Genomic DNA, 72,089 nt, shown 5'->3' with positions numbered 1-72,089 from the left:
AGATATTGTTTCCTTCTCTGTTTATTTGAGCCTCTGAAGTGCTGGTCTTCTTTGTTAAGGGTTAATTGAGTAGACCATATGGGAAATGACTGAATTAGAGATCCATTAAAATTGTTAATTGTGCAGAAGTTAATTGTTCAAAGTTATGACTTTGTTTTGACATCAAGTTTTCAACATTTTACACTAGGTGAAATAAAATTACTATTACTTGTCTCATGGGACTTGCTATTTATGGTATTCTCCTATGGTTGAAAAGAAACCTGGTGGCAGAAAGAAAACAACTTTGCATTCAGAGTATGAGTTCAGATTCTTTTTTTGATGTGGATCAAGGATAAATTTTACACAACCTAGGACAATATTCAGAGAACTTAAAATTATCTTAGTGGGATTTTTCCTGTCCTCAGGATATAGCAGAATAGGAGCATATGACAAAATCCAGAAGATAACAAATGGCTGACAAAACAAAGCTACCCATTCCACCCCCCTGCCCCCCCCTCCCGGTATTTACCCCTAAGACATTAATTTTAGAAAGTACTGAACTCCAAGTGGGTAGCCAGGAGCAATATTCTCAGGGATGAATCTAGTAGGGAAAAAAAAAAAAAAAAAAAAAAAAAACAAGAGAAAAAAAAGTTTAGGCTTTAAACTAGTAAGAAAAAAAAGCTTAAGTTTTCACAGAATCACAGAATTGTATAGGTTGGAAAAGACCTTTAAGATCATTGAGTCCAACCGTAAACCTAACACTACCAAGACCACCACTATACCATGTCCCTAAGCAGTGCCATGTTCCATGTCCCTAAGCAGTTTTAAAGTGAGGAATGGCAGGAGTATCTCACAGAATTTTCAGATCTGACGTAAATTTACAGCAGGTAAATGACAACATAGCCATGGAGGAAGAATCAGTAGAATTTTAAGGGAAAGAACTGAAACTGATAAACATAAATCAGGAAGATATTTCATCCAGTAAATTAGTAAAGTGTGATTAGAAACAGCTACAATGCTTATATACTAGTTTGAGAAGCCTTGGAAATAAAATGAAGAATTAGCAATTCTGAATCAAGACATGAAATCAGACTTTACAGAAAATACTAATAACAGCAGTTACACTTGGACTAGAGTTACTGAAGGCTCAACTGTTTAAGAAGAAGAGAAATAGGGGAAAAAGTAATTGAATAATACCATACATGAAAGAAGTGTCTCGGCATTAAAGAAAAAAAAAAAGTAACAAGAACAGAATAGAAACTGTGTGAAGCACCTATTATGTGATAGTAAAAACATACCATTTCCAAGACAGTAAATCTACTCTAGATCTCCAGTATTGGCTACAAATAATAATACCTATGGAAGAAAGAAGCAAAAATAGAAAATATGTGACAATAAGAAACTTTAATTTCCTAGACATAAACTGAAAAATCACCATCTAATTTATAGATAGTTTGGAAAACAATTATTAACAGCTTTTTCTGCAAAATAACCGACAGCTCAACTGCAAGGCTTGCTATTTTAATCTTAGCCCTGAGTACTCTATCAAAGCACTAGTCACATATACCAAAGTTGAAAAAAGTAGTGGTTGTGATCCTATTGAACTTCTCATTTTAGTCCAAAATAAATCTATAATGCATTGCTTCTATTAGTAATGTTGCAGAAAGGAAAACTTAGATTACTTGAGGAAACATGTAGAGAGGTTGATAGAAATGGAGACTGATTAATATGATCCCTCTTGGAAAGGATAGAACAGGGCAAATTAAGCTTCAAAAATTGTTGCTCTTTCTCAATTTAAAGGAGTTCTGGTCTTTGAGTTTTCAGTACATTATACATTAATCATACTTTTTTCTGTCATATTCTTTCAATTATTTTTATTGTCTTACTTCTTTCAAAATGCATACCTACTTCCTCTGACAGGTATGATAATATTTCAGCATAAAGGAAGAAGGACAATTTGTTTCTTTGTATCACTAAAAATGTTCAGGAGTTTGGTGGTAAATCTTCCTTTAGTTTTCATCAGTTACAAACATCAGAAAGAACTATAACATTGCCCTGCCTTAGATTAGATAAAATTGCTATAGATTAAAAATAAAAATAAAAATAAGTGTGGATTGAAAAAGGGTAAGAAAAGTGGATTTCTTAGTTTCTAACATCTTCCAGATATAATTTTAGGAAATTCCCTATAAATTTAGAATACTATGACACTAAGGAAAACATCAATTTTTTTTTTCTTATCTTTTATCTTAAATGAGTGTCCTTGTGGCTTATAGTGGATAGTCTGTAGTCTTTTATGTTATGTAGGTTAAAAACTATTAGTTATTTGCTTGTGATTCCACAAAACTTGGTTTCATAACCCAGATGGCCTCTGTTAATCTCATGTTGTACATTCAAAAAAATGTAATCTGTTGAAAAAACACACAAGCCACAGTTCTCAAAATAGTACACTTTTTATGTAATAAAAGTTGCACTTTATGTTTGACAGTAACTTATTAGTTACTTTATAAATTCCTGAGTTTAAGTCATCAGTAGTTATAAAAGAAATCAATTAATCTAAGAAAGAAGAGCTGGTGTTTTAATTCAGGTGTTACTTTATGCTATTTTGAGATGTTATCTTAAAACTATCTGGCAGAAAGGCCAGGAAAACTTCCTGTCTCAGATGAAGCAGGAAGACCAAATGCTGCAAAGTAATTGTTCACCCAATACCATCAAAATGTAGCTAACATTGAAAGGTGAATCTTATGAAAATGCAGAGCAATTTTATTTTAGAACTTAAAAAGAGTACCAGGCATGCATAAACCATGATTCTTATAAAGTATTTAAATATTAAAAAGTCAAAATCCTTCATTTGACAGTGTCTGACCTTTAAGCTTATCTGTTCCTAAAATACATCTTACCTATCAACCAAAACTTTAATCACTTTCTCATTTCAGATATTGAAAGAAAGATTCCATTTAAATCAAGCAAAGGTCATCTTTCTTTGAAATATAGATTACTCACCTGCACTTTTTAAAGAAGTGAAGACTGGAGAACAAACTCAGGAGAAGCAGCTCTCTCTCCACACTGACAAAGTACTGAGTCAGCAGTGGAAAGGATTAAACATAATTATACATAATTCCCAGAGACCGTAAGGTCCAGCCCAGAAATGAAATGCATTTCAGTTTCAAAATGTATGAACTTCATATAGTGAAAAATATATGAAATGAAACGTTATATTCTTCAGTCTTTTTGAACTACTTCTTAAACTGCAGTTAGATTAAAATGGCACCGGAAGCATCAAGAGATAAGAACAAATGGGTAATTAATCTGAGACCACTTGAGATTAAGATGAAGTTTTCCAACCTCTGTTTGATTACTTATATGCTAAGTAAATGGTCAGCTTCTCTTAACTCTTATATACACATTTGTTTTACTAGAATATTTAGGACATTTTAACGTTTGGCCCCAAATATCATCAAAATTCCAACATTTAAGATATATTCACAATGCGATTTCTATGTCTCTGAATGACTGAACATTTCATAGAGAAAAACAACTTCCACTATCTAGTATTCTAAAATAAAATATAGCAGAAGAGCTACCTCTAGTATTTACCCACATCTGAGAATCTGAGTTTTTAGTTTATCTGAACTCATATATGTGAACATGAGGTTATTCTAAATAACACACAAAACTCTGATATTAACCTATTTAGAATTATAATATATTTGAAACAGCAATTTGCTTTTGCTTTAATTTTGCTTTGTAAAAGCTATGGAACACAGTACGAGAAGGTGCTGTGGAGGTAACTAACTTCTCCAGCTTGAAAGAAGGATGTCCATACTGCCTACGTTGCCTACAACGAACATTCTACAGTGATGGGTAGCAGAGAGTCATTCCCCATGTGTGCTTGATCAAAGCAATATGATTGGAACACCAATTTGAGAGTATTATTGGACTTTTTAAAATTAGGTACTGATGCACACAACAGTGTGTTACTCCAAAAACAGGAACACTAAATAAAATTGCTTTGAACAGCTCTTACATAAGTGTCTTTTTTTATTGGCCACTGTGCTGCCCCTGTCCTCACTCAGCACTATGATAGACTTGGAATATCACCTCTTTCTACATGATGATTATTTATAATTTGTTTCCAGCTTTCTAGAATGCACAATATGGAGTCACAGAAGCCTTTGTTTCTAACAATACAAGGAAATGATAAGATATAGCAATGAAAGATCTGAGAAGTTGCAAAATTTACTACTTAACTCACTTTGGAAATAACTATATGATCTTACTTAAATATTGGCAAAAATATATCCAACAAGGAGTTAATCATTTCAAACACTTCAAAAACTACTAGCACAATGAGAAGAAACATGAATAAGAGAGTTTTTTAAAGATGTTTTATCTGTAGAACAAATTCCAGTCTCCAGTATTTTTCTTAAATACGAATGCTAGAAAGTGTTTGTGGAAGTACATCTAATAAGAAATAACATTTTGTAGTTTTTAAGTATAATAATTTTTCTTAGAAAAAGACATGGTTTCAGACAGAATTTACAACTCTGATAACATTCACTATTTTTTAGATAAAATAGATTAGATTCTAATAATGCTGGGGCACATAAAAAACCCCAATATGTCTTCATATGTGTAGGCCTTGGTATTTCAGATGAAAGATTATATCTCGCCTGAATTCCAGAAGACGACATGTGTGTTGTTACTTTTCATGTTGCACAAAGAGTCCTAGCTTTAAAGACTGTTGGTGGTAGCATGATTTCAACCTCTATAAAAGATTATATACAAAATTATTGTGGTTTAACCCCAGCTGGCAACTAGGCACCACACAGACACTCGCTCAATCCCCTCTGGTGGGATGGGGGAGAGAATCAGAAGGGTAAAAGTGAGAAAACTCGTGGGTTGAGATAAAGACAGTTTAATAGGTACAGCAAAAGCCGCGCATGCAAGCAAAGCAAAACAAGGAATTCATTCACTCCTTCCCATCAGCAGGCAGGTGTTCAGCCATCTCCAGGAAAGCAGGGCTCCATCACGCGTAGTGGTTACTTGGGAAGACAAACGCCATCACTCCAAATGTCCCCCCTTCCTTCTTCTTCCCCAGCTTTATATACTGAGCATGATGTCATATGGTATGGAATAGCCCTTTGGTCAGTTGGGGTCAGCTGTCCCAGCTGTGTCCCCTCCCAGCTTCTTGTGCACCTGGCAGAGCATGGAAAGCTGAAAAATCCTTGATTTAGTATAAGTACTACTTAGCAACAACTAAAACATCTCTATTATCAATCAATCAACACTGTTTTCAGCACAAATCCAAAACATAGCCCCATACTAGCTGCCATAAAGAAAATTAATTCTATCCCAGCTAAAACCAGCACAAAAATAGAAATCACAATAATAAAAAAATCTAAAAAGAATGATTGAAACATAGAAATCTTAAATGACTGTTTGGTATTTTTATGACATTTTTTCCTGTTCAGGGTGGTAAAACCTCTGATGCTCTTGTCCTCATCTTTATCATTGTTACAGAAAGTATAAATTACATTTGTGGTTTGAACCAGCATAGGTAATTCATTAAAATTAATTAAATAAAATATGCTTGTGTACTATTAAACTCTCCAAGTACCACAGGTAAAAAAAATCAGTGGTGAAATCTCTTTAAAATTAATAAAGCCATCAGCAATAGACTATTAATACAAGAATGGACATTTTTAACAGCTATTTTTGCATTGGTATTAAAGTTCCCCAAACCATGAGCAATACAAAACAATATTACCCTGGTCTATCTTTCACAGACTAAATCAGTATACATAAAAACTTTCTCAGTTTTCAAGGCACAGTTTAACTGAAAAAAATCACCAAAATCTGTATTTGCAGAGAAAAGTTTATTTTTTCTATTGTGATTAATAGTTTCTGCTACCATTGCCCTCCAGTAAGGATGACTTGAAATTTATGCTACATATAAGTTAGAGTTAATTGTTTTCTATGAAAGCATATTGGCATTATTTTTGTATTGCTATCTAGCATTTATCAGTTTAGACTCCATGGCCATAATCTCACCACACTTCAGCACTGGGGTTGATCTAAGCACTGAATATATATATATATTCCTAATAAATCTGAACACTTTAAGGTTTTCCAGCATCAGTCCAAATTATTTGATCACCATGTTAATACTGGAATTTGATCGAGTACGACTCTGCTCTCAGGGATCAGATGCCGTCCATACGCACACAGAGTTTTGGAAACAAGGACTGAATATTATATTGTGTTATTTGAGCACCAATGGCTTTTCATTTAATTATGGACTAGTCATGAAGACAATGACTTGAAGTTTGTATATGTAACCTTAATTTTGCCATTTTATGTCTTCTGAATGTCAAGCTATACAAGCTTATTGCTTTTTTAGCATACTGTTTTAATAACATATGTAAATAAGGAAAAATGTAACTGTTGGTTGCATGCATTATTTTCAGCTTTCAAATTGTCCAATTTTTAATCATCCAAAATGCATAAGAAATATGCAAATATTTGGTAAATAGAACCATTAAATTAAAGGAAAACAATCACACCATGGAGCTCATGAAGTTCGCAGTAGGTAGAATTCCTCTGTTAATACTGATACATTTTGGAATACTAATACATCTGGTACAGGGTGATTTTAGTCAATCACAGCAGGTGAACCAAAAAGTATTTTGCAATTATATTGGTGAATTTTCTTTCTTATGGCTTCACCAGTTTATTATCCTTTAATTTTAAAAAAATAGAATTATTTAAAAATAAGAAATGCTTTTGCCTTTCTCAGCAAAACATGAAATTTTCCCTACTTCTGAAGAGTTTCCTGCAGTTAGAACCCATAAAGTATTCTGATTTTTAAAAAGTATATGAGCTACTCTAAGAAGTGTAACTCTATTCAGGTAAAGGTATAGGCTGGTCTAGCTCTAGATGTCACTCATATAAAATGTTCAGGTATAAGCACAGCTACATAAAAATGAAAGTAGCCCACACAGGGAAAATATAAACCATGTGTCACTGATGTAAGCGAAAGTGTGACACAACCTCTCCTTCAATAGATACACAGCTGTTGTTATGGTTAGCTAAAGGGTTGAAAATAAGCAGTGTGTATACACTGTCTATGGTGGGTTGACTCCAAGCAACACCCAAACACCCACTCAGCTTCTCGGTCATTCCCCTGTCCTGCAGGCTGAGGAGAAAATATAAGGAAGGCAAGAAGACTCATGGATCGGGATAAAGGCAGTTTAACAACAAAAGCAAAAGCTGTGTGCACATGCAAAGCAAAAAGAGGAATTCCTTCACTAATTTCCAGCAACAGGCAGATGTGCCACTTCCTGGAAAGCAGGGCCACAGCATGAGTAACAGTTGCTTGGGAATACAAATGCCATAACCATGAGTGTCCTCCCTTCCTCCTTCTTTCCCTGAGATTTTATTGATGAGAACGATGTAATGTAGTATGGAATATTCCTTTGGTCAATTTGGGTCAGTTGTCCTGGCTAGGTTTCCTCCTAATGTAATGAGGAATGTACTCAAATGTAAAGAACTATAAAGCAGCTGGCTTCATAAGCTCTTTACCAGGCAAGCAACAGAATGTCAGCAAAATGTTTTATACAGGCATCTCAAATAGACTGATGAAAAGTAAACAATCTATTCCCATGACTAATTAGAAACTGTTAATAATATGCTTAAGAGTCAGGAAATATGAGTTCTGATTATACTGATGTTAACTTTCTAACACTAATTTTATGTATCAGTGGCCAAGGCATTTAACTGTCCCAGAATCTAAATTCCTGGAATACCTCATGAAATGTTTAACCTCATAGTAAGAAAATTATGACTTAAGGAAGTCAAAATTATAATTATCCAAGGTATTATACCAACATTTTTGGTATAATATAAAAATTTGGCTGCCTTGGATAATTATTTTATATATACATTTATTTATATTTTAGAAACATAATACATATTATATATTATACATATTATATATACTATATAATAAAATATAATTTATTTATTAATTACTTATAATACAATCCATTTGGCTATCATGGGTTATATATATACAAATCAAATATAAATATATGATCTGTGCTTGATAAGGTTATCAGTGAATTCACTCAGAGTCTTACTTTCTAAGGACTGTTATAGTCAACCTAAGGTATCCTGCAAAGAAAATAAATAAGCATCCTTGAATAGTTCTGAAATACACACCCACATTTCTCTTTTTCCATTTGCACACATGAGCATCTAAGTTTTGTTTTATCACAATTATATATTTGTAATTCCTTTTGTATTTTATTTGGTTGTATTCTGTTTCTTCTTTCAAATTGTTTTTTTTTTTATACCAGTATTTAAATATAAAATGAGTATATTAATGTAATAAAAGATGATATAAGAATTCCAATAGACAATGTGTTTCCATATTTTTATATTCGTTCATATAAATAATGTTATGCCATTGTAGATGTAAATAGGATACATCTGTAAAAGAGATTACAAACCGCTTATACTATATGTTTTTATAAAGAAAAAAACCAAAAACTGTAATAAACAAAGGAACACATTTGATTGTTTACAAAATTATTGTGAATTCTGTAACACAAATAGACAGGAAAATATAAGAGGGATGAAGTTTTGCTCAGTGATTACATTTAATTAGCATGCCCTCTTCCATACTTCGCGCCCCCCCCCCCCCCCATTAAATCCAGTGTGAAAAAACAGCCTCAATTCATGGAGGTTCAGTTAATTTAATTTATTGCCTGTTAGCAAACTTTTAATTTATTATTTGGGTATTGAAGGGAAAAAGAAGTCATTTAAACAAACACTTAAAGAGTTACCTTTCTTCGTCTTCCCCCAGGCTCAGCATAGTGCAACACATGTCCTCCTCCCTTCCTAGTCTGAACTCCCCTTGTTTTCATCACAACTTATGCTCAGTCCCTCCCACCTAATTTGGGAGGTGCAGAAGGTTGATATTGGACTCCAGTGATTTCTTTCTGCTGCTCCCCACTTCTTACTTTTTTTCCTCGACTGCTACTTGCTTCTTACTGCTCCTCTGCTCTGCATGGGTCACTCATGGGCTGCAGTCCCTCATCAGGAAGAAAAAGTAGATGAGGCCTTCTTCAAACAACTGGACAAAGCCTCATGTTCTCAGGCTCTGGTCCTCATGGGGAACTTTAATCACCCCAATATCTTCTGGGAGGACATCATAGCAGGGTACAAACAATCTAGGAAATTTATGGAGTACTCTGACAACAACTTCCTGACGGAGATGATTGAGGAGCCAACAAGGAAAGGTGCTTTGTTGGACCAGACACTAATAAGGAAGAACTGGACATGGATGTTAAAGTCAGGGGCAGCTTTGGATGTGGTGACCATGGAATTCAAGATCTCGAAAGAGGGGAAGAGGACAAAAAGCAGGACAACGATGCTGGATTTCAGGAGAGCAGACTTTAACCACTTTAGAGATTGGTTTGGAAGATTCCCATGGGGAACTTCTCAGAAGTTCAAGAAAGGGAAATGAAAAGTCCTGGTCCTGGGGAGGAATAACCCCAGGCACCAGTACACACCAGGGGAAAACTGGCTGGAAAGCAACTTTGCTCAGAAGAACCTGTGGGTTCTGGTGGACACCAAATTTAACATGAGCCATCAATGTACCCTTGCAGAAAAGAAGGCTCACCAGATCTTGGGGTTTATTAGGAAAAGCACTGCCAACAACTCAAGGGAGGTGATCCTTCCCTTTATTCAACACTGGTGAGGCCACATCTAGAGTACTGTGTCCTGTTCTGGGCTCCCTAGTACAGGAAAAATATAGACTTCTTGGAACAAGTCCAGCACAAGGCCACAGAGACGATGAAGGGACTGGAGCACCTCACATATGAGGAAAGGCTGAGAGAGCTGGGATTGTTTAGCCTGGAGAAAAGAAGGCTCAGGGAGGGATCTCATCAATGCGTGCAAATATCTGAAGGGAAGATGCAAAGAAGATAGAGCCAGGCTTGTTTCAGTGGTGCCCAGTGACAGGACAAGAGGCAATGGACACCAACTGAAAGACAGGATGTTCCGTTTGAACATCAGGAAACACTTTTGTACCATGACAGTGACTGAGCACTGGCACAGGTTTCTGAGGGAGGTTGTGGAGTCTCCATCCTTGGAGGTATTGGAGCCATCTGGACATGGTCCTGGACAACCTACTATAGCTGACCTTGCTTGAGAAGGGACATTGGACCATAGGACCTCCAAAGATCCCCTCAAATCTAAACCATTCTGTGGTCCTGTGAAATAATTCCATTTAACATTCTTTGTGAGGCTATGTGAAAATTTGCAATAAAATTAAATCAGTCCACTATTTTCACTACACAAAATATTCCTGTTCTCATTTTCTTTATTTCTTATTGAAATAAATATGCTAATAAAAGTTTGTTAATGGGAAGTCATTTACAATGGAGTTGCAGTTAACAAAAAAGATAAAAATATCTTATTCTTTTGTCATTTAAAGTCTGTCATTAAGAATATTCATTAAAATATACATTAAATCAGTTTAGACAAAAATGTATTTGCAATTGTGTAGTAAACTGTAACCTTTTCAAAGCTAAAATTTATAAATAAAACTATCTTATTCAGAAATTTTTCTAAAGAAATGTTTGCAAACTGAAATACAGAGGATCTTACTGTCCTGCTTTTCTCCTTCGTTTTTCTGTGATACAGAGCTTATGAGCTGGTAGTATATTTTTACAAGTGGCCTTGAGCCATGAGAAAAATGGGATATATTAAGTGACTGCTCATTACATTACCTTTACAAGCAGCTTGCAACAGAGCTTTTGAGGCAATTAATTACACCAATCCCAATAAAAAGGACAGGAAAAAAGAATAATAGTACCACATATCAGTAGGCTAGCATCATTTTAAAATCATACAATACGTGAAGAATACAAAAAGTGATAAAAATTCTTTTCTCCAGGCAGCATGTATCTCAGTTGTATTCTTCCTTCTTGTTTGTATAAAACAGTCTATATTTTGCTGTAATATTTATGATTATAATGTAATTTCATAGTAGTTGGTAGAACACACATGATTTTCCATATTATCAAGCAATAGTGTGAAACTAGCCTTGTAAAAATGCAAAAACATAAATGGGCATCAATGTCAGAACTCTATTGAATTGAATGTGGAACTATGGCAATTTACATAAAGCAAAGAACTCTCTTAAGAGACAAAGGTCCCTAATTCAGCAAAAACATTAAAAACAGCTAGGTGTGAAGTGAATGAAAAGTTCTATTAAATGTAAGAATTTGCAATACATTACTGAATATGTGTCTGAGAAAAGTACAAGCATTTACAAAACAGTGTAAGAAAGAGCAGAGAATTGTGACAGAACTATTACTGAATAAGATGGAAATGTTCACCAAATAGATGTATTCTCCAACAAATATTTCCATCACAGCTGTTTATTTTTCCCCTACAGGTAACTGTAATCTAAAAATCTAGTATTCATAAATAGATCTTAAAGAATACTTCAAGATACAGAAAAAATGTACAGAGAATGACAAAAAGAAAAATTAATATTATAAGTGGGGTAATTAGTACGTATTGGGCTTATTGATTTGCTTGTGAGAAGTTCCTGGTCGTAAAAATAAATAAATAAATAAATAAATAAATAAATAAATATTTCTGTTATATAATATATAATATTTTATATTTTTAACAGTATTAAAATTATACAGTATAATGTACAATCATATAGTTCTCAACACATTTTAAAAAAATTCAAGAAATGACATGCAATAGATAATTCCGTATTCAATCTTCCCAACAGGGTTCTAATAATTTTATTAAGTACCAGTTATATTTTTCTTATTGTGAACCTTCGCATCAGAAAAATAGTTGCATTTAAATTATGAAATGGATTTTTTGTGTAAAAAATATACTGTGAAGATTAATTCAAAACCAGGATAGACTTTTCTTTCATGGACAAATCCTTCATACATTTGGGCTAATATACTGAGAGTTTGTCCTTTGTCTTAGCTCATGTTTAAGGTTTTGTCTACTATCCAACCTAATGGAACCCATTTTAATGATAGAGCAAAATTATTAGTTCAAGCTCCCCAGTTCTCAACCTTTTGGATAGTGACATCTCAATTTCTCATTTAGAAAATTCCATATTCTCATTTAGAATTGTATGTTTTATTTAAAACCATTTTTGCTGTCTGCAATACAATTTCTAAGACTACTTGTGGCACCTATAATTTCTTTTATAGGTGGTCTTTAGCTCCCTATCACAATAGATTCTTAATAAGATCCTTAAAAAGATCATGAACTAAGCGATTAGTTCTAACTTCCTGTTTTCATTTGTCAGCAAAGATTGAAACATTATCTTTGTTCGACTTTTCAATGCTTTCTAGAAGATATTTTTCCTTACTGGATCTTTGATGAAGGGTATAAAATAATGACTGTATTTCTCCTACTCTGTCTGCCGAATACCATGTTTACTCTAGCAGATAACTGAATATTAAAATCAATAGTCATGGACGTGAAAGTCTCTGATTAATAACCCAATCTCAAATATTCCAGATTTGAATATTTTCCACAGCAGAAAAGAATTTTAAAAGATCAACACATACCTAATAAAGTGTTTATACATATAAAAATATATGCTAAGATTGACATTCTTAGGGTATCCCATAGACTTGGTAGGAAAAGCGCAATATATTTTCCATCAGCTCCTCTTTTTCTTACTCTGTTTCTTACAGACTCATGCAGCTAAACCCATGGTTTAGTTCATTTCTCTCTATGTAGCACACACATCAACTGATTCCCCCTCCTTTCTTCCACCTTGAGAAATAGTATATATAGTATATTATATAGTATGTAGTATATGTATCTTATACAGTGTATAGTATCTAATACATACAATATATATAGTAGCACATGCTACCCTCTTGAGAGCAGTGTGCTGACTGGTTATTTTCCATATGAAATATGAGGTGAAATACTTTCCTTGCACATTCTAAAGATGGCAGTGTGGCTCACACGTTAAGATGTAACACACAAAAAGGGTATATATGGTGTGTCTGCATGAGAAAGAGACACCTTGAAGCCAAACAGAGACTGTATTTGGGATTCTGACTCACTCCGTGGCTTTAACACTGAGAGAGATTAAAATGTGCTGAAATCTTTAACTACAGAATGAAAAGATTCCCAAGAGTGTATCATTACAGTGAGCTGTCTTGATTCTTTGTTGTTAGTTTGATATTGTAAGTAAGAAAATTTAGTCATTGTATGTTATTCTAAAACTAGAAACTATAATATTTATTATTTGTTCTGAGTTTAGGTGATTACACATAGATGTGACTATATATGTACTTTGTCCACCTTTGCAGATGCATATTGCACTGTAGTCTTAAAACAGCAAGAAATATGAACTGATTGGAATGGAGTCTCTCTATCTCCCACTTCCATCTGGGTTATTTATCTTTTTTTTTTTTTTAATTACTTTATGTTAGAATAGAATGATTCATTATAGAATCATAGAATGATTTGGGTTGGAAGGGACCTTAAAGATCATCTAGTTCCAACGCCCATGTTCATAAGTATTGAACAGAAACCTGGAAATAATAATAGTAGTGCAGTTAATATGGACGTGAAAAGGAATAATCCATTGCTTTTTAATCTATTATTTCAAAAAGCAGTTGATCCAATATTGTATGTCACAGCCATTGCAGAAGTCTTCTTTTTTTCCTGTCTTAGCAACTGATGACTGCACAGATAGTCAATGAATGTTTCAGATTACAGACTGAAGAATGATCCTGGCTACAAGTGAAATAGATTTACTCTGCTAGCAAATACAGAGGTCTTTATCAATGAGCATGTGCACATTGAAAAAAGTTTACCTTTCCAATGTTGTTGTCTAACATCTGAAAAAATTCCCAAACTAATTACAAGTTTAGCTACATAATCCTAGTTTTCTTAGTTTAGAATCAAGATAAATAACAAATGAATGCAATTGGCAGCACTGGGGTGGGGTGGGGTGGTGCTTCCTTTTATATTTGTTAATATTCCATCTAAACTCCTTTTGCTTTGAGTAACACATAACCTTGTTGCTGGACCTTTTCTGTTGCCTGTGTCTTTTGTCACCCTGTTTCCAAAATAGAAAGTTTCTCAGTTTCTTTATTCAAAGTACTGCGAATACAAATCTCTCTGTTTCACAATTCATGTACTTTAATATTTATTACAAAATTAGCTAAGGGACTTAGAAAAACATAATTGGAAGCAAATTAACTTCTGCAGCCAAGTTCATAGAGGACTACAAATTGAAGGGCAGACCAGTCAAAACAATTGAGGGCAGGGCTGGCATCCAGAGGGACCTAGGCAGGCTGCAGGAATGACCCACCAGGTTTACAAGTGAGTTACAAGCTGGGCATGAGCCAGTAGTGTTATCCCACAAGTGTGAGGTCATTTACCTGGTGTGCAAGACACCAATATACACACAGGCAGAGGTATTTTATTTCCTGTGTGTGCAGAGATGGTATTAGGTGGTCTTTCCACAAAGCTAGCACAAAGTTTGGTCATGCAGGTACAATATTTATATGGTCTAGTTACACATATGCATAAGTAATTACACAAAGCAGTTTTCTATTAGTCTACATTTTTCTTATTTCAACTTAAAGCTACAGTGCTACTTTAATATTCTGAGCATGCTTGAAGGAAGTGGGGGGGTAGCTTTCTTTGGTCCTTAATTGAGTCAGTAGTCATGATCTCCCCCTGCAGTCTTTACCTTTCCCCTAGTTTTTGTAAATCTTGTTGAATTCATGTAGTGCCATATCCTCCCAATCAGTGCCGTAGCCTTGCAATCTCCCTTATAACAAGATGTTTCCTTTACCAGTCCTTGAAGTTCCTTATCTTAGTTTCTTCTTCAAAGGTTAGTGATTAATAAGGCCTGCATATTCCCCTTTTATCAATCTCTTCTTAGTTTTTCTTCAAGGTCACAGTCATTAGCAAGGCATGCGTTGTTTATACAAAAAGGGTCTTGTTTCATAAGGCCTCTATGGCCCTTACATAATTTCCCCCCTTTGAAACTACAACACTTTTCTTCATAGTCCTCGTATGTCTCATTATTAGTTCTTATTAATAGTATATAATTTCCAGCAGTAACTTGTACACTTAGTCGTCTGACACATTTTAAGGCACAACTAACAACAATACAGTTGATTATCATTATGATTACAATTATCATCATGTTTTGAAGTAAACTTGCCAACAACCCAGTTAGGGAGAATCCAAAACTTTGTAATATTTTGTTTAACCGTCCCCCTTCCATATAGGCCTGAATATCTCTACTTGATTTTGCCACTTGCTTTATTTTGTCTATTTATTGATCTAAATGTTCAGTCATATTTGGGATATGGATGCAACAACCTTTGTTTTTCAGATTTAGGTACTCACATACACTGTGTTCATGTAATAACATTAAATCTAAGGTTAACCTATTCCACAATGCCATTTTTGAAGTTTCCTGTAATTGGGTGTTTAAATCTTGTAATCCCGCTCTAGTTGCATTTGGTAATGGTTCTGCTTGTCCTGTAGGGTTGTACAACCACGTTTGATTCCAAAAGGAGGTAATTTGGGGACTGAAGATAGCTTCAGTTTAAATCTAAAGTTAAAATTCCCCACTCGAGGGGATCACCTGCAGATTTAGGTAATGGTAAACAGGCCGTAATACTGCTGAAGTTATGGATTTTTCCAAAGGATTGGATAAGTTTTAAGACTAGATTTCTGTTACAAAAAGGAAATGCTAGGTTAATCAGTGTCACAGATACAATTTTCATTGTAACCATGCTAAATTAATAATACTTTCTGAGAGTGTTTCTTGATGCAGTTTCTTGAGTAGAATTTCCATCATCTTTTCAGAAATTAATAATTGCTTCGGTGGTGTCACCCACCAATCCTGATCATTTTTGGAACAATCTGATTGCCCTGCCAATTGATTTTCCTTCTCAGTGTATTGTGGGGGTGATAATTCCAAATGGGAATTAAAGCTCCTTCAAATTTCAATTTCTGTAATGCTGCTTCTTTTGCTAACTGGTCTGTTTTTTTATTTCCCTTTGTAATTTCACTGTTTCCCTTCTGACCCACTTTACAATGCATTATAGCAACCTCCTTTGGTTGAAGGACTGCCTGTAAGAGCTTCATTATTTCTGTTCCGTATTTGATCGGAGTCCCGTGTGAACTTAGTAGTCGTTTTTCTTTCCAAATTGCCCCATGTGCATGCACTACTCCAAATGCATACTTAGAATCTGTGTAACTATTGACTCTTTTTCCCTGACTAAGCTCTAAAGCTTGTGTTAGTGCAACCAATTCTGCCTTTTGATCAGATGTATTACTAGGCAAAGATTTAACTTCTAAGGCCCGAGTACGTGTTACCACTGCATATCCAGCTTTTCATCTTCCTTCCAACATAAAGCTGCACCCATCAGTAAATAACCCCAGTTCTGCATTTGGTAGGGGTTTGTCTCGCAGATCAGGCCTACTAGAATACACTTGTTCGATGGTGGTTAAGCAGTCATGATGCAATTCACCAAATTCAGAAATCGGGAGCAGGATTTAGAGCAGTGGTCAGGGAGATTACAATATCATCTTGTTCCAGCAGCACAGCTTGATATTTAGCTAACCTGCTTGGGGAGATCCAATGATGCCCTTTATTCTCAAGGAGAGAAGACACAGCATGAGGTACAAATACAGTAATCGGTTGGCTAATGTCAATTTCTGAGATTCTTCAATCAAAGTTGCGATAGCCTCTACTGTCCTCAAACAAGCAGGCCAACCTTTACTGACCTCATCTAATTGCTTTGAAAGTATCCCACTGGTCTTTTCCAGCTCCCCAATTTTTGTGTCAAAACTCCTAATGCTACTTGCTGTTGTTCATGTACATATAATTGGAAGGGTTTCCTCAAATTCGGGAGTCCCAAAGCAGGAGCCTCCATGAGTTTCCTTTTAATTTCATCAAAACTCTTCCTATATTCAGGTGTCCATTCGAGAACCTCCCTGAGGTCCTTTCAGGACCTCAGGTCCTTTCACAGTGGTTTGGCAATTAGTCCAAACTGGGAATCCATAAGCAGCACCATCCAGCCATTCCAAGAAATCCTCTTAATTGCTTCTTTGATGTAGGTACAGCAATTCTACAAATTGCCTCTTTTCTCTCAGTACTTAATTCTCTTTGTCCTTTGGTGATTTCAAACCCCATATATTGGACCTTTTTTTTTCCCAATCTGAGCCTTTTTCTTAGAAACCTGACACCCTGCCAATCCCAGAAAGTTATGCAAACTGATGGTGGCTTCCAAACATGCCTCATAACTGTCAGAAACAATAAATCATCAACATATTGCAACAATGTTACAGCATCATGATCATTTTGCCACAGTTCAAATTCTTTGGCTTAGTACTTTACCAAACAAGGTAGGGCTGTTCTTGAATCCTTGGGGAAGGACAGTCCAGCAGAGTTGTGTCTTTTGTCCTGTAGTTGGATTCTCCCATTTGAAGGCGAAGATGGTCTGGCTCTGCTCATCCACGGATATAGAGAAGGCATCCTTTAAATCTAACACCTTGAAATAAGTATTACTGTTAGGGATTGTAGTAAGGAGGGTAGGGAGCATTCTGGCATATAAAGGAATTCATGAGTTAATTTCGTATTTCCAGTTGGACATTCCATAGGTTGTAAAAAAGGCCTTAAAGTCTTTTTCCCTGTTGCACCAACAACATTTATTTTAGTTCTACCTAAGGGTCCCCTGCAACTAATTACTACAGAATGTATGGCTCTACTATCAATCAAAAAATCTATTATTTCATTCCCCAGCCTGACTAGAACCAGAGGATTGGCTTGGGAAACTTTAATGGATTCCTCCGGTCCCCTTCAGTCCAACCCAGTCTCCATCGTTACCCCATGGCTTCTTCTGTCCCTCTTTCCTGATTATTCAGACAGCGTGGACAATCATTTTTCCAATGCCCCTCTTGCTTACAATATGCACACTGATTTATTCCCAAGGGAATGTCATGACGATTTCCACTATTATTTCTACGTCCCCTTCCTCAGCCACAAAATCCACCTCATGTATTTTCTTTCCCTTATTTTTGTCCTTCTGTCAATACAGCCAACAAAGAAGCTTGCAGCTTTGCTTGTCCCCACTTCTTCTCTTCTATTTCCTCCCGATTATAAGATTACACCTTATAAGCAATTGATAAGAACTGTGAGATTGTCTTGTCATCCGCACCCTCTACCTTTTGTAATTTCTTTCTTATATCTGCTGCTGCTTGACCAATAAATAGCGTGTTAAATAATTTTAAATTGCTATCATCTTCCAGATCCAGATCTGTCCATTTTCAAGCTACTTCACACAATGTCTCATAGAAGGCTAACAGGGTTTCCTTATCCCCCTGCCTTACTTCATATAGTTTAGATACATTCTTAGGCTTTTGCACTCCATATTGAACCCCACACAAAATTAACTTTTGATATTCCTTTACCCTCTGTAATCCCTCACTTGTGTTTAGATCCCACTCTGGATCTTATTTTGGGAGGTACATATAGGCATAAGGCACCCTGCCATGTTCTTGAGTTAGTCCTTCTCTAGCCTTCTGTAAAATTGTTCTCCTCTCCTCAGTGGTAAACAAATATTCTAGGAGAGCCTGTACATCTGTACATACATCTGTACATACAGCCTGTACATACAGAGCCTGTACATAATCCTCAGTTGGGATTATGAGTAATCATTACAGTTTTAACAGTACTATGCATTCCTTCTGGATTGTTTCGATAGGATCCAACTGCCTGTTTCCAGTTTAATAAATCAGAAGTAGTAAAAGGTACATGTATGTATACTGGTGTTCCTTCAGGCCCTACAGCCTGTCTGAGCGGAGTTTGAACTATCGGTTTCTGTCCCCTTGTTCTTTTAGAGATAGGACTTGTAATTCCATTATCACTTGAGCTATCAGATTCTGGCTGTTTTAGGGGAGCTACCAACAACTGAATATCCTCTTCCAAATTTTCCGATTCAATACAACAAGATTTTCCCTTTTAGTTAGTAAAACCTTAATTCAGGTTAGTGATTAACGAGGCCTGCATATTCCCCTTTTACCAGTCTCTTAGTTTTCCTTCAAGGGCACAGTCATTAGCAAGGCATGCGTTGTTTATATAAAAAGTGTCTTGTTTCATAAGGCCTCTATGGCCCTTACATCAGTAGTGTGCCCTGGCAGCAAAGAAGGCTAAGAGCAACCCAGGCTGCAGTCATAGGAACATAGGCAAGTAAGTCAAGGGGAGTGGTCATTCCTCTCTCCTCAACACTTGTGAGACCACATTTAGATTCCTGCATCCAGTTTTGGGGGGCCCTGATAGAGAAAAGATGCTGATGAACATGGGTGAATTCAGTGGAGGGCCACCAAGCTGGTCAGGGACTGGAGCACTTCCCTGTGAGGAGAGACTGATGGAGCTGAGCTTGTTCAGCTTGGTGAAAAAAATAGTTTTGGGTGGATCTAACAGCAGCCCTCCACCTGGGGAGGACCTTATAAAGAAGACAGAGAGAGGGTCTCTACATTGGTGCATGGTGAGAAGATGAGAAATAACAGTCATAAATTGAAATGAGAGAAATTGAGACTGGGTACAAAGAAACTTTTTCTCTATGAAGACAGTCAGGCGCTAGAACAGGCTAATGTGGAAACCTGAGGTCCCTTCCAACTTGAATTTTCCTACGAGCCTATAGTTTTTCCAGTATTTTGCCTCAGAATGCATTGAAGGAACAGAGCCTTCTCATACTATTTCAGCAGGAAAAGGAAGTAGGTTTGAGAATGATTGTGTGCTTCCTCTCAGTGACATGAATTGCGATATCACTGCAGAATAAACTGCAGCAGTTCATCATGTTCCTAAGGTCCTAGGTTGTATGACTGACCCTTCTTCTTTCTGACTGGTTGAACTAAACTAGAGAGTAATCTGAACCACAGAGCCTGGATAAAATTCTAGCACACTGAAAATTAATGGTAACCCCCTCACTGACTTCAGTGGAATAATTTTTTACTTTCCACATCTAAATTATCGTAATTCAGGTAGAGTCCAACTGAGGAACCTAGATATGAAAACAATTCTAACCTGTATTTCCCCACAGTTTATGTATGTAAAATGTTAGAGTTCATTACAAATGACCTTATAAAAGGTTAAGAACATTGTATTATTAATGGAAGAAGAACTTTAGAAGAGCAATTATTTAAATACATGTTTGCTGGGTGTGTAAACAGGTCACTTCCTTCACTCCTGTCTTCCCATGAAATTACAGAACTGTTCTCTCTTCTATTTTTATAAAATACCACAATTAACAGACACAGAAAATCTTCTATTTTAAGTCTCATTCTTGAAGTCAAGCGACTTGAGAAAGTCTGTATAAGATTTTAGGCATTATGTTTGTTGAAGGTAACTTAAAATTGTGGGTTTGTAAATTTTCAAATCTCCCAATATTTCCAATGTATTTAAAAAAAAAACATTTAAGTACTTTTATGACTTTGAAGCTTATGCAATGATTTTAGCATATGAATCATATTTTGGATGATTGTCATGGCAAAGCTATCCGTATCACAGTCAATGCTTACTTTCACCTTCTAAACATGGTTTGTAACACAGTCATATGGAACAAACGGAAAGCATAATTTACTTTCTTCTCAAAGCGTTGCTGTCATTATTCATTAATTGAAAAAAAATATGTAATGTTTCTATTTACTTTTCATTTACATTTCTATGTAAGTAGGAAAGTTTCTGTATTAACATTCTTCTTACTATTAATAGTTGTATTATGCCTAGTTACTCAGTCCATTCATAAAAGACTTAGCATGAAGTAAAATAGTTTTTGACAAAATGTTTATTTTCAGAAGCTTATCAGTGAGAACATGCATTGTCTGAACTGTCCAGCAACAGTTCCAGATTTCCATTCATACCTTCAAGCTCTGACCCATCTTTAAAAGAGATAGGATGATTTAAATTGCAGTTGTGTTTTTGACAAGTGCAGCATTGAATATCTAATACAATATTTAAAAACCTATGGGTCTGAATAAATCTAAAAGCTGATAATATCATTGTTTCTCTTGTTTCTGCTTTGTTTTGATTGAGAATGATGATAGCAAGCATTTTCAAAAAATACCTAAATGCCATAAACCCCCCCAAAATTAGAAATAATAAACAAATAATTAACCCTCAGGTCACCAGTACCTCGAAAGCTGAAACCAGTTAACAAGATTAAAAAGTGTTAGATTACCAAGAACATTATCATCACTATTGTTTGAAGATAAGAGTATGGTGCCATGGGAGAGGATGAGTATTTCAGATTACTCTGGACATCAAGGAAGGTTCTTCCTCAAAGCTAAAAGGACATATTTTACCAAATATACATGAATATATAAATACTTCTAATGTAAAAACACCCAGGAAATAAACTAGTTCTATAAGTTACAATATGTAATTTGTATTGTATTTGTGTGAAAGAATTTCAGAGAACATGCTATAATACTGTTCAAGACAAAACCACTAAAGTTTTCTCTGGACTTTTTCACCTCTTCCCCATTCACATAGCTGTCTCTACTGCCTTGCTGTCCTTACTCATTCACTCACTCACAGAAGAAATCAAGGAGGGATTTACAAGAAATGTAGGCAGAACAGATAGAAAGAGCAAGATTATGTGCCAATTAACTTAAAGGTTGAATCAAACTCCAGGCACCCCAAATCAGTTGGGGATGATGGAGGAGAGAGGCTGAACATGCTAAATGTTGCTGGGTATAAGAAAATGAGTGTCTTCATTTCACAGTAGAGTTTTCTGAGATTGCAATGAGATGTTTAGACCAAAGCATACCTACAAATGTTAGTTTAACAGCAAAATCTGGATTTTTGTTACTTCATACTATTTTTTTTTTTCTGAGGAAGAAGGACTTCATACCAAAGATGGATCCATTATCCTCTATTATTTCTCAAGTGTGTATCATATTCATAATCTAATTTTTGTTCAGCAGACAATTGTTACATGACTGACTATCCTGCTTGAGCAGCAGGTTAGACTACAATACCTCCTGAAGTCCCTTCCAAACTGAATTATTTTATGATTCTAAGAACTGATCACTTTTTAGTATTTTTAAGGAGATATGGAGCCAGTGCTCCAGAGTGATAACGGGGCCAAATTTCCTTCATTGTATAATTAAGTGATGTTTCTCTAAGACTATTTCTCATATATGTATACACACACACACAGAGTTATAAACAAGCATTGTTATGCATACATATGTGTATGTACATATTTAAAATATAGAAATAAAGAGTACATACTAATAAAATTACATCTTATAAAAATGAGTGTTATATTATAAAATGATTATGAATTGTGGACTTGTTAAGAAAAATGCCTATAATGCTTTTAAGCTCTAGTTATGACAGAGTATATATTTCTTCCTTACTTTTGAAAATTATATTTCCTCAATTTGTATGCAACATAACTTGAAAATTCTGAATAAAGTCACAATAAGAGAATACCCAATTTCTTTGTTAAATGGTTTTGGAATTAAAAAAAATCCAAACAAAGAAACAACAAAAAATTCCTCACAATCTCTCCCCTTATCCTATCCTTGCACATGTTTACATTTTTATTTGCTGTCTGATATCATCGTTGGGACCCAATGATCTAATTCCTGCAAAAGATTACAAAAAAGATACAAAAAAGTGTAAGTCTCTTTTTGTGCCCATCAGTGCAGTCAATGTTTTTATGTTAAATGATGTATTTGCTAGCTATGCAGCATCTTCATTCAGATAAATGTTGCATCTGTCCCTCAATGTAGTAGATTGAATTGTTTTTGCTTTACATCATTTTGTGACATACACATAATAAAAATCTTTATTTTTGATAGCAGTTCTTCCAAATATTGGGATACTACTATTGTGATACCCTGTAATTCAAATACACATAATCACAGTTTACTAAAATCACATCAAAGTTTTCTGTGAATTTATAGTACAAAGATACCATAAAAGAAAAAAAGATAAATACACCCCTCCACACTCCCACCCCCTTCCTGGAAACACAAAGGAAAAAAGCACATTGGTTGACTTTGGTAGTTCTTACCCTGAAAATCTGCATGGTATTCTTCATCTCTTTCCTTTTATTAATCTTTTTCCCAGCACTCTACCAGGTAATTATAAGTCCAGAGGACTGATGTTATTTTAGGACTCAGTTCTTAAGAAAGTATTTTAAGGATTTATGGATCTTTAAACAGTAGTAGGGTGCAAATAAGATACTTGATTCATAAAGAAGAAAAGCACAAACTTAATCAAATGCTTTCGATCTCCTGGAAGGGCCTTCAGGATCCCTCCTTTTCCCCGCCTTTGCTTCCTCCTCTAAACATCCCATAATGTCTTATGCAATCCCAAGAGACTCTTGCCTTGCATCTCATAAAAAGTCCCACACAGCCAGGCAGTGACCCCCTCTCAGTTTGAAAGGAGATCCTGAGAGCTACTCCCCTTGATTCACCCTGTGGTTCTCACTTCCAGCCCATGGGGCTCATGGCTCCAGTGTGACACCCCAATTGCTCTGATCAGGTTTTTCAGTTTCTCCCACCTGCTATCGTTCTTTTGCATGTTTGGGGTTTTTTTGTGGGTTTGGGGTTTGGGGTTTTTTTGTTCATGTATACAGGTCTTTAATCACATAACCAAACAGAAACATTTTATTTTATAAATATTTTTAATAAGCATATTGAGGTAATTTCCTTTGTAAACTATTAAGTTTTGATCACAAGTATCATACATATATGCTTTTCAATGGAAATAAGAGAATTTGAGTTAAAGACAAACACCTCTTTGGAGGTGTATTATGGTTTCTTTGTTCTTACTTTTTATTGTTGAAAGAAAAAAAAACAAACAACCAAACATTTTAGATGCTAAGCAATAGAATAATACTGTTACACAAATTACAACATGAAAATGCTAGCAATGGATTTAGGCATGTAAAGAGTCACATAGATTTCAGTAGTACTTACTAATACATTTAAATTAAGTGCATGTATCTTCTAGTGCATTTTTCTAGTGCATTACCAAATATTTTTCCAGTGTGTCACATCACATGTAGTTTCTGTACTGGTCATATAGACTAATAAATCTCTGAAAGGTTAAACAGCAAGATTGACTCCCATATATTTTAGATCATTAATACACAAAAAAATGTGAATATTATATGCTATATCTACAGAAGATAATGTCCTTTAAAATCACATCTGATGCCTACATAGAATCTGCAAAAAAACTTAATTATGAACAAAGAAGGCCACCGATGTCAAGACCATTCAAATGATATTTCTTTTTATTTTTAAAGGCATTTATCTGAGTTCTCCTTTCATCAATGCAAGAGTCTTGAAAATTAAAGTTTGACAGATATGTTTTCCTCCTTTTTTTTTCTAGTCATCTTCAAGGAAACAAAGAACAGCTCTAACAATGCAGAAAACAGAATAATATTGACAACACACAGGCATAACAAAGGTCACTGTACCGAATACAATATTGGCTAAATTAAATAGAAATGGACAGGTCAATTTTAAGACAGTAAGGAGTAAACTGGTACATTTCATATTGATGATTCACTTTTTTATTCCATATTGAGTCATACTTATTTGAAACCCCTTTTCATTTGCACACTTTGGATCATGCTCTATGTTTTGATTCCTACCTGATCCTTTCCCCTGGAGTTAATGTGAAGCTACTGCTCTCTTTGGTGTAAGGCTGGTTCTGATGTAGCCCAGGGAACCTGATTTTTGCCACTACTAGTAAAAGCCACAGGCTTTGTAGTGACCTGACAGTGCCTGCAGAAAGACTGAAAGACCCAGATAGACATTTACAGGGAAGATTCCAACACAGATAGTAAGAAGCTTTAGTATAACTATTTTGATGGCAGTATTAATAGTGATTTTCTGTATTAACGAGATAGTCTACTAGACTGTTAGAACATTATCTAGACTACCAGTATATTCTTTGCTCTGTGTATATGGTATGCTGTCTTTTGCCTGTAGAATGGTTTTGAATGTAACGCCAGTTACAATGTAGTGAGCCTGAACAACATGAGAATTCTCAAGCCTAGGAGAAAAGAAAGGGTGGATGAAAGAAAGATGCTGTAAAAAAAGACCCCATTTTTTTATGCGTAGGGCAAGAAATTACAGGACAGTAAGTTTCAGGCAAAGCTGTGTGACTGCTGACAGTACTGAGAAGAATCCTTAGCCTGTCCAGTCACCTTTAAACAAATTTCACTCTCTCATCTGTGCTTTTTTACATTCTCATGTATGACAGCAATAGATAATGGTACTTTCCATAAATTTAAATACATTTAAATAATTTAAATGCTGAGGAATCTATATCTTTCAAGACCAAGTCTGGAACACTGACAGCATTCAGGAGAAAATTCCATGAATGGACTATGAGAAAATACAGAGAAGGTTCCATGGCCCTGGTCCAGTGTGCACTGTAAATACAGAGTAAGTAGCACTGAGTCAACAGCAAAGATGAAAGCAGCTCAGTACCAAGATTTTCTGTTCCTTTGTTTTGCATTAGGAGTTAGTGAACGAATTAATAATGTGTTCTACAGAAACACACTTAGAGAGAATAAGGTAAGCACAAGAACAGTTTATAGATTTGAGCTCCATCTAGACTGTCAACTGCAAGACAAAACCACAATGCATCATTGAAACACAGGCATATCTGTCTAAGGCTTTAAGTATAAAACCACACAGTTTAAGAAACTATTCTGTGACCAAAAGGTAGTCAGCCAATTTAAAGATGTAGGCATTCAGGAGAAAGAAATAACTTTAAATATATTTCCATTAGAAATTTTGGGTGTCACAGACAGAAATTCTGAAACTCCAGAGCATCTACCAAGTGGATGTATCAAACAACAAATTGCAGAAGAAATTTCCCTCCTTACTGCTTTTAACTAGCAGCTCACTTTCCTTATGTTTCTTGCAGGCATGGCTGAGTATCTGTATCCATCTCAATCACCTTTTTTTTTTCTCTTTTGGAATTACCACGGCTTCTTTTCCATTCCTTTAGTCACACAACTATAATCAAAGCATTCCTCCACATAGCAACCTGCACATTAGGGGAGGTTTTGAATCTGAAGACTCATACATGAGTTTGTATTCGGGCTGTACTTTTCCATTTTATATCTATCTCAAAAAAAACCCCAAACACAACCAAAAAAACAAACCAACAAAACAAGACCTTTTAAAAAATTTCTGTTCATTAATTTAATATTGATGAAAAGCATTAACTATGGGCAGTACCTTTCTGTGAGATGATTCTGTTGTTCAACTTTCAGCACGTCAATAAAGTCTTTAATTGGAAAGAGGAAAGTATATCAGCATAATTACTAGCACCACTTAAAAATGTCAAGCTAGTCTGAGAAATTAATACAGCTGCAGAAAACACTTTTTATATGGTTAAAAAAATACAATTATTACAGTTATTTGTTTTTACCAAAAGACCCCTTTTCTCTTAGACCTCCAACACATTATAGGATAGCATGTAAAGAACAAAATGGTAAGATAATTTTGGAAGGCTGCATAAAGAAAAGAAGATATATGTTTAGTAAAATATTTCTATTCCTTCCCAACCTGTTGTATTTGTTATTTATAATACCAGATAAAATTCACTATTTTTAAAAAGTGTTTTCTTGTTTGCTAGCTATGGAGTTACAATTTTTCTAACTTTTATCTTCTTTACTATCTTTTTGCAGCAAGGTACTATGTATTTTTTCCTTCAGCAGACCTACCAACAATGTCTGTGGCAGAGAATTGCAAAAATTTACCTGTGACTTCATTTTGTAGAAAAAGGCAGTAAGTAGTTAAATGACAGTTGTTGAGGAGGGAACAGCTTAAAAGGTACACTGAGACAGAATTTTCCTACAACAGCATGTACTTCAGAATCTCTTTTATAGAACACTGCACAGAACAGAAAATGATTTTCTTTTCCCATTGATCTGAATGCCACATGCAGCATTTCAAATGCAGTGGACCTCAATAGTTCAGGAAACTTCAAGCTGTTATTAAGTGGTTGAATCTGGTCCAAGACTAAGTCTCTTCACTATTGACCTCAGTCATTGAACTATGCAAAACTGAAGTATTTCAGCTGTCCAGTGGGAACATTTATGAGTGCCTTTCTATCCCAAAGGAACAAATGTAAAATGTAATTGACCCCAAAAGCAAATTGCAAAATAACTCAGCAAACAGTTTTAAAACATAAATGTGATATACAGTTCAAAGGGTGATTTTATTCTTTTTCCTGTTGTGGTTTTGTTTTGTTGCTAGTAAAAGACCTAAAAAAATATGGATTTTCTTAGGTTGAAGTTCTGCTATTTATGTAAAACAACAAAAGTAGCACAACAGTAATACGTCTTAAAAACTGAAATGTGAGACAAAATGTATCATTAGCAGATGTTACCCACAGTCTTTATTAAAAAACAACAGCATATACTAGTTTATACCTTAAAAACTATTTGCTTAGCAAGGCTCTCTGCCAGTAGCTACTATTTTATGTTCTGAATGATTGAGGTCTATAATAATAAAAGACGACATGTCACAGTTTTGCCAGTACAGCTGTTGTTTTGTTTCCTCCATTTGCGTAACTACTAGGTTTGTAAGGAAAAAAACCTATCAGAGAAACAGTTGATTGTTTCTAACAGAAAGTTGCTTGTAGACATAGATAATTTCAGAAACTGAAGCAGTCCTTGACCAGTGTCATGTAATGCTTTCTTACAAAAGGTAAGGTGTACAGTGAAGACAGATGTGCTATGAAGGGAAAAGCAAAAACAAAGAAACAAATGAACAAACAAATCCCGAACAAACAAATCCCAAACAAACAAACAAACAAAAGCAAAGGAAAAATACATATTTAAGTTCTACTCTGAGATGTAAACTGGCACACTGGCATCTGGAATTGCAGATTATACTCTGCTAATCTCCAAGTACTGTGTTTATCATATCTATATACTATCCTAAAAAGATAATTACCATTATTCTGTGTATTAAAAGTCTACAAAAATATAGGAGAGCATGACTACTGAAAATGCTTGATGATTACTGATCACTTTGATGTAGTTTTTACATATCTCAGTACAGGTGGCTTGGAAAGACGTGCTTATCAGAAGAAATGAGGACACTTTTTGATGTTAAACTGATTAGCCAAAACCTGTGGCACTTTACAATATTGATCATTATGAATACTTTAGAAGATATAGTATCAGTTAGTTTTGGGAAAAAAAAAATAATAAAATTATATGTCCTAAATATAAGATAGATATAGCTACATTGTTCCAATCCCTAACTCTTTCAAGTATTTTTATATAGCCTCTCTTTAATTCTTGCTTGTATCTTGTCCTAAATTAGAGGCCTTTTTTTCTGTTATTTTTAAGCACTCTGTTATGCCCATGATTACCCTCCCAGTGTCTCTCTTTTATTCAAAAGAAAATTTCTACACATTAATGTTTTGTTTGTTTGTGGGGTTTTTTATAATTTATTTATAGGTTTACACAAAGATAAATAATCAGATAGATTTTCCAGTATCTGTATGGAAAATCTTTCAGATAGTTTTTATCATTACTCATTTGACTCCCGAATACCGGTTGTCCCCTTTCAAAACTTTCTGCAGATTGTTAGACCAAATGACCACATGACCGGATATGAGACCCCTGCAAAACAGAAAACAAATTTTATTCCTGACTTTCAGAGTTTTTCATCACTTTCTTATGTATATATTTTGTTGCTCCTTACTTGGGGAAAAGAAAAAAAATCTGAGAATAGCTAAGATGTTAATGAAGTTCACTAAAGATTATTGTTTTCAGACAGATGCATCAGAATCATTTAGATGGATTTTAAACCACTATAAGTTTAAGCCACTGATTTGAGGGATTATGTGGACTCCATATTTCAATATAGGTTAATTGGTTATAAGTCTGAAACAATAAGAAAAAAACCTACTCAGATGAAAACTATCTACCTAGGGAGCTGAACTCGATGAACCAAACTGGTTTTAAGCACATACAAGTTAACATTATGCAATTTCTCAACACAAACAACACTGAGAGGAGAAACTGGCATAACAGCATTAAGTAGTGCTTAAGCTGACGTTGCACATTCAGAACTCCTACAACAAGCTGCAACTCAGGTAATTGAATTGTATTGTTTTAATACATCCTCTACAATTTTACAGCTCCTGTGCATATTTCACATTATTTCATCCTTTGCAATTGTAATGGATAAATGTTTAAACTGTTGTAACCCCTGACTGGGCTCGTTTGTTATAGTAAATACTATACCAGGATGCACTCAATCCAAAGGAGGATGAGCCTTGCAAGACACCAGGCAAGTGCAGTGATAACCCAACTTGAGCTGTCTTTGGCACACAACTCAGCACAGTATGAGGCTTCTCCTGTCCTGAGTGACCACCATGACAGGTGGAGCCCAGGTCGTGGACAAAATTAACTCAACAGACTTTTATAGACATTCAATGGACATTAATTTGATGGGGGTAGCCCATACACAAAGGGAATGATACCACATCAAAGGACAGGGATGAGGTGGTGGTTCATGTATGGGATAGTGCAGGACCTGAGAATGATACAAATGGTGTGGAATGAAGGGTGGAGATTGTACTCAGCCTGACTGGGATGGAGTTAGCTTTCTTCTTAGCAGCCTATATGGCGCTGTGTTTTGGATTTTTTAGTAAAAGTGTTGATAACAAATTGATGTTTTGGTGATTGTTGAGCAGTGCTTTCACAATGTCAATGCTTTTTTTTCCCCCCACTTTTCTCCTTCACCCCCCTTTCCCCTCCAGTAAGTAGGCTGAAGCTGAGCAAGAACTGGGAGGAGAAACAGCCAGGACAGCTGATCTGAACTGACCAAAGGAATATTTAATATCATATCATATGTTATGCTCAGCAGTAAAAGCTTGAGGAAGCAAGAAGTAAGTAGGGACGTTCATAGTTATCACGTTTGTCTTCCCAAGTAACTGTTATATGTAGTGAGGCCCTGCTTTCCAGGACATGGCTAAGATCTGTCTGCTGATGGGAAGTGGTGAATAAATTCCTTCTTTGCTTTACTTGCACATGCAGCTTTTGCTTCACCTTTTAAACTGCCTTTGTGTCAATCCATTAGTCTTCTTGCCTTCTTTCTATTTTCTTTTCAACCCATAGGAGAGGTGAGTGAGTGGGTCATTCTGTGGATGCTTGGCTGCTGGTTGAAGGCAATCCACCACAGCAGTTTTAGTACTAAAAGTAGCAGTTACTTTAAATACAAGAAAATGGGTATTTTATAAATTGCATTTTCTAGTATAGCGAGACCTGAACATGACAATGTATAGGGAGAAATGAGCGCTTTTTTGCATTTATTCATGCAAAAGTCCCTTTTAAATATTGCTGAACATTAGTCTTTGCAAGAATTGAATGAACGCTGTTGACTCCTCTGGGCAAATCTACAGCAATGATGATGTCACATCATTAAAATAGAGCTCTTTGCTACAGTCCCTGATAGACTTCCAGGACAAGGCAGGATAGCAAGGTACTGCAGGCAAATTTTTTAAGTCAGATTCTGTAATTGTCTTCTGTCCTCAAGAAAACAGGATACTTTTTACATTATTACATTCCTTTTAAGGTTTATTAAGTTTTCTATTAGAAAATAACAGTTAAAGACTTTTTTTTTTCAGGTTTCTAATAATAGCCAGGATAAGACTGGACTGTACTATCCTAGTGAAAGAATAACCTTGGCCATACTATGGCCATACTGAAAAACTGTGTGACCCAGGTAACAGAAGGGAGACCTTCTCTTCCTGTCCTCAGAATTTTTTTCATGTATTAATCTATTTAACCAATGTGTCATTGTGCTACCAGTAATACTAAAAGATCTGATCATGTTTTGGTCTTGAAGTACAAAACTGAAAGATAAGTTGATGCGCTTAGCAGAAAGCTAGTCTTCAAGGAAACTTTAGTTGTTATTATTATATTTTGAGATTTGTGAATCCTTCTTATCTGACTGTAGCTAGTTTTGGAGCGAGCCCTGAAAGCTTTCTTTATGACCCCTTTTCTTCCATATAATAAAGTCAGAGAAAATATAATCAAGTTTAAAGTACTGAAAAAATACCCAGATACTCAATGGTATTTTTTAATAGTGAACATTAAAACAACTAGTCTAACATAAATCTGTGTTATTTTCTTCTACGAAAGCAGTGAGATTAAATTGTAAAGATCTGGATATTCAAATTAAAAATGCAGAAAAAACTTACAAGAGTAACTATCCAGATACTCTTTTTTAATTTACTGCTCATGGGCTTAGAGGAAAACTGAACAGTTTCTTAAAGAAAAACCAAAAAAAAGGGACAAAGACATTTATTCTGTTTAGCAGCTGAAATAAATGAAAAAATATGAGCAAAGCTCAGACATACAAATGAAAAAAAAAAATCACATAAACCAAAGGTAACTAATTTGGTAGATTTTACATACAATCTCTGTACTAGAATATAAATTTATATGAAGTTAATAGGTAACTTAAACACTATTGCATAAAATTATTTCCTTTAAATTAATATTTCTTATAATTGTGAAGTTCCTTTAGAACACATTTTGAAACTACATAAAATTGCTGTTGGTTGCTCATTGCAGTAATGCTCATTAATGCTCAGGCATTAGTGACCACTTTCTACAGTAGCAGAAAATTCTTAGGCTTGATCTGTTGAAGGTGAAGATGCCCACAAAGTGTCTGATACATCTTAGTTAGAAGATCAAGAAATGAAAAAAATTGTTTATAAGGATACAGATTTTCTTCATGAGGTATGTTCACATGAAAAAACAGAATAAGAAATAAATATTCCATGTCACTCCTGAGGAGGCAATGAGATGTTAAAAGTACCCATGTAAAAACAAGAAATTCCTTACTTCCATTTTGCATTAGTTTAACAAGGTAAATTGCAAAGTTCTGTACCTGGAGTGAAATAACCGCATGCATCAGTACAACTTGGGACAAACTGGTTGAATAATAGCCCTGATGAAAATGACTGAAGTGAACATAAGCCATCACTGCATTCTCACTGCAAATAAATCAAAATGCCCCAACGGCCCCAAACTGGACTACATTAGAAGACATGTAGCCAACAAATGAAGGAAGTGATTATCCCCTTCTGCACTGTAAGGTGACACCACATCTGGAAAAGTTTTGAACCTCTACTTTAAGAGAAATTTCAAGACATTTGAGAGTGTCCAGTGGAGGGCTACCAACGTGGTCAGCGGATTTGATTCATTGATTCTAATAAAAAGTGTTAGAGTTCAAGAGCTGCTCTGAAACAGTGGCCATAATGCATGTGGGATAAACATTTGTCAGGGCCAAAAAAGGCAAAAAAGGAACAAAAAAAAGGTAAAGGTCATATCCAAATGGTTAGGGGCTTTCAGCACATCACTTAAAAGTAGAGATTGAGACTGCTGGCCTTGCTTAATCAGAAAGAGATGAGGTTAAGGGGTGCAGTGTTAGCAACCTACAACTACGTGAGGAGGAATTACAAGCGCAGCACAGTTTTAGCAAGGGGCAGTGTCCACAGGTTGCGGTTTGGGAGGCTCAGGTTACCTCTTAGGAAAAGATGTATTTTTACTGGGATGGTAGTTCGGCCCTGGAATGGGTTGACCCAGGATAGTGTAGAATCTGTATCCTTTGAAGCTTTTAAGACTCAGCTAGCCAAAGTCAGAGTGACTAGATCTCATGTTGGCAACAGTCCTATTTCAGGCTGGATGTTGGATCAGATGACTTCTGAGATTTCTTCCAAGCAATGTTGCTGTGAGTCTATGAAGTGAAGGAAACCAAAACCAAAACAAAAAAAAAGCCATGTATAGACAACCTAGATGTAAATCAAAACAAAGGAGACCTCCCTCCTTGTACTGACCCAACAGTGCAGGGTCTCAGGGTTGGTCTGGGCTTGCCTTGATCTGAGTTGGTTTTATGTTGTTTGAACAGCTGCTGGTGGCCAAGTGACAAGTGAGGCCTCACCTTCAGCTGAAGCTCTGTGAATGCCATCCATGGTAAAGATTTGACCCTTTATGTCAGTCTAGCTGAAAGATTGTGAGAAGGAAGTAGATTGATGAGAAAACATATAAAATAGCTTCAGCTGGACCCCAGGACTAAGGACGAAGAAACCTGCTCAATAAACACCATCCTCCTCTTCCAGTGAAGGAGTGATAATGACAACTTGTTGTAACTGGAAGGAAGCAGCAAGGGCTGGATGCTCTGCATGGGAAGGTGAGCTGAGTGCCAAGAGTCACAGCAAGACAGGACAGGGAAGTAGGCTGACCTGCAAGGATCCAGGATGAGGAACCAGAAAGTCAGAGCCAGGATCAGGTCTGGCAACAGTATTCATAAATTCCTGATTCTGCCCAAAGACAATGAAGTCTGCCATTATCTGTACTTTATTATAATTGGGGGGTTTTATTGTTTATTTTTTATGGTTTTTAATTTAATTTCATTTTAATATGTCATGTTAATAACTACAATTACTAATTATAAGGCTACACACTTATAAATTCTTAAAATTATAATTCAGACACAGAAGTATTCCAGACTCAGATTTTTATGACACAGTGCCTAAACATAGCGAACATTTGAATGGATCATTTATCACTTAATTATGCATATGTGGTGGGTTGACCTTGGCTGGATTCCAGGTGCCCACCAAGCCTTTCTATCAATCCCCCTCCTCAGCTGGACAGGGTTGAGAAAATATAACAAAAGGCTCGTGGGTCGAGATAAGGACAGGGAGATCACTCACCAATTACAGTCACAGACAAAACTGACTCAACTTGGGGAAAATTAATTTAATTTTTTACCAATCAAATCAGAGTAGGATAATGAGAAATAAAAAGAAATCTTAAAACACCTTCCCCTCACCCCTCCCTTCTTCCTGGGCTCAACTCGACTCCCAATTTTCTCTACCTCCTTCCCCTGAGCAATGCAGGGGGATGGGAACGGGGGTTGAGGTCAGTGCATCACGTTGTCTCCGCCAATCCTTCCTCCTCACTCTCTTCCCCTGCTCCAGCATGGGGTCCCACCCACAAGAGACATTCCTCCATGAACTTCTGCAGCATGGGTGCTTCCCACGGGCTGCAGTTCTTCATGAACTGCTCTAGCATGGGTCCTTTCCATGGGGTGCAGTCCTTCAGGAACAGACTGCTCCATTGTGGGTCCCCTATGGGGTCACAAGTCCTGCCATCAAACCTGCTTCAGTGTGGGCTCTTCTCCATGGGCTCACAGGTCCTGCCAGGAGCCTGCTCCAACATGGGGTCTCCACGGGGTCATAGCCTCCTTCAGGCACATCCACCTGCTGCAGCGTGGGGTCCTCCATGGGCTGCAGGTGGCTATCTGCTCCACCTTAACCTCCATGGGCTGCAGGGCAACAACCTGCCTCACCATGGTCTTCACCACAGGCTGCAGGGGAATCCCTGCTCCAGCATCTGGAGCACCTCCTCCCCCTCCTTCTTCACTGACCTTGGTGTCTGCAGAGTTGTTTCTGCCACATATTCTCACTCTTCTCTCCTGGCTGCTGTTGCGCAGCAGTTTTTTTCCCCTTCTTAAATATGTTATCCCAGAGGAGCTACCACTGTCGCTGATGGGCTCAGCCTTGGCCAGTGGCGGGTCCATCTTGGAGCCAGATGGCATTGGCTCTATTGGACATGGGGGAAGCTTCTAGCAGCTTCTCACAGAAGCCACCCTCGTAGCCCCCTGCTACCAAAACCTTGCCCCACAGACCCAATACAGCATAGCATCAAAAGAGAAGCCAATACTCCAAACGTGGAATGACAAAGCAATAAGAAACTTATCCAAATACCAGCATCCTGGAAACTGTCTTTATAATCTTAGTTTTATGGATTGTATGGATATTATGGATCCTCAGAATTACAGTGTGGAAGTTATGCACTAAGGATGAGTTAACATCAGTGTTGTAGTAAGAGTGACCAGATGAAATACATCCAAATCCTAAAATTCTGGATTACAGAGGCACAATTAGTATCAAAATTCTGGTTTCTCTTTGCAGATAACTGTATTTTGTTGGTCCTGTGGTTCTAAATAATTCTGAGAACATTTGAAATAAAATTAGTTCTGAGATTATGGTACTTAGCATTTTATTTGATCTTGCAAATGCAAACTTCTTAGTTATATCTTTCTTAGGAAAAGGATGAAAAAAGATATGTAAGTAAAAAAGCAAGCCAAATGACATCATATAGGAGTTCTGCAGTTTCTATAGTATCTGCATTGAGACAGTATCTTTATTTTCTATAGTTAGCATTAACTACAAGTAACATTATCTTTTTAAAAAAATTTGAAGGATTTATGTTCCATTTGCATATTTCTAAAATTCCTAAGAACGTTTAAGAATATATGAAGCTATTACCTCCAATACTAAAAAGCAGCAATTCATGAGCCTAAGAGTTTCTTAACCTTCACTTTGCAAATATGAAGCTACAATAAAATCTAAAATAGGATCTTCCCTGAGTCTATAGGTCTAAGGAGTATCTTCACTGCAAATGACATTCAGAATATCATGCTCCTCTCATTGCTGCAGGAAATTTCTATTTTTAGAAGTCCAGGACTTTAAGACATTCATTTTAAAGAAGTTTTTAAGAAAAAAATATCTCTGAGAAATGAAATATTTCCCTCTACCTTTTTTCATATGAAACTTTGAAACAACTTATTGTTTTTTCTTTTTTTTTTTACTGAAATTTTCTATTAATCAATAAATATTTTTAGCAGAATCAACTCTGCAAGGAGTGTAATCAGTCTTGATAACAGTATCATTTACTGTGCCACTGTATAATAACAACAAGCAGACATTACAGTACTGCTATTCAAAACAATATCTAAATGATGTTTTCTTTTTATTTTTGAGGGATTTTAGCAAACATCTATAAATCATTAATCTAGTAGTATGTTGTGTGGCACTTTTGAAATGTCATGTTATTAAACTTTTGTGAACTGCTGCGGAGTACTGTATAAAATCCTGAAGAGCTAAGTCTACAGACTAGTCTACAGCTATCACATTTTCATTTGACGTACATATATCATATTGCAATGCAACAGGGAATGAAATTAAATTTGCTGCAGAATGTTAGCTCTCATGATCTGTTATTCTCATAAGAATACCAATTAATAGCAAATTAGGAACCTGACGACTGGGAATAGGAAAATCCTACAAAATGAAGCCCATATGTAAATTTTTCTGGAACACTGGGACCTCTTTACAATGCATCATATCTAAGAGATCCCTACTAATATTTATTTGTTGCCTGTAACTTCTAATATAGTCCTTGTGTGATTTGGTATAGCTCCTAATGTTTTAAATGTAACAGTTGCTATGACTCTTTCTCCCTCTTCTTGCATGATACTAATTTTGGTATGTTATAGTTGCCATTAAAAAAAAATCATCTGTTACTGCATCTCTGTAAAATCTTCTATATATATGCTGGACAGTTTTACCAAAGGAGCAAAATCCTGTTGAGATGACAGGTTTGCTCCTTTCTATTCTTAAAGAGGGAGAGTTTCATTTTTGGTTTTTTGTTTGGTTGGTTGGTTTGTTTCGTTTTCTGGTTTTTTTTAAAAAAATCAAATAAAGGCAGAGACAGAAGATTCTAGACCCCTGTTTTTGTGATACAGAGCCTAAATGTGATACAGCTGCAACCATTTGGATGGGTCACTTATAGTTCATTTACCTATGGTACCAGTAGGTGAGACAAAATTTCAACCACTGAAAAACAAGGGAAATGAAAGCTTAAATAAACACTAACATCTGGGCAGCTATCAAATATGGTGTTTAATAGTAGTGTTTTGGATTTTTTTGCACTGGAATTGTAAATCAGAAGAGAATAGCTACAGGAAGTCAAAGACAATTTCAATACCATGTATCCAAGAAGTATAATTGTTCTGGACTTTGTTAAAACTTTGGTAGTAAAATTGAATTTAGATGTTTTGGGGTAATGATGTTACAATAAAGATTCAACATTATATCTACAAAAGAGATATTACCTAGTTATTTTTTATTGGATTGTAAAATACCATGATATTTCCTAACACTGAATAAAAATACTCCATAAATTTTAAGCTATTTTATATCATGACTTTATAATGATATTTTGCAGAATAAAGTACATTTATTGTAAGCATTATGAGCTCATACAGGCAGAGGATAACAATTATAAATAAGCTTTGTTGCTACAGCTGAAATACATCTGCTAATGTCTTCAAGGAGAAAACAAACATTCTATGGTTAAAGGTGTGATAGAAATGTTTATACATAATTTTTCTACCATGCTGGTGATATCTAATTCAAACATACTTTAATATTAATAGAAATTATAAATATTTCTTCTCATACAAAGCCTTAGTTTCTAGATGAAATTTTCACTGTTTCTACTGATTCCAGTGAAACATTTAGGACTTGATCTCACTACCCTCTTAAGTCATGGGAATAAAACAGAAAGAGAGATATCCCACTCATATATGAAGGTTTTTGACAATTCTGATGCACACAAATAGAATTTATCCTAAAGAACTTGCTAAAAATAAACTTTGGAAAAGTGGAATTTTTCTGGGTAAGGAAATCAACAGCAACAGAACTGCAAAATATTCAGCAAAAAAATGAAAACTGTATATTAAAAAAACTTTTTCTCACAATTTAGCTTGTAATATTTTATTTTACCTGGACCTATGAAAATACAAAAAAAATATTTTGTTATAATTTGAATTTTATAATCAACATCTAGATTACTGTGTGATGGAAACTAAATGGTTACAGACAAATGGGTTCTTTAATATGTAATCTTATCAAAGTGACTGTAAGCATCAGAATAGAAGCTTACAAATACCTTTACTTTATGAATTGTATTGTGTCCATGAACCTACTTAGAATTCTTTTGTTATTACACTGACTATTTACATAGTCCATTCATTATATTCAGCTCAGTGGTGGTCTAATTAGAACCTTGATGCTCTGTAGGCAAATAAGTGTGAGAGTTTTAAAGGGTATTTTTTTTCTGTAATCTAGTAATCTTTTCCTACATGTATATTTTCACAATTGAGTTATCTATAGGAATTTCATTACTTACAGGGGTTTTTAAAATTGTTATTAATTCATTTACTGGGCTTTCTTTTCCATGAAAACTGACTTTTTATCTGTGCAAAACCATTACTGAACACACTGAGAATGTATTATACTTAACTTTAAATTTTGAAGTGTGAGCAGCGGTAGTGATGGAGTGGTTGCTGCTGAATATAGCACCTGAAGTCTTGACTTGCAGTGAACCACTTTCATCAATAAAAAAGAGGAAGAAAACAAGCCTCCTCCCTCCTTCTCCCAAGTACTTTGTAGTGCTTTCAATAGATAATCTATGCAGACGTCAAAGGTATATGAAAGGCCTTTAATTATTGTCTTTTTTCTCCCTTAAATTGCCAGTGATTTCACAATTATTTTGGTTTATTTCCACCAAAGATAACCTTCATCACTGTAACCTGTATATGGTGAAGCATGAAAACTCCGGGCATCCATTCACTGTCTCAATTATTCTTCTAATTCAAGATTACTAAATTGACCTTTTGCCTTCATTAAAAATGGACTCTTGAAATAAGCTTTCGAATAAAATTCTAACCGTTGAATATCAGTTATTTCTAGATTAGGAATAAATTTATTTAGACCACCAGGGAAATTGACCCTGTACATCTTATCCAAACCAGTAAAATTTCAACATTTATCTCATTTAAAGTAGATGAGGATTTGACTAGACAGGTTGTCTTTATTCCTGTATCTCTAGAATTGCTAATTATGTATTATATATTTTATGTGGTGTTTGTTCTAACATATTATTCATTGTGATTATTCCCTACAGGCATCTAAACAAAGATATCTTAATCATTCTTATTTCTTTCTAACTTTACACAGCATATTTCATTCATTTCTTTTTCACTTCTGCCACAAAATGCTTTGATCAGTTGAATGATAAGCAATTTCATGAATGCCAATCTCTTAGTCAGGAAAAGAACAGTGCTTTTTAAAGTATTTGTATCATGTTAATACAGTTTTAGGACTCAGTAAATAATCTAGGCTCTAGGATTTTTTTACTACATCAAAAGATGATGACAGATTAATAAGAAATCTGCACCTGAAGAAATTCCTGAAGGCTATTCTATTTTGAAAGAAATTTGCCTTCCAGAGAGCTTTCACTTCAGTCTAGCACCCATATCACAACCCAAAACAAAATGGATAAAACAAGGGATGTGGAATCGGAGCACCTCTAGCAACTACAATTCAGACATTGATGAGGATCTGTAAGGATCATGATATTACCGAAAATGTAACAATAATTATATCCTTTGACAATATCATTGATTGCAGGTTAGTACAGTATCTTCTAATTCAGCTCCTTTCATTTGAGACTTCACTACTTAAAAATATCTTTTAGGAACTATTGGACTGGAAAAATTCAGTAGAAGGATCTCAGGAGGAATAATCCCATGCATGCAGACATGCTGGGTGCTGACTGGCTGGAAAGCAACTTTGCTCAGAAGGACCTTTGAGTCCTGGTGGACACCAAGTTGAACATGATCCAGCAATGTGTCCTCATGGCAAAGGTGGCCAACAGCCTCCCAGGCTGCATTAGGAGGAGTGTTGCCAGCAGGTGGACGTGGGTGATCCTTCCCTCCTACCAGCACTGGTGAGGCTACACCTGGAGTGATGTGTCCAGTTCTGGGCTCCCTAGTACAAAAGAGACATATGGCCATACTGGAGAGAGTCCAGCACAGGGCCACTAAGATGATGAAGGACCTGGAGCATCTGTCCTATGAGGAAAGGCTGAGAGAGCTGGAACTGTTTAGCCTGGAGAAGAGAGGGTGATCTTATCAATGTGTACAAATACCTGACGGAAGGGAGCAAGGAAGATGGAGCCAAACCCTTCTCAATGGTGTTCAGTGGCGGGTCAAGAGACAACAGGCACAAACTGAAACACAGTAAATTCCCCTTAAACGTAAACAAAAACTTTTTCACTTTAAGGGTGGTCAGACACTGGCACAGGCTTCCTAGAAAGGATGTGGAGTCTCCATCTGTGGAGATATTAAAAACCCAACTGGACTCTCTCCTCACCAGCCTGTGCTAGCTGACCCTCCTTTGAGTTGGGGGTTTATACTATATGATCTCCAGAGGCCCCTTCCTACCTCAAACATTCTCTGATATTGTAATTCTATGATCCAATAAAATGATCTAACATGTTCATAATTAATTTTTGGATAGTTCCAAGTAATTTTCTACTGAATTTAATTTACCAAAAATGATTTTTAAAAAATCTAATTTTTATTCTTGAACGCTATGATACTCATTTGAAGTGATAAAACTTGGGGGGAGGGGGGATTTTCAAGGATTTAGGGCTATTTACTTCATAAGTCCTGTTAAACTTATGAAGTAAAAAAAGCTTCTGTTAAGCCTTCTTTCTTGGGAAAAATCTCAAAATAGAAAAATATTTTTAATAATACAGTATGGTTTTAAACTATAACATGTCCTGATGGCATGTTTTCTAGAACTGATGTACACTGAAATTGAGTAATCTTGGATCAAGCCTTTAAGTTTAATTTCCTGAACAGGTATCCCTCTTTTTTTTTTTTTTCCTAATCAACTTTGGACTTATGGTAAGACTCATAATGTCATCTTAGGACCCCACAGGATACCTCTGTAACTCAGTGAAATGCCACTAACAACCCCTTTTTCTAGCTCTAAAATCTTTCTAATGTCATTGGTATATATACTTTCCTCCAAGATCATTTCATCCATCTAAGTGAATACCAAAGAAAACCATATTTGGGGAGATTGGACCCACCTCCATAGACGACATAAGAGGAAAGTTCCTATACACTGTATACACGTAGGAAGCTAACCTGATTCTCATGGACTCTCACAATAGCTGATCTGGATAGTTTCTATATCTATATAGTACAATGTAGTCACTTTGCTGTCTGTTATTTACTAATGGTGTACATCTTAAAGTGTAGATGAGATTGAAGAGCTGAATCCAAGTTAGCAAAGGATGCAAAACCCTAGTATTTCCTGCTACCTTGAAAAACTGCAAACAAATGTCCTTAACTATCTTCTCCAAGTCATGAAAAGAAACTATTCTGCTAGGAAAATATTCTTTGATACGTCACTTCCACAGTCTTGTAAAATATTAAAAAGCATACAAGGAAGGACTTTTAGGAACATATCCACCTAATTCATACTTCTAATTGTGGACAAATTTATATTAAAAGTTCTTTTAAAAATTTTAATTCCTGACTACATAGATTAAAAATCTATTAAAATGAAGTTATTTTTGGCTTTGGAGATTAGTTGTTTTCAATACATTTTTACTTATACTTCTTACCAATCTAGCATACTTATACAAATAAATCTGTTTCTTTTTGCAGCACTTGTATATATTAATTTATCATTTACCTCAGGATTCTTCACAGTGCTAATAAATATTACGTTATAATTTCCATGTTCAATAACTCTGTCAATTGAGCTGTTAAGCTGATTCATGCTTATCCTAGCAAAAGAAGTCAGTAAGAGGCTTTGAATATTTTGGTAATGCTGCAGGAAGATTTCTAGCCTAGCATTTGCCCCCTACGTCTTTCTCATCCCCTGTTATTTTGTGTCATAATGCATCATTACAGACTGATGTTTGCTTCTGTAGAAGTCAGCAAAAAAGAAATTGCATATCCCACATTGGCCTCCTTTCTTTACATTAACTCTGTCAGTTTTGATTTGTTCTTTTTCAGAATGTTTCAAGCACTGCCAACTTGAGGGATTTTATCTTTATATTAAAAAAATGCTCTTTAATTTGGGGAGGGGTAGTAAATTTTTATTATTACTTCCACACAAGTGAAAAAATGGATTAATATTACAATATTGATCTTTATCAAGAATGTTTTATGCAAGATACTGTGAGATAGCATGTCCTGTGTTTGGAACAAAGCTTTTCATGAGTCTATATTCAGCTTTTCTTATTGTTAATAGAATAGCTTAAAACCAGTGCTTCTGAGTTTGTTTTCAAATAAATATTGGAATTTACTTACATGGAATGTTAGCTGACTGAAATATATTTAGTAAAAAACCCCTGAGATATATAGTACACACATATGAAATATTTTATTACAGTCATATTAATAAATCTGGCTGTGATAGAGTTAAATTTCTTCATAGTAGCTTGTATGGGACCTTTTTTTGGATTTGTGCTGAAAATAGCATCAACAAATTTAACAAAAAGTTTTTTTGGAGGCAACTCCTCTTGGGCTATGAGGGACCCTTGGTGAGAATCAAAGGACAGGCCTCTTAGGGGGGAAGAGCAAGGGAATAAATCCCCCTCATTCCTCTTGCTGAATCTACCATGATAGAACATGGTCGTTACTGTTTCAGTGAATTTCAAAGTGTCCCACAGACTGAAACAGAGTCAGTTGGTCTTCTGATTGACACACATAAAACATTTGACTTCAGTACTCTAGAAGAACTAAATCCTCCTAGAGACACTGAACTTTTAAAGACTAGCCCAAGAAACCAACAAATTAATCGCATGGACTAGCAGACTGAGGAAATAGTGATGCGCCTAAGAGCAAAGATCAGGGACTGTGGAAGAATACCAAGTGTGGATGCTCCACTGCAGTCATTAGTGTTAGGTGTTTCACAACAGCCTAAGATGACTGTAGAAACAGATGTCTTATAAGTTTTGATAAAATTTGTGATGCTTTAGAGACATTATCAATTTACTACTCCCTAGAAGAATCATTTTCAATGCATTTAAATTTGCCAACCCCTAATTTTTTGTAGTACAGGGAATCCATTTTTAATCTAACACATAGAGACGGTTGTGAATTCTAACCGATAAGAGAAAGATTTTTTATGTTTTGTTTATTTACAGTTTTGTCCTTTGCTTCTAATTGGATGGGTTACACTGGGTTCTTCTGAACAAAACATGAAGACTTTTCCTTCAGCATCGAGTTTCTACTTACATAATTATATTAATTACATTAATACTAAAGATTTCCTTGAAGAGCAATATTCATATAAGTTCATAGTTAGCTTACAGCTATTCAGACTGTGGAGGCCTTTTCTCTTCCAGTTCATGCTATGCTTTCTTTCCTCTTAATAGGATCAAACAAGATCCCATCTAGGATTCATATTTCAGCCAATCATTGCTGCATAATTCAGAAAAATTCTCTGCTTTCTTCACTGTTGGAATTAAAGTTATCTTCTTCTGGCAATGAGATTTGAACATAGCACTTCAATACTCATCTTTTCATAATGAGTAAGGAGAGAACTAAGAAGTGCCTGATTTCTTTTTTATGTCTCCATTACACGTCAATTCAATTTTAGTCAAAATTATTTTATCTTATGAAACAGATTTGCAGTTAAAGCTTCTCAATAGAGGCTTCCCCCCTGCTTTTTTCCCCCCTTCTAAGTATATTGACCACTGTCCCCTATTTCTTTAGAGTTTGAAACTGTGGTTGTGATGTCATGATAAATTATTTAAGTAAGAATGCAGCAAAGACAGGTCGCAATTTCAAGGTGACATTCTTTCAAAGAGATATGAAAGATGGGGGGGCGGGAATCCAACTTTGCTGAACTAACCAGACAAGTCATCAGTAGTGCTTTGAAAGAGAGAATGAGTTTACAGAGAAGTGTCCAACATCTCATGTTCATTGGCACTTTCTTAGCTATCAGTACTTCTTAATGACTGTTGCTGGAGGTGTATGTTAATGGTTATTTTATGAGCATGTATAAAGCTTCTTGTCACTAAACATATACTACCTGAATGTACCTCAATACACTTTCTCAAGTTCTTATCCTTTCCCTATCGAAAATCTTCGAATATGCAGAGCATCTTTTCTATGTATTTTGGAGTTGCTAAATGATAAGAAACATTTTGGTGAGAGAAGCATCTTCTAACAACAGATAAAAGTGATAGAAGCTCCTGATTAGATCTGTAAGCTGATTTAGGTGTCTAACCATTCTTTGATTTTGGTGCACCATGACAGTATCTGAGTATGGTGTTCAATAAATTTGCTTAGCTACATTTTACTCAGTATTTCTGACAATCCTGTCTTTTGCTATAGATAGAAACAGTACCTCTATGACTGTATAAACCTTTTCAGTCTTGCAATTTGGTGGCTCACATCAAAAGATATTCAATCACTTTATTATTCACAGTGGCAGTTGCATGGAATTTTTTTTTTCTTGATGTCAGTTTCCTCATTTCATGCTTGAAGTACTCTATACTTTTATCTTTGAAATGATGGTGCTATTCTTGGAGGAAACACCACAGGCTGAGTGGTTTTAAACACACTAGTTAAGAGTTTTGTTTGTGTATATATTTAAAATGGTTAGGTATTACCTAATGCAGTACAAGGGAAGTCCACCTGGATCTAAATCAGGTATAAATGCTGTTACAAGGTTCATATTTTGTTTCCAGCCAGATGGACAGGCTATATAGTCACTTATTACCAACTACGTGTGCTGAGCTCATTTTGAGACTCTGTCTGTTCATTTAAATGAACAATTTTGTCACATAATAAGTTTGAACTGAGACTTCATGTTTCCTGTCTAAAGCCATTGACCCATGGGTGAACAGAGAGCAAACAAGATCCTTAGTAAGTAGGAAAGGGAGTAGCAAAAGTAATTATAACAATGCTTTTCTTACCTTTGTAATGATTAACCTAGTAGGCAAGAATAACTGCTGAAGGGATGCAATGAGTGGTGTCAAATTGCCAGGAAAAAGTGAAATTCATTAAAACCAAGAGATAATCCTGGTGGATTTTACAGAAATTAATCATTTTAACGATAGTGCTACTCCATTGTGCATTCTGTAACTGTCAATATAGAAAAGACAGCCAGTGTCTGAAAATCAATGCCTACAGCCCAGCATGGATTCAGAATAGATACTGCTGTTACTTGCTTTTCTCCATCACCTTTTTGAGATTCAAAATAAATAGTCCAAGGACCTTAGAGGTTTATAGATCAAATGTTGAAACTACTGGCCTCACTGGTCACTTGGCCACCAGCCAGCTGTTCAAACAACATAAAACCAACTCAGATCAAGGCAAGCCCAGACCAGCTCTGAGACCCTGCACTATCAGGTCAGTACAAGGCCTGTGGTCTTTTACTAGTAATGGCCAAAATCGTATTTACAGGGCTATGTTCTTATCACTGTCAGTGACTTCTAGAATTTGTTCCTGAAATTCCTTTTGAGCCAGGAGCTGGGGGGTAGAAGAGGGCAATGCAGTGAGGGAGGTCTCCTTTGTTTTGATTTACATCTAGGTTGTCTATACATGGCTTTTTTTTTGTTTTGGTTTTGGTTTCCTTCACTTCATAGACTCACAGCAACATTGCTTGGAAGAAATCTCAGAAGTCATCTGATCCAACATCCAGCCTGAAATAGGACTGTTGCCAACATGAGATCTAGTCACTCTGACTTTGGCTAGCTGAGTCTTAAAAGCTTCAAAGGATACAGATTCTACACTATCCTGGGTCAACCCATTCCAGGGCCGAACTACCATCCCAGTAAAAATACATCTTTTCCTAAGAGGTAACCTGAGCCTCCCAAACCGCAACCTGTGGACACTGCCCCTTGCTAAAACTGTGCTGCGCTTGTAATTCCTCCTCACGTAGTTGTAGGTTGCTAACACTGCACCCCTTAACCTCATCTCTTTCTGATTAAGCAAGGCCAGCAGTCTCAATCTCTACTTTTAAGTGATGTGCTGAAAGCCCCTAACCATTTGGATATGACCTTTACCTTTTTTTTGTTCCTTTTTTGCCTTTTTTGGCCCTGACAAATGTTTATCCCACATGCATTATGGCCACTGTTTCAGAGCAGCTCTTGAACTTTAACACTTTGAACTAGGCCTAAGTGCTAGTGAAAAGTTGCTTCTTCCCTCAGGGGATCTCTCATATCTCTCGCTTTAAGTTGCAATACCTAGAATTGTAGTCTTTGCATTTTTCTCCAGTATGATAGCTGCCAGTCTGTCAAATTGTCTACCAGTCTATCAGTTTAGAAATTTTAAGCAAAACAACTAAAAAAAAATATTTAAAAGTCCCTTAATAATTAAAAAGACTCAAAATAGATCTCATACTATAGGTATTCCTATCCTAAATTCCCAAAAGGAATTTAGCACTGAGGCTTTGAATAATGGCACTTAATTCCACATTTCAGTGTAGTGAATGGAGCGTAACCTCACAACGATTGTTCAGATCATTAAGAATCAAATTATACGAGCTGTAGGAGATTTTACGTTTTAAAAATTAAAGCCAGCTTGCTTCACAAACATCAGTTTTCTGCCTTTTCAGAACCATTTCATATGTTTATTTCCTTTGAATATGCTACTTGAACTGCACATCAATTTTGACCAAATTTAAGAAATTTTACGATTTGAAAAATATATAATTAACATTAACCCTCTTAAGCTTTTAACACTCAAAAAATTTAACTGGAAATTTAAAAATAATGTAAATTGAAAGATGATCCAGTGGAACTGAAGCATTTTAGAAAAATATATGCCCAAGTGTTATACTAATTATTTTTATATATGACAGAACAAAATATTTTCAAATTTTTCCTCTTTGTTGTAATACAAATGGTAAATTAATAATTTGTGTGCAACTTCTGTTAAAATATTTTTTCTTATGTTGCTCCTATAACAGTATAGTAGTCAAAATAAATTACGTATCGAAGTTTTTCACTTCTCAGCATAGCTTTTTTTTTTCCTTTTTGGTCTCTACACAAAAACTAAAATAGAATAACATACTTTAATGAACTCTATCTTAAATGACTGCTCTAGGCAAAATGCAATTTAAGTACAAAGAATAAAATGAAACCTTAATATGTGTCACTAATCAAGAAAATACAAATGACTCTATTTTTGACAAGAGCTGGTACAAACAGCCTGTTGCCTCAGGAAGATAGCACTCTAACCTAAATTATTATAGATAATTCTAGTGTCATCAGCATGACTATTTTATATCATATGCATTTTCCTTCTGAACTTTAGAGGCTCAGTTCAGAAAGGGTTATGCTGTCACATTCTCTATAGTTTTTTTCCCCCCAGATTACTGGAGAAAAAAAGAAGTGGAAACATTATACTCAAGTATGCTTGCACATGTTTATTATCACTTTCATCCTCTGTGCATTGCAGTTTATTGTCTCCTCTTTTACATGAGAACATTTCAGTTTGATAGAAGAAATCCCAGGGAAGGAAAAAAGAGAAAGCCGCTTACTGCTTCTAATCTAATGATAAAGACAAAAACAGACTAGCCTTGCTTTTGTAATACAGCATTAACAAATTACCCACTATGTGAACTGGTACTTAACCACTGGCCAAATGAGTATCAATTCTCCAGTATCCAGTGCACCTTCATACCCAGACAGTTAGTGGTAAAAGTATATTTTTTTCCTTTTTCCAAAATATCTTGAGTTCCAAGAAGTTCATACTCATGCAAAGTTGAGAATAAAACTGTATTAATATTCCATACTTTTTGTAGGATATCAGTGAAACATAGTAAATTTGTTTATTTTTTCCTCTTAGGATAACATACATTATGCTTTATTGTGTTATTAAAATGAGCAATTAATCAGGTTTTTGTTAAATGACAGATAAATTAACCACTGATTTATATTCTTTTCTGAACTCTTACATTCCAAACTCTTCTATACTGTTATGATTTTAAAGGTGTTTTAGTAGTATGAATACCACATTAAATTATTTGCTTTTACAGAAGTAGTCTTACATGCCTTATTTTTTATATGTCAAAATTGATGTATCAGTGATTATACAAGAAATTGAAACATTATTTCCATGAAAGGAAGAATCCTGTTGCTCCAATGTCAGATAATTATCTGCAAATGAGATTAGTTGCCTAATTTAATTTTACAGGTAGAGTTACTGTTGCTCTTACAGTACCAGATGATGGCCCAGTCTGTTTCTCTCTCTTCTGCCTTTAGAACTGGGGTGGAAGCAGAGGTGTTACAATGTGCAGATTTTTTACTTCACTTATTCAGTTTACTGCAAAGTATGAGTGACACACCTGAAAAGCATGAGAAACATACTTGCAGACTGACTGGAATGGTGCTTCAAAATGCTCCTTCCCAGCAATAAAATTGCTAATGGATGGGTGTATTTTTGTGAAGATTTGAGTCACAGACCATACATAGCAAGACTGCATCATCACATATTCAGGGATCATGGCAAACCTACAGTTGAACTCAGATTCAAAAGAACTTTATTTTTATAAGTTTTATCTCATATTTTGTGGAGTTATATGTTACTATCTTAATTTTAGTGGGATTGCTGATATTTTCATACTATGGTTTCTATTTGCCACCAATAGGAAAACAACAATAAAAAAAAACATTTCCAGAAATAAATTCATACATATTGCTTATGGATTTTCTTATATTTTTAACTATAGGTTCATGTTCTTTTAAAGCAATTCTACATGTTTTTACCTCTCTCAATCTGAGTAGCCTAAAAGTAATATCCTGGACTTTAAAGTGGTAAACTTTAACAGAAGCCTTTGAGTTTTAAGTGAATCAACAAGAATAAATGTAAAAAGTGAGTCCCAACCACATCAATGTGTCCTTTAGGTTAAAAGGATTCAGGATTTAATTACTTTCAAAGTCTGAGTATTACAGAGGTCTAGGTGTCTTAGCCTTATAAATTATAAAATGCAACCTACATATGGTTAAATCTTCACCCTTCTTCTGCCATGCTTATACCCTATATATATGCTATATTTTTTTTAATTAAATTATTTTTTATTGAGTAAAAAAGAACTATCCTTGAGTATAAAAAAGGATTAATACTTACAGAATGCAGGGAAACTCCAACAACCATTATACACTAAACATAAAGAGAAAGTAATGTCATGCTGCTCTCAACTTCAAACAATAGAAGCAGTGTCCTTATTCTTTAACAGGAGAACATTGAAAAAGTATCTGAATGATTGAATGCTCAGAAACATGACATTTCTGAAACTTAACCATTGCCAGAGTTATTTCAGAACCTTTTTGTATATCTCCCATTTCAACATTTCTCTTTCACGAAATATAGTTTACTGAGGTTTGAATTATTTCTGCTAGTTACTGGGTAATGTTTAGTCTGTATTATTGATAAAAATACCTAAAGACATTATAATGATGAAGAATGCAAATTGGTCTGATTCATGTAGTCAAATGTGTAGCTTGTTACACTTTTTATGCTAAAACAACTTATCAGAAAACATGATACTAAACAACTTCCAACAAAGCTTCAGTGAATATCTTCCTTAAAGGCTTACAGAAAACATGAGTGAAACATATTAAGCTCTCAAGGATATAATGTATGAAATATATAATTTATATGTCAAAACAGAACAGGCTGAATGTCCTGAACAAAGATGAGATACGCTGTATAACTGCTTACTTAATTTCAAATATCTATTTGAAGATCTCCTTGGAACTAAATCTCTATCAAAATACCATGTACCTCCCAATTCAGTCATGGATACAGCAATGGATTAATTCATTGCCTGAAGTTAGGATAGAGTTATATTTTGAAGTGAGTTAATGGCTCTATGCTTTAATTCCCTTTTTTTCTTAATGAGGTATCATAGAATCACAGAATGGTTGCAGTAGGAAGGGAGGTCTGGAGAGGTTCAAAGGAGGGTCAGCTAGAACAGGCTGCTGAGGGCCAAGTCCAGTTGGGCAGTTGGGTTTTGAATATCTCCATAGATGGAGACTCTACATCCTCTCTCGGAAGCCTGTTCTGGTGCTTGACCACTCCTAAAGTGAAAAAGTTCTTTTATGTTTAAGTGGAATTTTCTGTGTTTCAGTTTGTTCCCATTGCCTCTTGTCCTGCCACTGAACATCACTGAGAAGAGTCTGGTTCCATCTTCCTTACTCCCTCCCATCAAGGAGCTGATAGTCTAAAATACTCTTATGTTGCTTAGCAGTGTAACACAAATAATATAAAATGTGAGTAGTAGAATCTAGCCTTGAGAAAGCTATGTACTTATTTTATGCTTATTTTACTAATTTTTTATTCATTCAGAAGTTAAATGCCTGTACATACAGAATATTTGAACATATTTTATGTATTTTTCTTCTTTTCACTTCATTTTCTTGGTATTCTGTGTAGATAGAATAGCTCTTGACAATTCTTATTGTTGTAGAGGACTGCTGCGCATTATTGAATGGTATTAAAGATGTAAATAGCTTAAGGATGTTCAATCACAAACAGGCAATAGACTACTTACTATTTTGGATTATGTGGAGGTGTGCTTGTATTTCAGTTACTAACTTTTATTTATTTTATATGCATTCCAGACCTGAAAACATTTTTTAAGACATTCTCTTATTCATAATTCTGTAACTTGCTAATAATTCTGTAAGAGTACTTACGTAGCTCAGCTGCTGGTAAGTCAATGGATGCACTCATCTGACCTAAATGATCAGGCCTAGTTGTCATCACTTTTTGCAAAATTTGAACAAAATTTCTTAAATGCACTATAGCTGGTATTAAAAGTGGAACTAACTTCATCATAAAGTTCAGATTGTTAATTTATCCTAAAAAAGGGTGCTATCTGTTTTTGATCCACATATAATGCTGCGTTTTATGTCAATGAATGCTCTACTGCAGGCTGGAGTCGAATACTATGCCAAAAGTGTTTGGAATCATAACTGGAATATATGCTAAATGAGCTGTCAGTTTTCTTTAAAAGGAACAATAGAGTTAAAACAAAAATATGCAGAAGCCAGTGTCCCTGATATAGTATTTGTCTAAGATTTATCCAGACATCTGAGCATAAGTTTTTTAATAGACTGGTTTAAAAATAGATCAAGACTAGAGGGAGATACCACAGGGCAGGATCAAAAAGCTTGGAGAGGGGACAAAGATCACTGGATCTTGTGAAAAATTATTATGTTCCCTGAAAGAGATAGAGGTGAGGCTAGAGAGGCCTGAGAAGGTACTGGATTCTTGTTCAAGAGCCCTGTCTCTGCAGAAAAGACTTTAAAGAGCTGAAATCTTAGCTAACATAGGGAAACAAAACCCCAGCATCTAGTATTTTTTCTTTCTGGATTTGGTCTAAAAAAATGCTATTTGAAGGCACTGATGGATGGCATTTGAGAGCTAATCAGGACTTTGTTTTTGAGAAGCAAAGGAAATATTGCTAATCTCAAAGATTCAACTTTGCTAAAACAGTACTATACAGCTGATAGAAGAATTCTGATATAATATCAAGAAAAACAGAGGAGGTTGAAAGAAAAAGAAAGAAAAAAAGAAAGAAAGAGAGAAAAAAAAAAGAATATCCAGGAATAATTCTGTCCCTATGAGCATAGCAGAGGGGAAGATGCATTAGAGTAGTCAGACATTTTAACTGAAGACAAATTGCCACTATATTATATTAGCAAAAACAATACTGTTTTGTTATGTTTGTAATCTTCATGATGCTCTTTAAATGGCTTCTTGACACTACAGAATAATTCTCATCTTGGATAAACACCCAAAAGGTCATACATAATATGAACATCTTATGCTTAATTAAAATATCCAAAGCCCAAGAAAATTGTGTTGACACAGATCAAATACATCGTGTAACATGTCAACAAGGTCTACCAGTTAATTTATTCTAAAAATGTCTTTCTGCCAGTTCATCTAATGATAATTTCTCTTGTCCTGGTTCACAGAGAAAAATAATTTGAAAGTAAGAATGGACATTATTCCATTTCTACAAGAATATTTCTCAACCAGCATTTTTGGTTAATAAGACCATGATGGACAAATTGTTGTCATATACTTGACTTTGAAACAGGAATATCTTTCAGGAATAGTAACAAATTATTATTTGCAATGTGATCTGTTTAAAATACTTGCTTCCACACTTCAGCTTGATCATTTTAAAGAAACATAAGATAAAATATTGGAAAAAGAACCATGAAATGTAGCTCAGAATTCCATTTCTAGGTAAAATGTACCATTTTAGATAAATAATATATACAAGACTTTTACTGAGATATATTCTGTTAATGAATATACAGAATTCAACAAAGGTATTTGTAAAGTGCCTTAATCTAGGATGGACTAACCCTTTGAAACAGTATAGGCCTGGAGATGAATAACTAGAAAGCAGCTTTGCAGAAAAAGGTCTGAAGATTGTTGTGAACATGTTGAATATGAATCAGCAACATGCCCCTGCAGCAAGAAAGGCCAATCATATAATGGTCTATTTTAGGAAGAGTATATTCATCTCTGTTCATCACTTGTGAAACTGTATGCAGAGTGCTATGTCCAGTTTTGGCCTCCCCAGTACAGGAAAGACCCATGTTGGAGCAAGTTCAGTGGAGGACCGCCAAGGTGGTCAGAGGGCTGGAGCACAGGATGAACAAGCCTAGAAACTAGGCTTGGAACATGAGACAATCTGGGTTGATAAAAGGAAAAAAAGATCTACTGTGACAGTGGTCACATATGGGAACAGGTTTCCTGGAGTGGTTGTGAACCTCCATCCTTGGAGATTTGCAGAACTCAACTGGATATTGCTCTGAGCAACCTGTCCTAACTGGATGTGGTTTGTACTGGAGGTAAAACTAAATAACTGCTGGGTTTCCTTTCTAAACTACATGATTCTATGATTCCGTATAGTAGGAATTAAACCTGGAAGGTCAAATTTATCCCTGGTGTCACTGCATTTACAAAATCATTGAAATGAATTTGAAAAGAGGTATTTAGGTACATTGCAGGATTACACTAATTAAAAGTACTATCTAGATGCAAACTCCAAATGTACTCTATCAGGTAAGGCCCCCCCATGGGGACTTTAACCTCTGCTGTAATATAGTTTATTGGTTCTGTTGCTTTCTTTAGAATAGGCACAATGAAGGCAATGTGTTTCATAGGTATGGCTTTTATTGGTTTGCCTCCCTTTAAAGAAACCCTGTAGAAACTGGAAGAGTTTAACGGTTAATTTACACAATTTTGGGTAGGTGAAATGGATGAGAAAATCCTTATGCTAAAATGAACTAGTTCTCAGTATGCTGCAGGTAACTTAAAAAAAATAATCTCCCAGCAGAATGACGTTTTCTTAGAACTAAAATGAATAACATTCAAAGTTTCTATTGGCCTTAGGCACTGCAGAACTTAATCATAGAATCATAGAATCATTAAGGTTGGAAAAGACCTCAAAGATCATCTATTCCAACTGTCAGCCCAACACCTCCATGCCTACTAAAACCATGTCCCAAAGTGCCACATGTACATGTTTTTTGGACTCCTCCAGGGGTGGCAATGCCATTACCTCTTTGGGCAGCCTGTTCCAATGCTTGACCACCCTTTCAGTAAGGAAATTTTTCCTAATATCTAGTCTAAACCTCTTCTGATGCAACTTGAGGCCATTTCCCCTCATCCTATTGCTAGTTACTTGGGAGAAGACACCGACACCCACCTCTCTAAAACCTCCTTTCAGGTAGTTGTAGCGAGCAATAAGGTCTCCCCTGAGTCTCCGCTTCTCCAGACTAAACAATCCCAGTTCCCTCAGCCGCTCCTCATAAGACTTGTTCTCCAGACCCTTCACCAGCTTCGTTGACCTTCTCTGGACGCGATCCAGCAACTCAATGTCCTTCTTGTACTGAGGGGCCCAAAACTGAACACAGTATTTGAGGTGCGGCCTCACCAGTGCTGAGTACAGAGGCATTAATCAGCAGTAAGATTTCAAATCTATTTTCCTTACTACTTCATGTAATGATTAATATAACTTTTTTTTCTCCATCTTTTCACAAATATCTGACTTGCTGCAGGTTAGATGTTGCAATGGCCCTGTCAGAGGAGTGAAGAAATATTTTAAGTTCAGTCAGTGAGGTTATGCTGTGGACCAGTGCTCAGGTACAGCAAGCTTCATTAAATAATTTCCGCAAGCCCCCAAACATTAGGACCTACTCTCCAGCAGCCAAAATGCATCTCACTCTAAGGCTTGTTCTTGGATTTTCCCAGTTGCCATCAACCAGTAACCTCAACACTGACATTTTTAATGTTCCAAAGAAAGTTATTTACCTTGGAAAATAATGCATTTGTGATCTCCCTAGAACTATATAAAGAAAAGAAAAGGGAATTCACCTAAAATTTCAGTTTGCCTCAACTTATCGAATCTACTCAGAAGTAAAAGACACTGTGGGTGATACTGGCCAGAGAGTCTTGAAGTTATTGCCTTAAACTCACAATGCTAATGACCCAAGTGAATAGATTCAATGCATCTATTTAGGCTAAAACCAATTAAAAGCTTCTAATTAGAAACACTTAGAATAAGGGTTCTTATTTTCCTTGAGTACCAACCAGAAAAAAAATAAATGAGCCACTTTGCAGGGGCATCCAGTATATTTTGTGGGGTTTTTTTTCTTTCCTTTTGGAACTCAGACATTTCTTTATAATGGAATGCAAAGTTACTCTAAGTGTTATGATTACTACAATGGCTGAAGGTTTGAAAAAAATTAAAATTCTTACATTTAAATATTATTTCAGTCAACTGAAATTAAGCACAGGAAGAGAAAGTACTCTGCTACTTTATTTCAGGAAGATTGTAATTAATTATTTATTAGAATAATATAGATAAAAGATAGAGTTCTGATAACATGTATTGTAAACAGGGATTTTACTATACTGTACCTAGTTTATCATTCTGAAAATAATTTTACTGGCTAAATAATATCTCTGATAGAAGAACAGCTGAAAGTACCATAATATACTTAAGCTCCAGTTATGATTCTGGAAGTGAAAGAAGGATAGAGCAGATACATGCCAGGAGATACATGAGAAAAAAAGGATGAAAAATAGAAGAAATGTAGGACTGCTACATAAAAATTGAAAGAGGTAAAATGTCACTAAAATAATAGTTTATTAATTTAAAGTAATAACACATATTTTCACTTTGAAAAAGCTATTAAAAGATACCAGGAAAAAAAAAATATACATTGTAGTAGAAACTCAAAAGCGTAAAGACAGGAGGAAAAGGAAAAAGGTTTTTCTTTTCCCACCTATGTGGGTCATTTCTTTCTAGGGAAACAGACTCAGCTACTTCTCTCCATGAATAAGCATAGGCATACAGAAATAGTTTTCTTGTATTCTCATAATATTTAAGGATATTCTTCTGATCTAAATTTTATGAAGTTATTAGTGGTTTACAGTGCCTCATATTTTGAGCTGTACTTATGGAAATACTCTAATTTGGAGAGACTGTCCTAGATAGAACTTAGCCAAAATCACCAATCACCTTCTGTACTCAATATGGAAAAGGTATAGGTCAGTGACAAATCTCATCTTAAGACTCTAGTTTCTCAGCACAGGCAGCATTAATTTATTGTTTTAGTTCTGGAGATTGCCACATCTACTTCTAGAGATGTTAGCCACCACCAGGGTAACTGAAACCATTAATATCTATTATATATAATTTCTCTACATATTAATTAGCAATAAATGAAATTATTTTTCTCTAAGTCAGGTCTGTTTTGCGCACCACGGGAACAGCTAAGCAGTCTCCTCATCTTTATCTCAATCCACAAGCTTTCTCCTCCTTGTTCTTCCTAATCTCTCTCCTTTGCAGCTGAGGTGAGGGGAATGAGCGAGTGGCACGGTGAGCGCTTGGCTGCCAGACAGGATCAACCCACCATAGCACTGTTCTGCAAGTTGATCTCCCTCCAAAGAGGGGATACTTTGGAAAGCTATGAAATTCACAATGCCATTAGTAAGTAAAAAATGTTTACAGGAAAAGTCACTAAATAATGAGAAGTAGTAGTGTATAAATGGAGAAATGCTAATCATAACTAATCCAGTGGCTGTTCATCTATGATTTCAATGCTATGAATCTAGGAAGGTTTATCACAAACCTCTGAAGGATGACAACTTTGGACTGTACTTATTCAACATGACTAGTAAAAACAATTTAAAAAAAAAATATGTTTCATGGAGCTAATAGGATTTTGCTACCACATAAAGTAGTCAGTACCTAGGGCAGCACTTTTCAGTTAATTTTGATGCCCAAGGACACAATTTGGCCATTAACTTGTTTTCATATAGAGCAAACTCACTGACTTCAATGAAATTACTCCTAGTTTACTATCATGTGAAAATCAGACCCTTATTACATTTTGGTTTTAATTCACTTTAATCAGTAACATATTGAAGGATATTTAGCACATCGACATTATTGATGTAAGCATAGTCACGTGCTTTGAAAATGACAGAATGTGGGCTTGGCTGAATATGAGCCAGCAGTGTGCCCAGATGGCCAAGAATGCCAATAGCATCCTGGCTTGTATCAGAAATAATGTGGCCAGCAGGACCAGAGAAGTGATTGTGCCCCTGTACTCGGCACTGGTAAGGCTGCACTTTGAATACTGTGTTCAGTTTTGGGCTCCTCACTATAAGAAGGACATTGAGGTGCTGGAGCGCATCCAAAGAAGGGCAACAAAGCTGGTGAAGGGTCTAGAGCACAAGTCTTATGAGGAGCAGCTGGGGAACTGGGGTTCTTTAGCCTGGAGAATAGCAGGCTCAGGGGAGACCTTATCTCTTTCCACAACCACCTGAAAGGAGGTTGTAGTGAGGTGGGTGTTGGTCTCTTTTCCCAGCTAACAAGTGATAAGATTGAGAGGAAATGGCCTCAAGTTGCGCCAGGGGAGGTTTAGATTGAATATTAGGAAAAATTTCTTCACTGAAAGGGATATCAAGCATTGGAACAGGCTGCCCAGGGAAGTGGTTGAGTCACCATCCCTGGAGGTATTTAAAAGACGTGTAGATGTGGTGCTTAGGGACATGGTTTAGTGGTGGACTTGGCAGTGCCAGGTTAACAGTTGGACTTGATGACCTTAAAGATCCTTTCCAACCTAAATGATTCTATAATTCTATGATTTATCCCTAGTAAGTGACTTTTTGAGACTGTAACTGTAAGTGTGGGGCAGAAAACTACATTTGATACAATGAATGTCTATTTATCTCTCTGCACTTTCATGACACATTTCTCTAGATGGTCAGAGAGTGAATTCTTAGATGCTTTCCTTTATTAGGAGGAAAGTTGTTAAAACTAGACAACATATTTGGGTAGAAATATAGTGCATTCATTGCTATATATTCAGTGTAAAGAGAAATCAATCTTTTTCAATAAGCAATGCATCTAATCTCAGAGACAACATATATATGTCTATATCAACAAAGTGAAGCACCGGTTTCAACAAGCAACATTTTTAATTTGATAAGAAATTACTTTGGTTTGCTATTTGATACATGGTATCTGTCTCAATATGAAATCTTTCTTACTTGCAGGTTTGAGCAGATGATGCATGTAGTATATGTTCTGATAGTCAGCACATGTGTCTCAATAAGAAATATAACTGATTCAAGTACAACATATCTGATTCAAGAGGAATACCATCTCATGTAATGGATAATTTATGAATGTCTTTCAAAAAATGATATATCTATGACCTACATCAAATTTACTGAACATTACATTTTTTTCAGTGTGTGGTGTGTAGGATTTTCTTGATCTCAGTAATTCATGTTTTATTCCTGTTAGTATTCTAACATATCCATTTCACTTGTACTTTTGCAAGTGAACAAAAAATAGATGTTATAAGAAATGCAACAACACATTACATCTGCAATAAATTCAATCTCAACTTCATTTCCAAATCAACTGTGATACTCCAATCTCTCAATTAACACCACAGCATTGTACTACTTGAGTAAAAGCAGCATTAGTACTTTTTCACCTTAAACCCTTTGCAAACTTTTTACTAGATTTTTAAGGTAAAGTTTATGTTAACAAATATATTAGAAAAATAAGGGAAATAGTGTTACTAAAAATATACATGCTTACATTAAATCTACCCAATCCAACATACTTCTATTCAAGTTTTCAAAGCTGCCTTAGGCAGTTAAAGGTTACATTAACTTCTACATTACACTCGAACTTTCACAAGGTTATCATCTATTTGATCACTTTTTTGAGGTTGCAAAATTCAAATGAATTAAGTTTGATCTTATTCCCACTGTTGTACATATCTACATGTGCATTATTTCTCCTCTCTTTTCTGACATTTCCTGTATGTTTCTCAGAAAACCTTACCTGAGTTTGTGGTGCTTAGTAACAGTAAATAAATCCTCATTTTTATTTCAGTTTTAACTGAGGTATTTCAGCAAATTAAACAGTAGGCTTTTTGTAGAAAATTAAATTTTCTTTTTCTGTTTGTAATAGTGATAGAAAAAAATTATTTTAACACATCAAGATAGAAACACTTAAATTGTACTTCTGTAATATTCTAATTTTAATTTGTAAAGAAATACATAGAATAACATTATGTAAGAGTAATAAACTTTCTACTGTAATTCAAGTAAGTATATGTGTTATTTCCTATTCATATTATGAGGAACATTTCAACTGTTGCAGTAGAGATAAATATTGTAAAGTATGGTTTATTTTTATGTAAGAAATGTCTTGTTGTTTAATGAGCCCTGAAACAATTTGGCCAATTTAGTCAAGAGGCCAACTCATTGATTGCACTACAGTCTGCATGATTATCATTTATAGTCATGTGGCATGGGAAGAACCATGCAAAAACCTAGAAAATATGTCATACTGTGTCAAATATATTCTATTTCTTGCCTGTTATTCTGCCTAAAATGGTGGCAGATGCTCTTTAGGAAGAACGTGCAATCCTCTCCACTAACTGAGGTCTGTTACCCTCATTGCCACTCCCTCTCCACTCCCTCCCCAGACAGTGCTCAATAGCTGAATTAGGGCAAATTCCCTTTCTTATCTTCTTCTAGATTTTTTGTCTATGAATTGTCTAATCCCTTTTTGCACCTGCAGATACTATCTACTTCCACAGTCTCCTGCAGTAACGGATTCCAAAAATTCACTAACTGCTGTGCAAAAAAGTGCTATCTTAACCGTTTTAAACTGGTCTTGTACTACTTTAATGGCTGTCTCCTAGCCCCAGCATTGTGGGATAGTGTTCTAAACTCTATCTAAACTAGCTTGTCTATCACTTGTTTGATTCTGTTAACTTCAATCATATCCTTACCCTATCTTTCTCCTCCTTGCATTGAATAGTCACAAACCTGTTAGTATCTCTTTATAGGGCAGCTACTGCGTTCACTTTTTCAATTGCCTTTCTCTGTACAACCTTGAATTCTACTAGTTCTTTTTTTAGATGCAGAGACCAGAACTTTTTATAGTAATTGAGGGTGTGAGTGTGCCAAGGTTTTCTACAGAAAGATGTGCTTTTCCTTGTTCTCAGTTCCCTTCCCAATGATGCTCAGTATTTTGCTGGCTTTTTTGTTGTTGTTGTTTGGCTCTTGCCAGGTACAGAACAGATATTTTTAGGTAGATGTCAACAATGACACAAAGTTTTATTTCCTGATCTGTTCCCACCAATTCCCTGTTCAGCATCACACATAGGTGGTTTCTATTATTTTTCCTGGATGCATTAATTTACATTTATCTACTTTGAAGCTCGTTTGCCACCGTTTTGCCCACAGATTCAACACTGAGAATTCCTTATCATTGGCATCATATTTGACCATCCAAAAAAGCTTAGTTTCATAATAAACATAGAAATTTCAGTGTACACTCCCTTCACCAGGTAATCAGAAATAAAGTGTTCTCCAACTTCTGTACAAATGTGTTTGTCCATCCAGAAAGATACACAGGCCTGGTTTAGCACCTTACAGAGTCAGGTAAAATGCTACATTGCAATTTAAAGGTGGATTTCAGAGGAAACCAGATATAACCTGTTATCAAATTCTTTGGAACCCTAACATTAAGTGAATTGTGAAATTAACTGAAGAAACCCCATTCCAAATTTGAAAATCCTTAAAAATCAGTTTCAGTCTTTTCAAAACTGTAAGTAAAATAATTAAAAAAAATCATAGCTGCTTTCTTTTAGGAGCAACACAACTTGAACTGTCTTGTATTGGAACAATGTCTTAAAAGTGATTCAGCACATTTCAGGAAATTTAAGATTAAGCTTGTAGGAAAGACTTTTTTTCTTTCTTTTTTTTGGGTGCCAGGAACTAGATAACTCAGAACAGGATGTGATTGCTACAATGTAACACAGCATACTGTGAGATTTTTGGCAGCCTGCAATGGACCTTTTAAAGCTTAGAAGTACCTATGCCTCAGAGCCAAATCCGAAATTTAGGAGAGGCTAATGTTTCTGTGTATACCATCTAAATCAGATTTATTTTAAGCTTTTCAGATGGTTTATTATATACATATTACCTTCAGGAAAGCCATAGATCATTTCTATAAGCATATATTTTTTGCAGATATTCAATTAAAAAGAAATTAATATATGGCTTGTAATACTGATAATTCACAGTTCATAAAGATTATTCATTTCAGTTATACTGTTATTTAAAAAAAAAAATGTTGACAATATAAAAAAGTATAGACAGTAAAACTTTAAACTCTTAAAAATCATTCTCTCTCTTTCAAAGAGTACCAATAATTTCTGACTTACTACCACTTAAGAGGCTTGAAATAAAATGCAGAGAGCCATTATCATTTTGAGTTGAAACTCAGCATTATCTTTCTAGAGAGAGATGAACCACTTTCTATTATCATCTCCTTTGCATAAACATACACAAACTGAAAACAAGAGAGGATGGCAAATGGATCACTACTCAAGTAGGTGAGGTATACTGCCAGATTAAATTTCAATTCAGAGCAAAGCTTTTTTAATAATTCAGGGAACAGCTTTTATGATCCCACATATTAGAACAATGGTATTAATCAGTCATTTTAAAATTTGTCTGGGAGAATATTAACTAGGCATTTATAGGAATATTTTAACTCTAAAGTTAAAGAAGATGAACTCCAGCCCTTGGAGGGTGATTTTGACCTCACTTACATTGATCTGAAGTAACAGTTTTGCTCCCACTGAAGTTGAGTGCAATGAGAGGAAGTTCTGGTATCAAGTTTAAATGACAAATCATTTCTGGTGATGTTTGGAAAGATTCTCAGCATGTAGATTCAGTCTGTGCAAACATTGTGTTGTCAGAAATTGTCAGGGCACTATTCCCAGTATTACACTCAGAGCAAAAGGCAGACATGGATTTTCACAGTCACAGTTTGCACAGAACATCCCCAATTTTAAGGAAAATTGAGCAGTCACAGAAGGGTACAAATACCATATGACATGAAAGTTTGAAGCTTTTAAAGAAACAGCTGAGTCTTCTTCCTCTTTTTATTTATTTTATTTGTTTTACTTGTTTCTCTTAGGAAGCAGAAATATCCAAATTTCAAAAAACCCACTAAACTCACATAAAATCAGTCATGGTCACTTGGCAGGCTGTTCTTTCTGAGTGTCTGTTCCAGATGCCTGAACGTATTTCAAGTGAGAGGTCTGATCACTAATTCTTTTCATGATGGGACCTTATTGTTCAACCAACTATTCCAGACTGGGCATCTGGATTATCTGTGTAGTTTCTAGCAGTTTCCACAGGTTAAACAGACCTTGGAGTTTCTTTGAAGCATCTAAAGAAACAGGACACATGTGGTGGCATTAAGAAACAATGGATAAGTGGGTGAATAGCAGGAAAAAAATCCAAGCTGCTTGTTCTAAATAATAATAATCCCTCTAAATGGTAAGGAAAGAAAAAAGGTAGCTGGACCCTAAAGAAAACAAATCCTAACTATTTGAGAGTGGAAGGAATAATAATTTCTTAGAGGTTTATCATGCTGATGAAAAAAGCCGAGAGAGAAAAATGTTTTAGAAAAAGACAGAAACTTGATTTTCTTGGCAATGCTGGCTTGCTGGAGAAATAAGATAATTTATTGGGAAATATGAAACTAAAAAGTATTGATGATTATAGTAGAAATGCTACAGTAAAATCATAGTTTTTCTTACTGGTTTCTTCACTTTCCTACTTGTCCTATGATGTTTATATTTCAGGTCCCCAGACTGGTTACAGGAATGACAGAACTTCCTCTTGTTTAACACCAAGATCTATGAAATCTTCCACGAATTAACACTTATGTTGTTAATCTACTGCTGTTCCATCTCAGGCAGTGATTTGCCTTACTTCTGAATATCAAACATTGTTACTGCTCAATTTCTGGAAACCCTGGCAGACTAGATACTGAAATAAAGACTCCTCGTTGACAGATTTCTGTTTATCAGTATGTGCGCAAAAGCTGAAGAAAGGAATATAAGTAGCAAGCTGCTTATATATCTTATGTTTTACCTATACTTGAAATTCATTTTTTAGTGGTGGCACTTCTGGTTATTATACAGAGTGCTGACATGGGACTAGTGAGGGTTTCTAAAGTGTCTAGAAAAAAGTTAAAACTAAACAGCATTAAAAGGTTATCTTTTTAACATTTTTTATTCATGGATCTACTTTCAAAACATTAGCTGACTTTACTAAAGTGGGGGGAATTCTTGGGAATAATTTTCCTTCAAAGGGTAGTTTCCTGTAAAAATGCTTATTATTAGGTATTTTTAATAGTATTTGAGAAGAAAGGTTGAAAGCAAACATTCAAGCAGACTCCATTTTTAAAGGTTTGTCATGCATTTCAGTCCCTAAGAGGCAGCAATAAGACATAATATGACACATGACCTTAGCAAAGTACAATGAGAAAATGACAATGATTTTAAAAAATATTTTAAAATCTAAAATTAAAAATAAATAGACTCTCTTATTCAGAAGATAATGAAGACAATTAGTTCTAAATCAGAATACACACATTTAAGAATGTGTCTTAAGGTGTCTCACTTAATGCAGGAGTGTCTCCACCATAACAGTTTAACTATATGAATTTTATAAGATTTCGCTCATCAAGGTTTCCTTAAAGGACCGTGTTCTACTTTTGTCTTCTGGATAATAGCCTGAATGATGAAAGATGAAAAGACTCCAAAAAGGAAAAGAAAAGTTGACTACCAACAATTTTAAATAATCTCATATGCAGGAATAAAAATCAAAAGCAAAGTGCAATTCCTTATTAGCCCCAAATCTATAGTAAGCTTTGTAGAAGGACAATTACCTAATGAAAAAAATAAAAATAAAAAAGTAATTCAGACAGTAGGCCAAAGCCAGTATTAAACCAGGAATAGCTTATAACAATATCTTAAAGTCTCTTATATAAGTTTTGGTTTTGTTTGCTTGTTTGTTTCCATTAGGATATCAGGAATGTCTATAAAAACAAGTAATAAGCACATAATTCACCTAGTTTTTGACTCCTGTGTATAATTCAGACTTGAAATCCATTGTCTCAGTATATAAAACAACAAACAAAATTCAAAGTGTAGAAGAAATCCCTTCAGTTTCTGTTAAATATGAGCTGAGTGACAAAATGTCAGGGGCCTGAAGGCAGTGCCAGCCCTGACTGTCCCTGCCCAGCCCCCGGGGCTCTCCACACCCTGCCCATGGCTGAGGACCCCATTTCAGCCTCCCCAGGACCACTGGTCCCTACCCCAGTGACACCACAGCAGGGCCGGTCTCCAGCTCCTCACAGCCATGACCTGCCTGTCCACGGGCCCTGCCAAGCTGGGCCCACCCGTGGGTCAACATCCCAGCCCAGCCTTGTCCTGTCCCCATGGCCCTGCCCGGCTATCCTGGGACTGTGTCTGACCCCCTTCCCCTCAGCAGGCCTGATCCTGACCCCAACCTGTGGTCTGATATCCCACCTGGCCTTGGCCCAGCCCCATCATGGTCTTTGAGGATGCCACAATAAGGATTCTTCTATCTTAGTACTTTCCCATTGTGAGGTATCTCTGACCAGGTCCTTAAAGTTCCCCTGCTTATCTCATCTTTATCATTACTTTTGGTTTTCCCCTGCATTTTATGAAGTGTTTACTAAGATTCTGAGACATAATTGACTCTCTTCTAGAAAATCATTCACCACTTTTCTTGGGCATGGTCAAGCCTTGGCAAATGCCTACTATATTTTATCACTTTTTTTCCTTTTACTTATAGAGATTGCATTGGGCAACCCATATTCTATTATCTTGTAGCCCTTATATTGCCATTGCTAGTAACAGTCCATAAGCTTTACACTGAGTTTGCAAGACCTCAGGACTGAGGCTTGTCAGGCTTGCTCTGTCTGAACATTTCTTGACCTGCCTGCAGCTTGATTTTACTTGACGTAGCTGTAGCAGCATTTTTTTTTTACATTGATGAGGTTTCTATGACTAATTTCACTACCTCAGGATTCGCTTAACTACGTCTTGCTATGGGTCATAGAATTTTTTGGACAAGTGCTCAATACTGTTTTAAAGGGGAAAAAAAGAAAAAAAAAGTGTATATTTCATGTGGAATGAATTCACATTATTTATATTACTGGGGATTTAGCCAAAAGTCTTAAAGACAATTTAAAGGAATAAGATATTTTTCTTTGCATTTCACAAAATCAATCTGTTTGTTTGCAAATTAAGTTTGAAGCATAATAAAAACATATTACCTGCTATTATTTTACAAGAAAATTATTAAGCATTTTGAAGTTAAATGAAAGATCTCTTCTACCTTTCTTTCATCTTTAAGCCCTTCAAACCCTTCCCTTTTACATTTGCTTTTCCCCTCTCTGAAGATACACTGCCCACGTTAATCATAAATTTTCAAAGCTCTTTTTATATATCCACAAGACTTCCATACAATCATCTTAACTTTTTTTCCTTAAAAAATTGTTATGGGTGTGATGTCTACAGTAAATTTGGCAACTTTTAGGCCACTGGTACTCTGGTGCCTCATGGTGAGGTAGGTTGTTTTATTGTTGAACTGTATTTTGCTGTCTATCTCTCTGAATCTGTACTTCTCAGACTGCAAGCTTGTTGAAGAAGGTACTCTCTTTAGAAAGGTACCCACTCCAGCAAGTCCTGGACCATGCCATGAACTACAGCACCTTACTGCTAATGTTAAAAGTTTGAGCTGATTGAACACAGCAAGATCCCAAAATTTTCTGCCTAAGATTTATATGGGTACGATGCACATTTTGTAAAGCAGAAGATGAAAAATTAATCTGGTTATATTCTAGGGAAAACAGAATTTATTTCTAAATTCTGCAAAAATATCTTCATCCATTATTATTATTGGAATAACATTGGAAGTTTGAGTCTCATATGCAAAACTTTGGAAAGAGTTATAAGGATATTTTTTTTTTTTAATTTGCTGTTTTGATTTAGTCAAGAACAAAATTGCAAAAAAAGTTTCATACAATAATCAAAGCTCTATCTTTCATTAAAGAGGAAATTAAGTCACTGTGTATCAATATGACAATTAGAAAGAGACCTGACTTTTATTTTGAAATGTGCTTGCTGTGCATTTTTTGACTGTCTCATTTTCCTGAGAATAACTATATAAATCATTTCACTGAATTACAAATTATAGAATTACATATTCTAATCTAAACTTTCTTTGTATTTTTGAAGCTTCTTTTAATATCAAACACAGATTTGTTGAAAAACCAACTCCTGTTTCAGTCTTCATCAGCAGTTTAGAAGTCACATGTCTACTCAAACTTATGTGTGCATATAGTACTCTTAAACCTCACCTTTCCTTTCTTCATTATTATTCACTTTCCAAGTCAGTGTGCAAATGGCAAAAAACTGCTGTGTTGCTGTCTATGGTTTAACTATATAAGAAGCAAAAGTTGAAACCAAATTTATATCCATTTTGTGATGACTGAGTATTGAAAAATGAATGGTTTAAAATGTAAGTTTTGATGGTTAATGAAATGAGCATTTAAAGAAAATTGGTTTGTAACTATAGCTAAAAGGAAATTATTTGTGTCCAGGGTACAAATACAAAATCGCAAGAGCATACAAATGAAAAGTAATTATTCAGAATATGTTTAAGCAAACAATCAACAAGCAATCCTGGAAATGTAGGGAGACAAAAAACAAACAAACAAAACAAACCAACAATAAAAAAAAGATAACAATATGAGATGGGTGTTCTTATAAATTATTGTACAAGTTCTTACGTGTAAATGAATACCATATCATTAGCAAGGAGAAAATAAATCACATCCTCCCCAACCCTTCTTCAACAATAGTCATTAACACTGTCTCTCAGCTATCTCAAAAAAGCTTTAGAAGTAGCATAACTGTAACATAAGATGTGAATTACAACTGCTGGTACATTAGACAAAGCAATGTCACTACATCTGAACATAATATATAATCAGCCTCACTGAGATACGATTTTTGATCAATTATAATCAAGAATAATCAGATTATTTTCATAGAAGTGAAAGCATTAACTAAGGTGACAGAAACTAGGTGAAAACTACTTGAAGAAAGTAGAGAATAACATTAGCTGAGAGTTCACTCCTTCTACACATACACAGCACACAGACACACACTTCTGCAGCAAGCAGATCTTGCTGGAGATCATGGTAAATAACTGAAGAATCATCTCCAAATCACCAAATACTTGGTGTTCTTGGAAGGAATCTCTTTTCCTTTTGAAAATTATAACTTTATATGGAATATTTAAATTATACTGGTCCACATCAAGAAACAGGATGAAGGAGAGAAAGAAAGAACATACACTTCTTCCTCTTAGCAGCTAAAGTATTTGTCAGAAGAGGATATTGTGACTTTTGGTTTTATCTTACTCCACTTTTTAGAAGAGCTTACTGAATTGTGCAGCACATCATGCTAGCATGGTTATAAAAAACATCAGTGATGTCTTCCTACTTGTGAACTCATATCTCTTTATGTCCATTTGTGTAGCAATGTCCATTTTAATATTTTATTGCTGTGCAAATAATTTATGTGAAGGTCATACATGGAGAATTTTCTGTGGTATAATAAGGGGAGAAACATAAAAGGAGCTAAATTAGGTCATACCAAAGATCTGCTTAGTTGAGTATGCTCATCCATTGTCTGGCAGTGACCTTGGAAAAATGCCAAGGCAACTATGGAATACCAAAAAATCATGCTGGATTCTTTCCCAGAATGCTTTCCCAGTCCCTAATAGGTTGCAGTTCAGAGATTTTCCAAGTCAGAGGTTGCATGCTTGCATTTAATAGTCCCTGAGAGAATTTTCTTTTGTTAATTTATCCAGTAGGTTTCTGAATATATGCAAACTTTTGCATTCATAGTATCCTATGGTATATTACAGGATGGTAAGCCTATGGTAATACCTCAAGCTGTTTCACAGCCTCACACTTTATGTGACGGATTAACTTTCTTTGTTTTTTTCTGAACCTGTCTCCTTATAATTTAATTTTATGCTTCAAAATTCTGTATTAGAAGAGACAGTGAACAGACTTCTTGCTGTAAAAAAGGTTTCATTCTTGCAGTTATTCCTTCTAGCACCTCTGTAATGAGAATCAGTAGTTTTACTTTGTTCCCCTTTTTTATATTGAACATCACAATAGTGAAGAGAAACATAACTTTCCTAGTTGTCGTGGTTTCAGCTGAGATAGATAGAGTTAATTTTCTTTATAGTAGCTAGTATGGGGCTATGTTTTGGATTTGTGCTGAAAAGAGTGTTGATCATACAGAGATGTTTTCATTGTTGCTAAGTAGTGCTTATACTAAATCAAGGACTTCTCAGCTTCCCATGCTCTGCCAGGTGCACAATAAGTTGGGAGGGGACACAGCTGGGACAGCTGACCCCAACTGGCCAAAGGGCTATTGCATACCATATGATGTCATGCTCAGTATATAAAGCTGGGGAAGAGGAAGGAAGCGGGGGACATTTGGAGTTATGAAGTTTGTCTTCCCAAGTAACCATTACGCGTGATGGAGCCCTGCTTTCCTGGAGATGCCTGAACACCTGCCTGCCCATGGGAAGTAGTGAATGAATTCCTTGTTTTGCTTTGCTTGCACGTGCGACTTTTGCTTTCCCTTTTAAACTGTCTTTATCTCAATCCACGAGTTTTCTCACTTTTACCCCTCCGATTCTCTCCCCCATTCCACCAGGGGGGAGTGAGTGAGTGGCTGTGTGTTGCTTAGTTGCCAGCTGGGGTTAAACCACGACACTAGTTTAGGTAAATAAGAACATTAAAAGAGTAATGATGGATCTCAGTGGGTATATCCACTTTGCAGAGTGTAGCCACACCAGGTGCCCTGAGGGTTACCTCTTGTGTTTGCAGTTTACCATTTTTATCTGCACATCTGGCAGGAGTTGTAGGTACACATCCTGCACTTCATGTAGTTGCATTTACTTTGGAAAGACAACTATATGTGCAGGCAGACAGCAAGTCAAGTATTTCCCAACAGGACGACTAGGGGATTGGGACAGTATACACATTACAGATGGTACCTGCTCTGCAGTACATAAAAGTACTAGTGGTGAGTTGAACTTGTCCTGCCTCCAGACACCCACCCATCTGCTCTCTCGCTCCCCACCTCAACAGCACAGGGGAAGAAAATAAGACAGAAAAGCAAATGGGTCAAGATAAAGACAGGGAGATCACTTACCAGTTACCATCATGGGCAAAACAGACTCAACTTAGGGAAAATAAGTTTAATTTATCACCAGTTAAAAATAGACTAGAATGGTGAGAAACAAAGGCAAAAACTCCACCACCTTTCCCTCACCCACTCTTCATCCCACGCTTGACTTCATTTCATTCCCAACTCTTCTGCCTCCTCTCCCTGCCCCAAGCAGTGCAGGGGAAAGGAGAATGATGGGTTGCAGTCAATCCATAACAGTGGAAGCCAAATATTTCTCTGCTGGTCTACTAAGACTGGAAAATGGATGAGGTAGAAAACAATGTGCCATAGCACTCTGAAGGTACACTGACATCTGACCCCTTTGTCATGGACTACAATAGCTACATATTGCCCTACGTGACACTGCCTGAGATTGCTTGTAGATCATGAAACTCTATATGCTTCATAAGCAGCTTCAGCATGGTATGAGTGATGTAACCTGTGGCATATCGACAAAAAAACCCCCATACAGTATCTAGTATTGGGAAGTGTGTGTGTCAGGGGGAAGAAGCAGTCGCAATTATAAAACAAAACAAAGAGGACTCAAATGCTTCAGAACTGTCCATTTCTCTCTATGAGTTCTCTGAATGTATGTTAAAGTGGGGACCACTCTAAATAACAGTCTGGCCTGCTTGAGGGTGGGTTTTGTTTATCTGGTTTTACAGAATTCCACATGGGCATTTCCCTTACCAAGGAAAGAATGGCTATCTAGGAGGTAAAGTGAAGAATAAATACAGACTCTGCCACAAAATACAAAAGATAATTTTGATTTAAAAAAAAAAAAAAAAAAGAAGAGGAATCAAGTATTTTGTGTAAAATAGCCACTAGCTAAATAGAAATCCTGGTATTGCTATGCTAACTACATAAGAAATCCTATTTAAGGACAACCTGAGGTGTTAAATCAGATTTCATAATTATTCCTGTGTTGGCAAAAGCTTACCGGCCACGGAGAAAAAAGGATGAATTCAAGATGTGAGGGCTCTCCTACAATGTCACCTTCATAAAGCAAAACAGAAAACCAGATGAACATGAAGCCTTTGTTCATCTAAGCTATTTTTTCCTTTGTGATTGTTTTGTTTCATTTTGTTTGAACAGGACTGCTGATTCGGGGATTTTGCCCATCGTGTAGCTTAACTTGTTCCATGAACAAGTTTTGGGTTTTTAAGTCAAGTAGTTTGTCTCATGTCCCCCAAATCACTTTTTATACCTCTCTACATTAACTGCATTTACATAAGATGTTTCTGCCAGCACTGCTACATCAATGAAAGATGTAGATATTTAAAATCATGATCACCAGAGCTACGCTGCAGAGAAGAGCTGGGTGTATGTTCATTGTGTCACCTTTGATGAATGGGAATACAATTGTTTTGATAGATTGAACTAACTACTTGTTTATGCATACACACAAAAACCTGTCTTGCACTTTTTCTCATAAATTATGCAGGATTATCATCTTGACTTTCCCTGTCTGACACACCCAAACTTTAATCTTTCTCCAATGCATGGCATTGACTTACAGTTCATAAGTCTGAAATAAAAAGCTCACTCTACTTTGTGAATTAGGATTCCAATTTCTTGTATTAGTCAACAGTGCATCACTTCTCAAAAAACCCCCCTATAAATGGAAATAGAATGCATGACACCAAGCAACAGAATCTGTACTTAGCTGAAAGCACTGTAAATGACTGTAAATCCTCAATTTTGGACTGTAAAGTCCTAAATAGAATGTCCAAAATGTTTTGAAGTGTCACAATAGGAATCTGTTAAATTCTTGATCATATAGCTAAAGGGAGGATGTGTTGTTGTAGAAAAAGTAATTGGGCTTGCAATCTTTTTTCCATTTCAGTAAAAAAGAGCTTAAATGCCTTTTAGTTCTGGAGAAAAATTTAAAAATCAGAATCTAAGGAGTTAGGTTACTTAAATAATTATTTTCAAAATTAATTATGCAGTCTATAATCTCCATAAACACCAAGCCATATGAAAGAAACAAAGGAAATTATTTGGTCCATAGCTACATAAGAAATTTTGAAAAAGAAAAAAACTATAAACTTTTGCAAAAAAGCTTGATTTTAAATGAACACACATTACTAACGATGTTTCTGTGTGCAGTCTGAAAACATGCTGCAAGGGAAGAAGAGGGGTACATTTTTCTTTGAAGCCTTCTAGGATGGACAATCCAAAGTAAAGACAGAGAACTGCAACATATCTAGCTGTCTTTTATACTTCCCTTGGAAGGAAATACTTTGCATTTTTAGTAGTGCAGCATGCAATTTAAATGTACCTTTTTAACAGGCAATAATGTAATTTGGGATTAAATCTATTTTAGTGGCAATACCTTTCCTAAAATATTTTAAATCTTTGGTAAAGTTATTTGAGAGGAGGGAGAAGTGGAAAACTAATAAAACTATTATATCAAATAGTTTATAGATTGAGATAAAGACAGTTTAATCAGTGAAGGAGAGAGAAAAAAACCAAATGATGCAAACGTAGTTAATGACCACCTCCCACAAGCAGACTGATGCCCAGCCACTCTTCCAAAAACAGCTATTTTGGAAAGACTACCCCCAGTTCTATTGCTGAGCATGACCTTATATGGAATACTCTTTGGTGAACTTGTGTCTTCTGTCCCAGCTACATCTGATCCTAACCTCTCTGGGAGGCAGAGTGAGAAAAAGAGAAGACCTTGATGCTGTGCAGGCACTATTCAGGAACAGCCAAAACATTGCGGTGTTATCAACACTGTTTTGGTCACAAATCCAAAAGATAGTACCATACAGGCTAATATGAAGAAAATTAACTCCATCCCAGGCAGACCTTGTACACTTACATAATAAAATCTTTATTTAAAATGGCAGTTCTAAAACAATTTAATAAATAAACCTGAAAAAACAAATCAAAATTATTAACCTATCTGCCTTCTGATCTAGCATTTTGAATTAATATATTCTTTTGGTAATTTCTAATGACCTTCTAGCTATGACATGTATGAAAATAAATAGAAGTTTCACAAAAGCATTTAATCTGATAAAGGTCTTTTTGTTTGTCTCCCCACCAATAAAGGTATCCTAAAAAAATCTGTATTGTGAGGCATGTTCACTGAACTGTGCTTCCCACATCATAGCTTGTCTCTACTATGATTATACCCTTTAGAGCTCTTTGAATAATTTGCTGCCAAAACCTCCCTTGTTCCTGCTTCTGACAATAACCACGATAGCATATGAGATTTGACCTTTCCACTGACGTCACCTACAATAGTTCTTAAAGAATAACTATTAAAAAGAACCCCACCCCCCAAAAAAACTATATGTTTAAATGGTGTCGTGGTTTAACCCCAACTGGCAACTAAGTACCACACAGCCACTCGCTCACTCCCCCCTGGTTGGAAGGGGGAGAGAATCAGAAGAGTAAAAGTGAGAAAACTTGTCAGTTGAGATAAAGACAGTTTAACAGGTAAAGCAAAAGCCATGCACACAAGCAAAGCAAAACAAGGAATTCATTCACTACTTCCCATGGGCAGGCAGGTGTTCAGCCAGCTCCAGGAAAGCAGGGCTGCATGACACATAACAGTCACTT

Source organism: Ciconia boyciana, chromosome 5 (genome assembly GCF_034638445.1).
Source record: "Ciconia boyciana chromosome 5, ASM3463844v1, whole genome shotgun sequence".
NCBI classification, from domain to species: Eukaryota; Metazoa; Chordata; class Aves; order Ciconiiformes; family Ciconiidae; genus Ciconia; species Ciconia boyciana.
The sequence above is the reverse complement of the archived record's forward strand: the minus strand, read 5'-3'. Positions refer to the sequence as shown.